Genomic DNA, 72,089 nt, shown 5'->3' on the forward strand with positions numbered 1-72,089 from the left:
AGCATGGAGACAAGCTGAGCATAGACCCCAAATTTGACAGGTACATTGAAGAAGACAGAGGCTCTGGAATCCAATAAGGAGGGAGAAGTGAGAATAGATAGGCATCAGTCAGACTGTTTAGAATTTGTAGTTCATTTTAGGGGGAGTATGAACAATTTTATGCTAATTTTATGTTAAAAAACTAGACAATGTAGATAAAATAGAAAAATTCCTAAGAATGTACAACCTACTGATGCTCAAAGAAATAGAAGATTCATTAAACCAATCACAAATAAAGAGATTGAAACAGTCATTAAAAAGTTCCCCACAATGAAATGCCCTTGACCAGACAGTTTCACAGGTGAGTTCTACCAAGCATTCAAAGAAGATTTAATACCAATGTGACTCAAGCTCTTCCAAAAAATTGAACAAGAAGGAATGCTACAAAACTCATTCTATGAAACCAATATCACCCTCACGCTAAAGCCAAATAAAGCTATTACAGAAAAATAAAGTTATAGACCCATTTCTCTAATGAATACAGATGCAAAAATCCTCAATAAGATACTTGCTAATCAAATCCAACAACACATTAAAAGAATTATCCTTCTTGATCAGGTCATGTATACAAGTCATGTAAGGCTGGTTCAACACAAGAAAATCAGCATAATATACCACATTAATAAATCAAAGATGAAAAATCACATGATATTATCAATGACCCAGAAAAGGCATCTGACAAAATACAGTATCCTTTCTTGAGAAAAATACTACAAAAAAATAGGAATTGAAGGAAACTTCTCAACATGATAAAAGCCATATAAGCAAAACACACAGCTAACATTGTATTCAATGGTGAAAGACTGAAAACTTTCTGATTGAGATCAGGGAAAGGACAAGGATGCTTACTAACCCCATTATTCTTCAATGTAGTGGTAGAGTTTCTAGCTAAAGTAATCCGGCAAGAAAAAGAAATAAAAGGCATCCAAATTGGAAAAGAAGAATTAAAATTTTCACTATTCGCAGATGATGATTATATATCTAGAAAGTCCTGAAAAATCTACAACAAAGCTGCTAGAGCTAATAAATTATTTCAGTAGAGAGTCAGGATATAAGATCAATAAGCAAAAATCAGTAGTGTTTCTTTACATGAATAATGCACAATCTGAGGAGGAAGTCAAGAATAACACTCCATTTACAATAGCAACAAAAAGAATCAAATATTTAGGAATAAACTTAACCAAGGATGCAAAACACTTGTATTCAGAAAACTATAATGCATTGCAAAAAGGAATTTTGAAAGACCTAAATAATTTGAATAACATTTCTTGCTCATGGATTGGAAGACTCAATATCATTAAGATGTCAATTCTACCCAAATTGATATACAGATTCAATGCAATACAAATAAAAATTTCACCAGTATTTTTTTTTAGCAAATGGAAAACACAATTATCAAGTCTATGTGGAAGTGTAAGAGTCCCCAAATGGCCAGAAACATTTTCAAAAGGAAAAGTGAAGTTGGAGGACTCTCACTTACAGACTTTAAATCATATTACCTAGCTACAGTGGTAAAAACAACATGGTATGGTCATAAAGATAGACACATAGACCAATGGAACCAAATTGATGGTTCATAAACAGACACATCTATGGCCAAGTGATTTTTGACAATCCTGTCAAGCCCTCCCAGTTGGGGAAGAAAAGTTTATTCAAAAAATTTTGTTGGGAGAACAGGATATCCATAGCCAAAAGAAAGAAGACCCCTATCTCACATATTATACAAAAATAAACTCAAAGTGGATCAAAGACCTGAATATAAAAGGAAGTACAATAAAGCTTCTAAAAGAATATGTGGGGAAACATCTTCAAGATCTGGTGGTAGGTGATGGATTCATAAACCTTACACCAAAATCACAAGCAACAGAAAAAACATGGGTAAATGGGACCTTCTCAAACTTAAACATTTCTATGATTCAAAGGACTTCATCAAGAAGGTGAAAAGGCACCAAGTCAGTGGGAGAAAATATTTGGAAACCAGTTATCTGATAAGGGTTTGATTTCCATGCTACATAAAGAGATCATACAACACAACAATAAAAACCAAGCAATAAATTTAAAATTGGACCAAGGATTTAAATAGACATTTCTCCAAAGAGGAAATACAAATGGCCAAAAGCACATGAATAAATGTTTCATATCACTAGCTATTAGGGAAATGCAAATTAAAACAACAATATATCATCTACCACCACATAGAATGGCCATTATTTAAAAAAAAAAAAAACAGACAACAATATGTGCTGGAGAGGATGTGGAGAAACAGGAACATTCCTGCACTGTTGGTGGGAGTGTAAAATGGTGCAGCCTTCATGGAATACAGTTTGGAGGTTCCTGAGGAAGCTAAATATAGAACTGTCACATGATCCAGCAATTCCTCTACATGGAATATATCCAGAAGAACTAAAAACTAGGCCATGAACAGACATCTGCACACCAATGTTCATAACGAAGTTGTTCACAATTGCCAAAAGATGGAAACAACTCAAGTGTCCCTTCATGATTGAATGGATAAACAAATGTGGTCTATACAAACAATGGAATATTATGCTGCAGTAAGAAGAAATGAAATTGGGACATATGTGATAACATGGATGAGTCTTGAAGAAATTATACTAAGTGAAGTAAGCCAGACACAAAAGGAGAAATATTGCATGGCCTCATTAATATAAACTAAATACAAATAATAAACACATGGAATTGTATATGTTATTAGGAGATAAAAGGAGTTTTGAGAAGAAATACAGATGCTTAATATATGTAGAAGTTTTTTTTCTTTATTTTCTTTTAAATGTTACATTAAAAAAATAACAGGTCCCTATATACCTCCCACCACCCTCACCCCACTCCTCCCACAACAACAACCTCTTGCATCATCATGGCACATTCACTGCACCTGGTGAATACATTTTGGAGCACTGCAGCACCACATGTATAGTGGTCTACATAGTAGTCTACACTCCTCCAGTCCACCCAGTGGGCCATGGCAGGACACACAATGTCCAGCATCTGTCCCTGCAGCATCACCCAGGACAACTCCAAATCCTGAAAATGCACCCACATCATATCTTTTCTTCCTTCTCCCTAACATCAGCAGCTACCGTGACCACTTTCTTCACATCACTACTACAATTTCTTCCCTTACTAATCACAATAGTTCCCCGGTAGAACACCAGTAAGTCAACTCTAATCTATATCCTATTCCTCCATCCTGTAGACCCTGGGAAGGTTCTGTACAGTCCACATCAACATCAAAAGGGGCTTATATTCCACAAGGATGATGGATGCAATTCTCCTGCTTGCAATTGTAGGCACTCGTGGCTCCCTGGTGTGGTGGTTGACCTTCTTCACCTCCCTGTTAGCTGGCCAGGATAAGAGCAATAAACCAGAGGGTAGGAGTTGCAAGCCTGCTGAGGCTCAGGGCCTGACTGTCACATGGACAGTCCAGAGATTCAGGTCTCCTGAGTATACCCGAAACCCAAAGCCAACTACAGGTCTGGTAAAAGTAACAGAAGAGGCATGTGTAGAAAGATCACATCTGAGTCCATCTCCATCTCATTCAGCAACAGAAACTCAAAGTAGGGCCAACTGACATGGCACTGAATTCCAGAGCCATCTACCATGAACATAGCGTCTCTGCAGCCCTAGGGGGAATCCGTACCTGGGTTTCTATCTACTTTGGCTGTCTCTGGGACCTGCTGAGATGTGCATAAACGTTACTGCTCTGATGACCTCCCAACTGTTTTTGGAGACTCATAGCCATACAAACTCATTTGTCCTTTCCATTTCCCCCTTTTATCCAAAGACAAAAAGCAGTTGTTAACACTTGATATTACATGTAGGCTGAGATATTCTGCTGGTCTGAGCTGACCCTTTTATTCAAGGTCTTTTTCTAGTTACGTCATCAACTGGTGCTTGGTAGTAATCCCTTGGCTCCAGGGAGGTTCATCCTCAGAAGTCATGTTCCATGCCGGGGGGAAGGTAATGCATTAAATGCTGAATCTGGCTTAGTGACCACATTTGAGCAAAATGGAGGCCCTCAGGAGGTAACTCTTTGGCACCCTGCAGCTTTACACCTAGTTCATATTTCAGGCACACAAGCTCATAATTGTAGCCATCAGTATCAAGGGCTCATTGCTGGGCCGTCCATCTTTATTGGTCTTTGACATTGCACTTGGGGTATTGTTGCTGTTTCATTGGGGATGTGATAGAGCTCCCCTGGATAGGAACTAACACTCCCTCAGTTGTCATTTTTAACTGAAACCACTATGAAAATATCCAAACATTTTCATGTACCCTGTGTACACACCCTGGAGTACTCTCTCCCAACCATGTGCCCCCTTTCAATAACACACCACCCCAGTGTTCCTCCCCTGACATAGTTGAACCCTTCTGTAGTCCAAAACTTCTTTAAAAAGGAAGACTAATATTTTGCCAGATTACATAAATAGCAAAATGGAATATAATGATGGGTTTAAAGGTTAGATATAGAATATATACTAATTTAGAAAAATTAAATAAAGGAAGAATAAATTGGAGTATCAAAAAATGAAAAACTGGAAAAGTTTTGTTTTGACATTTTGCTTTTCATCACTGCTGTATGTGTTGCCCTGTATGTACCGTGGCAAGGCAATTTCTTCAATTTCTTCCTCAATGTCTACATACTTTCTTTTTTTGTTTCTTCCAATTATTAAGTTTCTTTTCACATGTTTTAGATTACAGTAATTCACATACACAATATATGATACTCCCACATATCCAACATCAAACCCTTTGTCCCTTCACAATGATCTTTTTACATGTTCCTATTCTATTTGCTGCAGCTCATGTACAGATATTGAAACAATAGCTTTCAAACATGATTCCGTTTGAGTTTCCATTATGGTTTATATTTTAGACTATACAATTTTCTAAATTTTTAGTTATATTATGTTTTACATTATCATTTATATTTTAGCCTATAGACTTTAATACATTTTTGGTGTAATTTAACATATCCTATATCCATCATTGCATGATCTTGTGGAATACTTCCATTGACCCACAGTTACACTGATTCCATCTATTCAACACCTTTTTCCCCATCCCCTCAGGGCCCACTGTGACAATCAATCTTCATTACATGAAGGACCATATTCAGAGATACTTGCAACAGTGTTGAGAGCTTGACATACTCGAGTGCCCTAACCCACTGGGAGCCACCAATTCTCTCAAGAGATAAAATTTCCTCTATTTGAGAACATCAGTTCTCCCAGGATGTGGGTATACTTTCACCCTCATTGTATGGGTCTCCACCCAATAGTATAAACCATTATTACAAAATGAACCCTCACACTCTCCCTAGAAGCTTTCCATGTGTCAGAAGCCCCCCCCCCTTAAGCATCTTGAACTGGTAACCTTTTATAGTATATTTTCTAAAGAGTTTTCTCTAATTTGTAATTTCAACCACATACCTGACAGTCTCCTATGTTCAAATGTTCTGCCTACCGTCCCCCCAAAAAATTGGGCCATCTAATCCATCCTTTCATCTCCAGGCCCCTCATGCCCACAAAGCCCTGCCCCAAGGTATCCTTATGCCCCCATTTTATCCCTTTCTGTAGAGATACTTATCTCCAGCTTATCATAGATTTCACCCATGTAGGTATCAGCTTGCAGCCTTTCTCTACTCCCCAACTTCCTTTAAGCATATCATTCAGTCTTTAGCTCTCTGAAACATCTTGGTTTACTTATTTCTTATCAGAGAGGTCAGGTTGTATTTGTCCTTCAATGCCTGGGTTGCTTCACTCAACATAAGGTTCTCAAGATTCATCCATGTTATCACATGTGTTTGTAGTGTATTTGTTCTTAGAGCTGAGTAGTATTCCATTGTATGTATACACCACATTTTATTTATCCATTCATCACTTGATGGCATTTGGATTGATTCCAACTTTTGCCAACTGTGGATAGTGCTGCTATGAACATTGGTGTGCATATATCAGTTTGTGTCCTTGTTTTCAGATCTTCTGGGTATATACTCAGCAGTGGAATTGCTGGTTCATATGGTAAATCTGTATCTAGTTTTTTGAGAAACTACCAAACTGTCCTCCATAATAGCTGGGTCCTTCTGCATTCCCACCAGCAGTGGATGAGAGTTCCCATTCCTCCACATTCTCTCCAGCATCTGTAGCCTTCTGATTTTTTGATAGCTGCCAGTCTTATGGGAGTAGGATGGTATCTCATTGTGTTTTGACTTGCATTTCCCTAGTAGCTAGTGATTTTGAGCATTTTTTCATGTGCCTTTTAGCTATTTGTATAACTTCTTTTGAGAAGTGTCTGTTCAAATCTTTTTCCCATTTTTAAAATGATTTGCTTGTCTTTTTATTTTCAAGATATAGGAATTCTTTATAAATGCAGGATATTTCTCCTATAAGATATATGGTTACCAAATAATTTCTCCCAATGTGTAGACTCTCTTTTCATTTTCTTGACAAAATTCTTTGAGGTGCAGAAGGCTTTAATTTTGAGGGAGTCCCATTTATCTATTTGTTCTTTGGTTGCTCATGCTTTGGGTGTGAAGTTCATGAAGCCGTTTCCTATTACAAGGTCCTGTAGATGCTTCCCTACATTGCTTTCCAAAGTCTTTATGGTCTTGGCTTTTATATTTATGTCTTTGATCCATCTTGAGCTGATTTTTGTATAAGGTGTGAGTTGGTAATCCTCTTTCATTCTTATAAATATGGATATCCAGTTCTCCAGGCACCATTTGCTGATGAGGCCATTCTCTCCCAGTTGAGATGTTTTGGTGGACTTGTTGAATACCATATGGCTGTTTATTTGAGAATCTATATCAGAACTCTCATTTCAAATCCATTGGTCAGTGTGTCTATCGTTGTGCCAAAACCATGCCATTTTCACTACTGTAGGTTTTTTTTTTTAATATTTATTTATTATTATTATTTTTTAATTACATTAAAAAATATATATGAGGTCCCATTCAACCCCACCGCCCCCGCCCCCCACTCCCCCCACAGCAACACTCTCTCCCATCATCGTGACACATCCATTGCACCTGGTAAGTTCATCTCTGAGCATCACTGCACCCCGTAGTCAATGGTCTACATCATAGCCCAGACTCTCTCACGTTCCATCCAGTGGGCCCTGGGGGGATCTACGGTGTCCCGTAATTGTCCGTGAAGCACTATCCAGGACAACTCCACGTCCCGAAAACGCCTCCACATCTCATCTCTTCCTCCCGTTCCCCACACCCAGCAGCCCCCATGGCTACCGTTCCCACACCCATTCCACATTTTCTCTGTGGACATTGGATTGGTTGTGTCCATTGCACACCTATGTCAAGTGAGGGCTTAGATTCCACATGGGTACTGGATGCACTCTTCCCGCTTCTAGTTGTAGACACTCTAGGCTCCATGTTGTGGTGGTTGACCTTCTTCAACTCCATGTTAGCTGAGTGGAGTAAGTCCAATAAGTCAAAGTGTAGGAGCTGAAGTCTGTTGAGGCTCTGGGCCTGGGTGTCATATTATCAGTCCAGAGATTCAAATCTCCTACATATATCTTAAACTCAGCACCAACTACAATTTCAATAAAGTAGCATGCAAGTCTTGTGAAAAGAGATCCCCTCTGAGTCCATTTCCATCACGCAGAAACACCAGCTCCAAAGAAGGGCCATCTGTCATGGCAGTGAACCCCTTCTGCCATGACCATAGAACCCGTGGGTCTCTTTATCCCTCAAAAGAACCAATACCTGGGGTTGTATCTACCTTATCTGTCTCTTAGACTCTGTTCAGTTGTACATAGGGGTTATTTTATAGTACGTTTTGGAGTCAGGTAGTGTGATTCCTCCAATTTCATTTTTCTTTTTCAATATGTCTTTGGCTATTTGGGACCACTTTCCTTTCCAAATAAATATCATAGTTAGTTTATCTAGTTCATTATAGAATGCTGTGTGGATTTTTATTGGGATTGCATTGAATCCATAGATCAGTTTTGGTAGGATAGACATTTTAATGATATTTAGTCTTCCTATCCATGAGCAGGGAATATTCTTCCATTTATTTAGGTCTTCCTTGATTTCCTTGAGCAGTGTTTGTAGTTTTCTGTGTATAAGTCCTTTACATCTTTAGTTAAATTTATTCCTAGGTATTTTATTTTTTTATTTACTATTGTAAATGTTATTTGATTCCTGATTTCATCCTCAGATTGATCATTATTGGTGTACAGAAATAGTGTTGATTATTGTGTATTGATTTTGTAACCTGTGACTTTACAGAACTCATTTATGAGTTCTAGAACCTTTTCTTGTAGACTTCCCAGGGTTTTCTATGTATAGGATCATATCATCTGCAAATAGTGAAATTTTCACTTCTTCCTTTCCAATTTGCATGGCTCTTATGTCTGTTTCTTCCCTCAGTGCTTGAGCAGGTACTTCTAAGACAATGTTAAATAGAAGGGCCGATAGTGGGCATCCTTGTTTTGTTCTTGATCTTAGAGGGAAAGATTTCAGATTTTCAACATTGTAAATGATGTTAGCTGTGGGTTTTTCATATATGCTCTTTATCATGTTGAGAAAGTTTCCTTATATTCTGATCTTTTGCATTGCTTTTATTAGGAAATTGTGCTGTATTTGTCAAATGCTTTTTCTGCATCTATAGATATGATAATTTGATTCTTTTAACTTCATTCTGTTTATATGGTGTATTACATTAATTGATTTTCCTATGTTGAACCATCCTTGCATACCTGGAATGATTCTCACTTGGTCATGGTGTATAATTTATTTAATGTATTGTTGAATATGATTAACAAGTATTTTTTTGAGGATTTTCATGTCTAAGTTCATTAGAGGGATTGGTCTGTAATTTTCCCTTCTTGTGGCATTGCTATTAGAGTAATGTTGGCATCATAGAATGAGTTAGGCAATGTTCTTTGTGTTTCGATTTTTTGGAAGAGTTTAAGCATGTTTGGTGTTAGTTTTTTCCAGAATGCTTGGTAGAATTCACCTGTGAAGCTGTCTTGCCCAGGGCTCTTCTTAGTTGAGAGGTTTTTAATGACTGATTCTCTCTTTACTTGTGATTGGTTTGTTGAGATGATCAGTTTCTTCTTTCATTAATGTAGGCTGCTCATGTGTTTCTAGGAATTTGTCCATTTCCTCTAAATTGTCCTTTTTCTTGGAATATAGTTTTTCAAAGTATCCTTTTATAACAGTCTTTATTTCTGTGGGGTCAATGATGATATCTCCTTTCTCATTTCTTATTTTGCATATTTGCATCTTCTTTTTTTCTTTGTTAGTCTAGGTAATGGTTTGTCAATTTTATTGATCTTCTCAAAAAACCAGCACTTGATTTTGTTCATTTTTTCAAGTGCTTTCTTTTTTTCTATTTCTTTTAGTTCTTCACTGATCTTTGTTATTTCTTTCTTCCTTCTTCCTTTGTATTTAGTTAGTTTTTTAAATAATTCCTCCAATTGTGCAATTAGTTATTCAATTTTAGCTCTTTCTTCTTTTTTGATGTATGAATTTATGTGTATAACCTTCCCTCTCAGTACTGCTTTTGCTGCATCCCATAAGTTTCGATATGTTGTGTTATAATTTTCATTAGTTTTAAGGTAGTTATTAATTTCTTTTGTCATTTCCTCCTTGACCCACTGTTTTTCTAAGAGTGCTATTTAACTTCCAAATCTTGGTGCCAAATCTCAGTCTCTGTCCCTTGCAAATTTCCAGCTTCATTCTACTGTGGTCAGAGAATTATTTTGTATGATTTCAGTCTTTCTGAATTCATTGAGACTTTTTCTGTGGCCTAGCATGTAATTGGATAAGTATATGTCTTGGGGTAGGCCTGTTGGAATTTATGCTGTTTGGAGTGCATTGTGCTTCCTGGACATGTACATCCATCTCCCTCAGTAGATTTGGGAAGTTTTCAGCCATTATTTCCTCCAACACTCCTTCTGTCCCCTTTTCCTTCTCTTCTCCTTCTGGGATGCCTGTAATGCATATGTTTGTGTGTTTTGCATTGTCATTCCGGTCCCTAAGTCCCTGTTGGAAGTTTTCTTTCTTTTTATTGATCAGTTCTGCTATCTGTTTGATTTCAGATATACTGTCTTCCACACCACTAATTCTTTTTTGTGCCTCTTAGAGTCTGCTGTTATTTGCAGAGAGTGGATTTTTGATTTCTAGAATTGTGCCGTTCATCACCATCACATCTGTTGTCTTTTTGTGTATGATTGCAATTTCTTCTGTATTCTCTCTAAGTGTTTTCTTCATATTCTTAATCTCTTCCTCCACCTCATCAAATTTGTCCCTAATATATGTTTTGAGAGCTTTAATTACTTGTTTGATGTTCTGTTACTCTTCCTGGTTTTAGTTTGTTCATTGGATTGGAGCATGTTTTCCGGATTAATATTTTGGTTTGTAATTTTTTGTTGCATCATTTTATCTTGATGGTTTTAATCAGTTGCTTATCTTCTTTGTCTAGTTTGGGGTTTAATTAGTTTTTTTGCATGTGTTTTAATTCTTCTCTTTGTCACTTTGTTCTTCTTATTCTATTTCCTTGTTGTTGGCTAAGTTCACTTGAAGGAAAATATTAAGGGCAGGGAAAGCCAAAGAAGTAAGAGAAGAAAAATGAACAATAGTAGCATTGATAATAAATATTAAGAGGAACCATGTGTGATCTAGGAGAATGGATATTTGGTCATGTAAGGTATGTATACTTATAACAGTGTGAAAAGTAGTGTATGTATAATGAGACAGTAAACTAAATATGGGGAGGAATATAGTGTGAATTAAAAGGCCAGTGTGTTCAGGAGAGAGGGAAAGAGAAAATAAAGGACAATAATATAAAGAGTGAATATAAGACAGAAAACAGAGCAAAGGTATTAGAAATAAATTCAGAAAAATAGGGGGGCAAACAGAGATGTGTAATGTAAGAGAAACAATAAATGATGGAGGATAGAAAGATGTAGAGGAAAGGGAATAGTGTTGGTGGCCAAAATCAATATACACACAAAAGTGGAATGGAGCATGAGGAAATACAGCAAATGTGAATCACTCCCTGCAGCACCTTATATTAAAAAAAATAAAAAAAGAAGGCAATGAAAGAAAGAAAAGGGAAAAAAGGGACAAAAAGGAGGGCATAAGTAAGCAAGAAAAAGAAAAAGAGAAAAAAAGAAAAAAGAAAGAAAAAGTTCCTTGGGGGATAAAGAGAAAGCAAAAACAAAAACAAGAAGACAACCCAATAAAATGCCAGACAAAGTTTTAAGCAAGGTATCTCTTTGCAGTCAAATAAAATGCTTAGGGATTTGACATATCCCCTTTTTCCCCTCTTTACTTCCCTGTCTCCTAGGGCAGCAAGAAAGCTGCCTGAGAGGTCCAGTAGGAGACTCAAGTGGGTCCTTGTTGAACCAGCTCTGCAAAGAAAACAGTGACTTTTATTTTCCAGGGTGAGAGCACCCACAGCTCACCAGGAACCCCAAGTATGCTACTGGAAGCTTGGAAAGCACCTCCTACAGTCCCTCTCCTTTAGGTGTGCTATGAGAGGGCTAGTTGATTTTCTGACTCCACCTTCTCCCAGACCAAGTTTCATATCACAGGGTATTTAGGTGAATTGGGTTTTGTCAGCAGATTCACTACTCCTTTCTTCCCAGGCTCTCCCCAAGCCAGCTGGTATGCTCCTCGAAGTACAAATACACAGAAAATGGAGGGAGGGGGAACCAGAAAATTGAACCTGCACTCGCTTGGTCCCTTTGCTGCACCTCCTACCAAATCCCTTCCACTCAGGGAGTCAGTCCAAAACCGGAGGGCTCAGGCAATCCCAGACCTCCAGAAGTGCTGGACTTGGGAAAGGGAAGCCCAGGACACTGCTGACTCAGAGTATGTAGGCGTGTGGAATGCAGGATATGGGGGCTGAGGGGACACAGACCTGGAGACCACGTATCTGGGGATCATGGTGCCCAGGGACACCACCACACAACTGACAGTTCTCAGGGAACACTGTGGCCACCAGCCATAAGTGGAAGGGTCCCGCCTCCCCACAGGTTCCAACTTCTGTGCTTGTAACCCGCAATTCAACCTTTAGCAAGCACTACTTCTGTCACTGTCTCTAAAAAATAGACGTCCATACACCTCCTGCCTTGCAAGCCCCTGAAACAACCCGCTCCGGGAAGTCTCCAACACCACTTGGCTGCTTCTTTGCAGGAGAGACTGTGAGCTGCACTCACTCAGACACCATCTTGCCCTGCCTCCTCCTGTAGAAGTTTTAATTAACTGGACTTAAAAGTGTGGAGACAGATAGAGTTGATAATAACACATTATAGTGAGTAGTAACTGGATTATAAATGGGATTGTGGCTGAAAAAGTTAGTCTGGAGAAGTAAATGTCAATAGAAAGAAAACTAAAGAATAACCAAGGGGGAAGGAGACTTGGCCCAGTGGATAGGGCATCAATCCACCACATAGGAGGTCTGCGGTTCAAACACCAGGCCTCCTTGACCTGTGTGGGGCTGGCCTGTGTGCAGTGCTGATGCATGCAAGGAGTGCCCTGCCACACAGGGGTGTCCCCACATCGGGGAGCTCCATGTACAAGGAGTGAGCCCCATAAGGGGAGCTATCCAGTGCAAAAGAAATTTCAGCCTGCCCAGGAATGGCATGGCAACACACAGCAAGAAGACGGAACAAAAAGAAACACAGATTCCCATACCACTGACAACAACAGAAGTGGACAAAGAAGAACAGAAGGGAGATAGACACAGAGAACAGACAACTGGGGCAGAGTGGGGGAGAGAAATAAATAAATAAATCTTTAAAGAAAAAAAGTATACCCGAGGGACTGAAATACACAGTTGAGAGGCAGTTGAGAATTGTGGTTAAGGGTACAAATGCAAGCAAGTTCTTCTGTGAGCTAGAGCAGATGTATATCACTATTGTATATACATGGAAAACTACAGTTGGCGTGACCTATAGACTGTGGTTAACAGCAATACTATAATATTCTTGCATAAATGTCAAGCTGTACTGTGTTGATAATAGAGGTGTATGGAAAAAATGTGTCAAATGTATGCTATGGGCGGTGGACTTGGCCCAGTGGTTAGGTTGCCTGTCTACTACATGGGAGGTCTGCAGTTCAAACCCTGGTCCTCCTTGACCCATGTGCAGCTGGCCCATGTGCAGTGCTGATGGATGCAAGGAGTGCTCTGCCATGCAGGGGTGTTCCCCGTGTAGGGGAGCCCCATGCGCAAGGAGTGTACCCCGTAAGAAGAGCCACCCAGTGTGAAAGAAAGTGCAGCCTGCCCAGGAATGGTGCCGCACACACGGAGAGGTGATACAACAAGATGACACAATAAAAAGAAACACAGATTCCTGTGCTGCTGACAACAACAGAAGCAGACAAAGAAGAGAAGAAGATACAGCAAATAGACACAGAGAACAGACAACTGGGGTCGGGGGGGGAAGAGTAGTGAAATAAATAAATAAATCTTTTAAAAAAAAAGAAAGATAAAGGTTTGCATGACCCTAAAATAAAAAGTATGCTATGGACCATGATTGGTGGTAATAGTCTGGTCATATTGTCTCATAATCTGTAACAAATGTTCCACCAGGGTGTGGAGTTGTATGGGAAATTTACACATTTATATGATTGTTTTGCAAGTTCACAATATTTATAATAAAAATATTATAAAAAAATAGTATGAGTTGGGGAAAAAATACACCAAGTGTAATATAGGATCTATAGTTGGTAGTAATATTGTGATGACGTTCATGTACAGTTTGTAGCAAATGTTTCACAATGCAAAGAGCCCTGTGTGATGTTATGTATGTATATTTTGTAAGATCACAATCTTTAGTGTGCATGTTTATGTATGAATGATATACTTCCATAAAATATAAAAAGTTTTTTAAGAATAGAGTGTTCAGGGATGATGAAGAAAGAGTTGGCCTTGCTGAATCTGAAACTTCAAGATTCAGAGAGCCGCTTACGCACACATTGTTGTGACTGGCAATGGAAGAAATTGAGCATTGATGTGGAGTAAGTGGCCACAGTAGTTGCTGAGGGCAGGGACAGGGAAGAAAAGAGGTGATGTGGGGACAATTTTGGGACTTGGAGTTGTCCTAAATGATATTGCAAGGACAGATGCTGGACATTATATATCCTGCCATAACCTACTGAGTGGACTGGGGGAGAGTGTAAACTAAAATGTAAACTATAATCCATGTGGTGCAGCAGTGCTCCAAAATGTATACACCAAATGCAACAAATGTACCACAATGATGAATGAGGTTGTTGATGTCGGAAGAGTGGGGTAGGGGGTTTATGGGAACCTCTTATTTTTTAGATGCAATTTGTTTGTGATCTATGTATCATCAAAAATACAATTAAAAATGGTGCAGTTGGGAGTGGGGCGTGGGGTGTAAAGGAACTTCTTATATTTTTCAGTGTAACATTTTGGAAAAAGTCTACACATTCCTTATAAATGTGTATTATTTTCATAATTAATTATCTTTAAAGACATTTTCAATTATATGTTTTAAACTTTAAAAAAAGAAGTAATAGTGGATATGAATGGACTCTGTAAAATAAAGCCAAAAGAAACTATGAAGTACAGTACTCTAATTAACAATGTACCAACCCACAATGTATGGATTAACAATTCTAATACTTCTATGCATTTGCACTGGAATCAAGTTTCATAGATAGTTGACAGATGAGGGAATATTTTTCACACTGTGAAAGAGGTGATTACAGATAAGCAAGGGAGGAGGCTAGAATGTTCTATATGTTAATAGTTTAGAATTATTAACTCATGTATAGATAAATATAGATAGTGTTGTATGTAGACATATTTATAAACGTGTATGTAAACACATATATTTCCTCACACTCTCTTCAGAGAAGCCTTAGAAGGCACAGTACCATTATCCAATAAGTGTCTTGTTGGAGAAATTGTTGACTCTAGGAGAGAAACATGCAAGAAATGACTGGCACAATTTATAGTATCACAGAGTAAATATGTGCTAAAATAAAACTCTCAATGATGGGGTTATACTACAGATAAAGAATACAGCTGACATTTCACCCCCATGGCCAAAAGTGGAACAAATTAAACAACAAGAAAAGTAGTATTGTATCACAACTAAAAGTATCATATAAATTTCATGAGTTCATCCTGATATTAATAAATAATTGATTAAATAAAAAAGAAAAGACAAATCTCTCTTGCAGGAAAAAAATCAATAATTTATGTAGATCTTTCTCTTTCAAGGCCATGAAGAAAAATCCCACTCTTGAAATATGGGTTTCACTTAGTGACTTCTTCCCAAAGGTGATATAAGGAAGGTTAGAGAAATGAGGAACTTTATGCTGGGGAACCACAAAACACTGCTGAAAGAAGTCAATAGCAACAATGATAAGTCAAGTTGATAAGATGCACCCTGGTTATGATGTGATGAAAATGATACTTTATCTCTGGTGTATTCTTCCAAAAACCCATAAACTCAGTCTAATCATAAGAACATCAGAAAATTCAAACTGAGGGAAACTTTACAATATACCTTACCTACACTCCTCGAAAATATCCAGGTTATCAAAACCAAGAAGAGTCTCAGAAGCTGCCACAATCACAAAGTGACTAAGAAGTTATGACAAATAAATATAAGGTGTTATTTTGGATGGCAGATGGTACAAACAGGAGAAAGTGGGTAAGAGGTTCTTGGAAACTATCTATAACATCCTTACAGGATTTCTGCAACTCTAAAACTGTTCTAAATATTAAGTTTATTAAGAAGTAAAATTTTTAGTGAAATGCAAATTCCTGGGATCATAAAACTCCAAGATTCAATACCGACACAATTACATGCATTGGAAAATTACTCTGATTACATAGAGTAATTGGAATAACTAAATAAAATGATGAACATGAGATGACTGACATTATGCCAGGCATTAATAGTGAATACTTTATGATTCAACCCCACATATACTAACTCACCACACCTCCTTCCCTGCATCCACCATTCTATTTTCATCCCTCATCATCTCTCCAAAGTTTTTACAACAGATAGAGTCATATTAACCCAGAGAAATCTTTCTGCTTGGCAAGGGTTTTCATGAACATCACTGTCCCTAAACCCTACACAGACTCAAATAACCTCAAACATAAATATCCAATTTGTGGACAGAATACAAGAGTCTCTGTTACAAGGCTCATTTTCCAGTTTTCATGAATGCCCATCATTGTTCATCAGATATTCAGAACTATTTCTAAAACTGTACCACATCCTATGGTTATACTGAACTCACATTTGTGTCCCTCCTACCACTTTTTGTTGTGCTTCTACCTCCACATCCTCATGGAATTATTCCAATTCCTCCTTTAAGGCTCAGTTCAATCATGAGGTCCCATATGATGCCTTCACTAACTCGCGCAGCACAGGATGAGTCCAAAGTTCTAGACCCTCTTCACCAGGAATTCAGAGCCAGCTCAGGACATGGCATGTACTCATTTCTATGTCTCTTTTTTTTAATTTATTTTATTTATTTTTTTATTGACTTTGTAATAATATTACATTAAAAATATATATGTGAGGTTCCATTCAACCCCACCCCCCACCCCCTCTCTCCCCCCCCCCAACAACACTCGTTCCCATCATCATGACACATCCATTGGATTTGGTAAGTACATCTTTGGGCACCTCTGCACCTCATAGACAATGGTTCACATCATGGCCCATACTCTCCTCCATTCCATCCAGTGGGCCCTGTGAGGATTTACAATGTCCGGTGATTACCTCTGAAGCACCATCCAGGGCAGCTCCATGTCCCAAAGACGCCTCCACCTCTAATCTCTTCCTGCCTTTCCCCATACCCATCGTCCACCATGACCACTTTTCCCAATCCAATGCCACCTCTTCTATGTGGACATTGGATTGGTTGAGTCCATTGCACCTCTATGTCAAGAGGAGGCTCAGATTCCACATGGATGCTGGATACAATCCTCCCATTTTCAGTTGTAATCACTCTAGGCTCCATGGTGTGGTGGTTGTCCTTCTTCAACTCCATCTTAGCTGAGTGTGGTAAGTCCAATTCATTTCTATGTCTCTTAACCTGTTTAGATATAATCTTATTGTAAAAGAAACAATGTGTCATTCACTTCTTCATTCACAGATTCATATTTAGTTCTTCATATTGTTTGATGACTAAATGTCAGTTGAATTACTAAAAGAAAAAATGGATGAATGTGTTGAACTGGATTCTTCCCAAAATTTTAGAAAAAGAAAAAGCAGTGAAACAAAAATCTCTATCTATGAAATTGTGTTCCACTGTGTGTCTTCTCCTGTGTATCTTCATGAGTGAGTGTCCATTTATATAGGACTCCAAGGGGGCAGGGACTCAACCCTGAGTACCACTAATGATATTCTCAAATCAAAGCTCTAACCTTGATTTAATCAAGTAAACGTAAAAAAAATGAATTTAAATCAATCAAAGGGTATCATATACAGAGGAACAGACCAGTTTACAAACATAATCGAAATCTCTTCTTGGAATTCATAAATAGTATCAACCTGCCACAGAGATCTTTAGGGATTTCATTTGCATGAAACTCAATTATGAGTTATTCTTTTATCTCTCTTCTTGATAAGATATATACTTCTCTGGAGGTAAGAAAGAAAACCACAAAGCAAACTCATGCCAGTTTTGACCCTCAGAAGACAGATGTGGAGAACCATGTCCATCTCTTATCCCACTGAACACCTTCCTTCCCTGTAGGAAGTCACCTTTCTTTAGATGTGAACTCTAATATTACAAGGTTTCCCAAAATGGTTTCTCTATCATTGATAGTAAAAAAAGATTCTGGGTACACTAAAATATCTTGTTTCCAATCTGTCTCCTTTGGAGTCATGAGAATTCCCTCTATTAACAAGATTTCCTTTTCTCTCACTGCTTCTCCATTCTCCCCAAAACTTAGCAATATATGTGCAACTCACTCAATCATTTATTTCTTAATCATTTGACAAATATTTATTCAACAATACTGTATGGTAAATAGTAAGTTATGTTCTGGGAATGAATAGAAGAGTGAGATATTTTGCCTCTGCTCAAACAGCTCACAGCCTTTAGAAGGCATGAGATAAGCAAATAAGTAAATGCAACATAATAAGATGGTACTGGAGTCCTCCTGGAATATATTTCCACATAAATCAGGATCAGCTTTTCCATTTCTGCTAAAAAGGCTCTTAGGACTTAGATGGGAATTACATTGAAGCTGTAGATAACTTTGGGTAGTACTGACATCTTAACAATATTAATTCTCCCTATTCATGAACACAGAATACCTTGCCATTTACTTAGTTCTTTTATTATTTCATTCAACTTTTTTTTGAAGTTTTCATTGTGTATCCTGTTTAGTTAAAATTATTCCTATGCATTTTCTTCTTTTAGATGCTATGGTGAATGGATTTTTTTTATTGTGCATTTAAGAATGTTCTTTCTGTTGTATAAAGTAAAACTTCTTTTTTTCATGTAAACTTGATAGTTTTCATTTGGTTGAATTCATTTATGAGCTCTACGTTTTTTTGGGGGGCAGCTTGTCATGATGTAGATAAGGATAATCACATCTCTTTAAACATGATTTTACTTTTTCTTTCTAAATTGGGTAGCCTTTATTTACTTTTATGGCCTAATTTCTTAACTTCCAGTATAATACTGAATAGCAATATTGAAAGCAGTCATCCTTGTCTTGTTCCAGATCTCAAAGAGATGACTTCCACTCTTTCAGGATTAAGGATAAAATTACCTGTGTTTTCTATATGTTTTGTTTATTCTGTTTAGAGAGTTATTTATATTTTTATTTTTCTAAGTATTTTTATCATGAAAAGGTGTTGGAATTTATCATTCACATTTTCTGCATCAATTGAGATTTTCATGTGATTTCCTTTTCCTTGGGTTAATGGGTATATTACACTGATTTTCTTAAGTTGAACATTCATTTTGAATTCCATTTTGTCTTGGTGGGTAATTCTTGTAATATTCTCTTGGATTTGACATGCTAGTATTTGTTAAGTGTTTTGCATCTATATTTATGAGAGAAATTGCTCCTTGCTTTACTTTCTTTGATATGCTTTATGTAGTTTTGGCATCAAAATAACTTTAGTCTCATAGAATGAGTTTGGAGGCTATATGTATCTTGACTTCAAGATGAAAGATTATGAAAAATATTGTCATTAATTCTTCTTTGAATATTTCATAGATTTCATTTTGGAAGATGTCTGATCCTAGACTTCTAGTTTTGAGAAGTTTTTGATAACTAATCAAATTTCTTTATTCATTATGTTTTTGTTGAAATCTATTTCTTTTCAGTCATTGTAGATAAATTGCATGCTTTTAGGAATTGGTCCATTTCTTCTATTTTCTAGATTTCTGGTAGACAATTGTTCATAGATTTAATTCATAATCCCTTTAATGTCAGCAATATCTAGCAACATCCCTGATTACATTTTTTATTTTGGCAATTTGCATCCTCTTTCTTGTTTCTTTTTCAATCTAAAAGAACCTTTCCTATTTTATTGATCTTTTCCAAGAACCAATTTCATTGGTTCACACGATTGTTTTTTCTATAGTCTAGTTCATTTCTCTTCACTTAAATCTATATTATTTTTCTCTTTCTTCTAGACTTAGGTACAGTTTGCCCTTCTTTTTCTATTTCTCACAAATCTGTAGTTAGGCTTTTTAAAAAAAATTTTCTCTCCCCTTCTCCCTCCCCCCAGTTGTCTGTTCTCTGTGTCTATTTGATGCATGTTCTTCTTTGTCTGCTTCTGTTGTTGTCAGCATCACAGGAATCTGTGTTTCTTTTCTGTTGCATCATCTTGCTGCATCAGCTCTTCATGTGTGCAGTGCCATTCCTGGGCAGGCTGAACTGTCTTTCACAATGGGTGGCTCTCTTTATGGGGTGCACTCCTTGCACATGGGGCTCCCCTATGCAGGGACACCCCTGCGTGGCATGGTACTCCTTGCATGCAATAGCACTGTGCATGGCCAGCTGGACACGGGTCAAGGAGGCCCTGAGTTTGAACCGCAGACTTCCCATGTGGACCTCCCATTTGGTAGACAGATGCCTTATCCACTGGACCAAGTCTGCTTCCCTGTAGATAGGCTTTTGATGAGTTATTTTTTAAAATGAGGATTCACACCTATAAATTTCCCTGAATATTTTAAATTCATCCTAAGTCGGGCCTAACAGAATGAATTAGTTTAGCCACAAAATAATAAAATGGACTGTGATGTGTAGTGGATTTCAAATGCCAGCTGCAATTTTGAGAGACTATCCACATTAAGGAATTTGAGATTCCATATTACTAAATATGTTCCATATGAAAATGAATTTAAAAATTCTCCTAAGTGGAAACTCTGGTAAGAGATTCCGGTAAAAGATGGATCCTTAGAATTATAGTTGCATTGTAAAGGTTAACAAAGTATAAATACATTAATCAAGTATGTGTACATAAACTTACCAACTCTAGTACTAATTACAGTTTCAAATGAAAGGACAGAAAAGCCACATGTAAGGAATGTGAAGATAGTGGTCACTGGAGGTTCTGAGGGCAGAAAACAGGAAAAACAGGTGTAATACACGGGCGTTTTTTTGGAATTGGGAATTGTCCTAAAAGATATTGCAATGACAGATGCAAACCATTATATATCTTGCCATAATTTATGGAATTGTGTTGAAGAGAGTATAAACTGCAATGTAAACATTTGTCCATGCTTAGCGGCAATGCTCCAGAATGTGTTCATCAATTGCAATGAATGTACTTCACTAATGAAAGATGTTGTTAATGTGGGAAAATGTGGGAGGTGTGGGGAGTGGGGCATATTGGAATCCCCTATCTTTTTTATGTGACATTTATGTAATCTACGTATCTTTTTAATAATTCAAGAATCTAAACAGACCCTAAGAAAACAAGTTATCATAACAAAAAGACAGAAAAAAGACAGGCAATAGGAATAAAAGCCTTTAAGTGTTTCAGATTTTGAAAATATTCAGAGAATATGAAACAACACTTTTTAATGAGTTTTAGAAAATTAAAAAGAATATTGCAATATATAAAATGGTATATTTCAATAATGAAATAAATAGAACCTATGAAACTAAAATGTACAATGATGAAAATTTAGAATTTCCAAGTAATGGAAATGGGAGAAATTTATCTACAGTGGGAACCAAAGATCCACTAACCCTGAAGCAGAAATGGAAAATAAATCAAATGTATATCTGTGGACCTCCTACATTTGACATTTTCTCTGTGTCCCTCCATTTACTGCCAGTAAAACATTACCTCTCATATTTTCTTCACAGTGAAACAGATCTACAGGTTGATTTCAGTGATTTATTGTTCCACTGATGGTTTCCTTCTTGGATAATAAATAAATACAAAATATTTTCATTCAGGAAACTTCAGGAAATGAAACATATATATAACCACACTTAGGATGATGTATCTCAGAGCTATTAATATGCAGGTGCTTCAGGTTCTTCTGAGAGGGGTGATCTGGAAATGAGGAGAAATGGGAAGTGTGGCATTGGAGAAAGACATTAGGATGTGAAATTCAGGACCTTCTCATTCAATACTGTTTGTTACTCTAGAATTTGCTTCTCTTGTAAACTCAGTTCTTGGCTGTGGAGGAAGGAGTAATTGTTCCCATGTTTGAAATATACTCAAACACAGGCTACCTTATTACAATACATTTTAACAGGTAAGGGCTCTGTTACAGTTTTCTACTTTCTTTTGGTTTAAATGATGTTCCTTGGACCTGGGTGTGTTTATTCTCACTTCCCCACTCTGGACAGGAAATCTTCAATTGACAGTATTCATCTTTTCTAAATTTCTCATGATAGGGTCCCAAAGTATTTATTCTACTCACACAACATTTAATTAAACAGAACAGAGCTCACTCAAAATGTATCTTGCCCTCCTTCTATGTAACATACATTTCATGGTTTTCAGACAGCAAATAAATCCCCCACTTATCCAGGAAAAATAATAGTTTTTCCCTCTGTAACTTGTTGTTTATTCCTCACCAAATTTATGGAAGTGTCTTTAGATGAAATTTATATTTTAGGGACTCTCTTCAAGGTTTCCCTTTAAAAAAACACCCTAACTGTAATTAAGTTTCACTGATAACAGACAATATGATGCTTCCCCCCTTTAGAGCCATTAATAGACTCTTAAGGAATAAACTTAGTTTTACATGAGAACAAATTTATACCTTCACATATTTTAGGATCCTGGAGAAGAATAAAATTCTACTGACAAAACCAGGAATACATTTTTTTTGAAAGAAAAAGAGAAGATTCAGGAATGGGGAAATAAGAAATGATCTCAGTAATAACATAAGTTCTAGGAGAATATAATAGAGTTGAAAAGGTCTCCATTACTCACATATGATATTTGCTTAACAAAAATGTTACCTTATGAATCAGTGCACCAGCTAAATATTTAGGAAAGCAATAGGAAGTTTCTTAGGGGATTTTGAAAGATACACAATCATCCTCTCTTCATAAATACACTCAAAGTGTAAGTAAGTTTGGCATCCACAACTGAGTCTTCTTAGGGTGTGAGATCAGTAAGGTACGTGATTCTTAGCAGTCTTTTCTCCCTCTTTCTGGCTTGCATTCCTGTCCTCCAGATGGGGAAATGGCAGGTGGTGGTGACTATTTATCAATACTAAAGACATGAGCTTCCTTCTCCCTGACTGCAGAAAGGGGGCATATTTGTGTGGTCAATAATTCCAGTGGAGTCTTCTTGATTATACAACGTTCCTGATTATAACAGAAATATTGTCTTTCTTAGCTGGACTGTTTTTCACTGTTTTCTATACTTAATTATTGAAAGATATAACTCTAGTTTCTTCAATAAGATGAGTGTTCATGCCTACCATGTTTTTTCTCAAGATTCTTTTTCAAAAATTTCTTGACTTTTTTATTTTTAAAGAAGCTTTAGATTATATAAATGTTACATTAAAAATATAGGAGATTCCCATATGCTCTAGCCCTTCACCATCCCACACTTTACATTAACAACTTGTTTCATTAGAGTTGTACATTTGTTAACATTGAAGAACACATATTGAAGCATTGCTACTAACCATGGACTATATTTTAGATTATAGTTTACCCTCAATCTCACACAATTTTATAGGCTGTGACAAAATGTATAATGCCCCTGTTTCCAGCATTGCACGGTCATGTAGGAGATTTCCCATTTCTCCAATATGTCTCCATAGTACTCCTATTCTTCCCTTCCCTCCCCTCAGAACCTCTGGTGGCCAATGCCTTTATTTCAATGATAAAATTCTTCAATTACAATAATATGTCTACAATAGAATAATAATAATTCTACTTATTATAATGGACAATGGACTAAAGTCAAAATTCTTAAAAGCTTTTATGTGGGAAGAGATTTCTGCTTGAAAATAAGCCTTTCATGTAAACTATTTTGTACAAGAACTGATAACAAAATAATAGTCTTGCAGGGTAGCAATTGGGAACTGATACATCAAATTGTTGGGAGTGATAAGACCACTGACACTATTTCCATGTGATAAATGTACATAATTGCTCTTGTATAGCTTGGAAAAATGATTCACAATATAATGTTTATAGTAACATTGAAAGAATGCACCTAGGAAAGGTATTGACAAACTCGTTTATGTGATAAATGATTTTACTGAGAATCCTAATTCAAGTAATGTGGAATAAGGTGGAGCTCTTACTTGCACTGGAGAGAATTCCAGAAAAAAATGACAAAGTGAGGATTTTTAATTTTCAGATTATGGTGCAATCAAAAAACACAGACATTTTATAAAACTGCATGAATGATATATCTTTCCCTGAAAATTGCAGCCCTGATGAGTGTATGACTCACATCAGAGACTGAACGTGTGTGTTAATAAATTATAACTGAAAATGAATTCACAGCTTTACCAAAGAATATGAAGTGAATACAAATATGTAAGCAATTTTTAACATTTTCAAAAATGACCATTAGCTCAGAGAAATCACTAATTCCAAAATGCCACTCTGGCTTGCCATTTGTAGTGATGGCAAGGAAATCAGTTGATAAATGAAGCATTCACCTTAGTCTACCTCAGAAGAAAACTGCAAGCCTACATAAAAGTCTGAAATTATGTCCTAATATCTGGGTTTAATAGTAAAATAAGATATAGTATGAAATGCAGAAAAACACATATTTGGTTTTGATCACCCATAAATGGGGACTATTATTGTAGGGAGTGCTGAAAGAAATTTCCAGATAATATCCTTCAATATGGAAATATTTTTTAAAGGGCAAACTTATGTCACTGGAAGAATGATAAAATTATTGAAATCATCATTGTTTGAAGAAGCATAGATTGTGTTGTTGATTACAAACTCCCTTGAATTATGATTTTGAAGGCACAGGAGAAAGGCACATATTGGAGATGGAATGTGGATTACTATAAAGCAGTCAGATGACATCTCCAGTGTAGGATGTGACCTCTTTCAGGAACCAATGAACAAACCTTGGTAGCTGGTAGGGAGCATTTGCTAGGAGAGCTTATTTTTCACTAACACCATAAAACACAAGCAGTTTCTTTCATCTGGGAGTGACTGCAATACACTTTCATCCCTCCAGCACCTGCTATAATTTTATATATACAGAATAAACTGGATAAAATATTTTACTGCTGAAAATCCAGGCAGCAGTTTCTAACTTCAATCCTGATTCCAGGAATACAATGAGAGAACACATGATGTAAAATAATACAAAAGAAATAGGAATCCATGATATACAAAAATGAAACAAATATAAGTTTTTATTGGGTGAATGCCAGATTATCTCTCTATACACTTATAAAGTACCTAGATTAAGATCTCCTCTAATCCATATTTTATTTCTCCACCTTGTGTACCCTGGGATGGTGATGTCCACTCCACCTCTAAATTGAGAGTTGGCTTAGATCCCACATGGCTGATGGATGGAATTCTCCTGCTTGCACTTGTAGACTCTCTCAGTTCCCTGGTATGTTTGTTGACCATCCTCCCTCCCTGTTAGCTGACAGGGAAATCCAATGAATTGGAGAGCAGGTGTTGCAACTCTGCTGAGGCTCATTCAAGTCTCCTGGCCATAAAAAAACCCCAGCACAAACAACAGGTTGAGTAAAAGTGACAGAAGAGGAATGTGTAGAAAGAGCACATCTGAGTCCAACTCCATCACACTTCAGAGCACAAATTCCAAAGTAAGGCCTACTGGCAAAGCACAGAACTCCAGAGCCATCTGCCATGACTGTAGGAATGAGGTATCTCTGTAGTCCTCAGGAGAACCACTGCCTGGGATAGTATCTACTTAGGCTGTCTCTGAGATCCTGCTGAAAGGTGCATATGCCTAACTCATCTGATGACCTCCTGACTCATTTTGAAATCTCTTAACTGTATGAACTCCTTTGTCTTTCCCATTTCACCTTTTTATTCAAGGTATTTTTCTGATTGTGTCACCAGCTGGTTCTTGGTAGTAATTCCTCAGCACCAGAGATTCTCAACCCAGGGGACATGTCTCATGCTTGAGGGAAGGTAATGTTGAGTTGACTTAGGGAGTGGCCACATTTGAGCAACATGGAGGCTCTCAGGAGGTTATTCTTAGGCACCCTGCATCTCTAGACCTAGTTGAAATTTCAAGCTCAAAGCTCCTAAGCATAGTCATCAGTATCATGTGCAATCATTGAACCATCCTTCTTCACTGGTCTTTGTTCTTTCACTTGGGGGATAGTGGCTCCTCAATTGGGGAATGCAACATAGTTTCCCAGAACAGGAACTCAGCACTCCCTCAGTTGTCATGTGAATCTCTACCTACTATGAAAATACCCAATTAATATCCAAGTATATTTATATACCCTGTATGAATGTCTTGGAGAACTGCCTCCCACCCATACATCCCCCATTAATGACATCCCACACCAGTGCTCCAGCCCTGCAATTGTGTAACCACTCTGTGATCCAAAACTTCTTCAAAATTATATGTTAATATATTTCCAAACTCAATTAATAGGAAAGTGAAATAGTAGCGATAGGTTTAAAGATTAAAAATAGAATATTTTATTCTATATTTAAGAAAAACTAAAATAAAGTAAAAAATAGATTGGGGTATTAAAAATGCAAAATATCATAAAATATAGTTGACATTTTGCCTTCCTTTCATCACTGTAATAGGTGTTGCCCTGTATGTACAGTAGTAAAGCTATCTCCTCCATTCATTTCTCAGGGTCTTCATCCTTTGTTTTAAAAAAATTTTATTATGTCTTCAAAAAAGTTTTAGATCACAATAAAGTCACATATAAAATATAGGGGAATCTGATATGCCAACATCAAACGCTTTTCTCCCTTCCCCAGCAATTATCTTTTTAATGTGCATATATTTGCTATAGTTGTTGTACAGATATTGAAACATAGATAAAAACCATGTTTCCACTATGGTTTACATTATGGTTTATATTTTAGATTGTACAATTTTATAAAAATTTGGTTGTGTTATGGTTTACATTTAATTTTTTGGTGAAATTTAACAAGGCCTATATCCATCACTGCATGATCTTGTGGAACACTTCCATTGCCCCAAGTTGCCCTCTCTTCCTTCTATTCTATTCTTCTCTCCCCCACTCCTTGGGGCCCAAAGTGACAACTAAGCTTCACTGCTTGAAGGACAAGACTCACAGATACTTGCAACAATGCTGAGGATTTGACACACTAGTCTGTCTGGAGACAGTGGCCATGGGAGTTGCTGAGTGATGGAAGAAGGAAGATGTGTGATATGGAGGCATTTTCAGGGCTTGAAGTTGTCCTGAATGATATAGCAGGCACAGATCAAGGACATTACATATCATGCCATAAGCCACTGAATGGACTGTGGGAGAGTGTAAACTACAATGCAAATGATAATCCACACAATCAGAGGTTGTTGATGTGAGAGGAGGAGGGTGGGGTGGGGAGTGGTATATATGGGAACCTTGTATTTTTAATGTTACATTTTGTGTGATCTATGTATCTTTTAAAAAAGACAACAAAATATTTCATTTTCAAAAAGAATCTTCTAGTGTTTTATCTCTGTTAATCATGAGCACTTTTGTAAACTTGAGACAAAGTATCCTTTTATAGACAGAATGTTTCCCAGCTTTTTAAAGGCCTGCTTTATGTCCTTGTTTCTAAGACTGTAAATAAAAGGGTTCAACATGGGTGTGACCACTGTATACATCACTGAGGCTATTGCATTTGCCCTTGAGTTTTGGGTAGCAGCAGAGCTAAGATACACTCCAAGACCTGTACCATAAAACAAGGTCACTACTGAGAAGTGAGACCCACAAGTAGAAAATGCTTTATATTTACCATGAGCTGTTGAGATTCTCAAAATTGAGGATATAATTTTATAGTAAGAGAAAAAGATCCCAGTGAGTGGTATAATCCCCAGAAGTCCACCTGCAAAATACATCACAAGGTCATTGAGGAAGGTGTCAGAACAAGCATGTCTGACTACCTGATTAAGTTCACAGAAAAAGTGGGGCATTTCCATCTCTGTACAAAAAGACAATCTCAAAACCATTAAGTCATGCAAAAGAGAGTCCAAAACACTCAATAACCAGGATGCTAACAGCAGGAGGACACAGATCCAGGGGTTCATGATGACTGTGTAGTGCAGGGGGTGACAGATGGCCACAAAGTGGTCATAGGCCATTGCAGTCAAGAAGGAGTTATCTAGTTGTACAAAAAGCATGAAAAAATACATCTGGGTGAGACAGTTTTCAAAAGTAATGATTTTGTTGCCTGTCTGGATGTTCAGCAGCATCTTTGGTACCGTGGTGGAGGTGAAACAGATATCAGTAAAAGACAGGTTGGAGAGGAAGAAGTACATGGGTGCATGGAGATGGGAGTCCAAGATGATGGCCAGGATGATGAGCAGGTTGCCAATGAAGGTGACCAGGTACATGGACAGGAACATCTCAAAGAGGAGGGACTGGATCTCTGTATCTTCTGAGAGCCCCAGGAGGATGAATTCTAAAACATATGTTTGGTTTTCTGTTTCCATGTGGATGATGAATTTCCTGAGGAGATATTCAAAGCAGTGCAATTTAGGTTAAAGCAGTAATCAGAAAAATATCATAAATGGTACTGTTTGTATTGTAATTACATTAAGTTAATATTTTTATGGATTTTATAGTGATCTAGTACCCTTTTCTGAAAATGTCAGGGAAAACATATTTTCCTGCTTCTTCTTAATAGTTGTGATGGCTAGAAACCCTGGGCCATAATAGAATACACTTTGCCAAGGCAATAATTTCCATGATAAATTCTCTCAGACTTTATTTTAAGCAACAAACACTATGACGAGTTTTTTTGTACCCTGTAACAAAATAGAAAAGAAGAACAATATTATAGGAATCATATTATTTGGTTGTAAGAGTTACTATAAAAACACAATAATTTAAAATATTCTGTTGGTGAAATGGACAAATGACCCCACATAAATGGGTTCCACTGATGTTTCACAGAGGACAAGGGTAATTCAATGTAGAAAGTATGATCTTTTCAAGAAGTGGTGGTGGAACAAAAGTGAAGCAGGCTAGTAAGGTAGGGAATAGATGGATCTGGAACCTGACAGAGAGTCCACATGGACATCAAAAACCCCCAAGATGGCTGCTGGAGGAATCTCTCCCCTGGGATTCTGCTACCCAGAACAAAGACTCCTTCCTGAAAATATGAAAAAGCCCGGATGTACCCTGGGAACTTTATCATTGGGTCATCACTAAGGAATTTATGGGCACGGTAATCAATCCAAAAAGCAAACAACTGAAACCTCCTTCCCTGTCATTAGCAAAGGAGTGGAATAATTAGTTTAAAAGCAAACCATGAGGCTTGAGCTTGCTCTTGCCTAGCTTTTTGCCTATGGACCCATCTTGCCCTCTGCGTGTTGCTTTCATCATTTTTCCTCTGCCATGTGACCATGCAAGTTACTCTGGGGACTTATAATCTATAATGGAGAATTGTAGTTTCTAAATCAGCCCTCTTCATCACTTTTTATCCCCTTCCTCACCACCTGGGACCATGCTCTGTTATTTTCTCCCATTTCTCTTCCCTTCCTACCTGAATAAATTACTGACCTAACTCACCTGGCATTCTCCTGAAATTCACATCTGCAGCATAGCCAAGAACTTAGTTAAAATCTGGTAACAATAGGATGCACTCATGCCAAACAAAAAAGGAACTTAGGTGCTGATTGAATTCATTTCACAAAAATTAAATCAAAATTAATCATACCACTTTAAAGTAAAATACATTGTAAAAGTGCTAGACTAAAATGTGAAGAAAATCTAAGGGCCCATAGGTTGGAAATGAGTTTTTAGATATAGTAATGGAAGCATGATCCATGAGAGATTAAAATTTATAAGTCGGTTTTTATTCAAAAGTAAAATATCTACTCTGTGAAAGACATTGATAAGGGGTTGTAAGAAAACATACAGATTTGGAAAAATACTTACAAAACACATCTGATAAATGATTTGTATACAAATGTAGAAATTAATATTAACACCACAAAATAAGAAAGCATATGCTGAATTAAAAAATCTGCAAAAGATATAAGCAAAATCCTAACATAGGAAGAAATTCAAAACACAAATACAAAATACAAAATATATTTAAAAAAATTCAACTTCACTGGCACCTAAGTATTATTACCAAATGCCAGCTAGCAATGTATCTGAAAAAGACCTTGACCAAAAAGGGGAAATATTCAGTGCAGATGAGATTTTATGGTTAAGAGATTTGAAAGTGGGTTTGGAGGTCATTACAGAGGTTATGCTTATGCTCATCTCAGCAGAATCTCACTATCTGTTACAGTAAACAGTGCCTCAAACAGTAGGGATCCCGATGGTTCTAGAGATAAGTAATGCAGGAATCTCAGGAATTTGGCACCCTGTCAGTAGACCTTACTTTGGAATTTATGCTCCCCAGTGTAAAAGAGTTAGCCTCATTTGTAGATTCCCAACATATTGCTCTTCTCTACATGTTATTTACATAAAGCCATGTGTTGGCACTATCCTTGTTAAATACATGAGCCAGAGCATTATGTTTTTGGTCTGTTCATGTGCCAGTTGAACCCTTACTCTAAGCAGAGTTTCAACACTTACTTGCCAGGTCATTGGACCTATGTAGAACAACTAATAAGGAGATGGTAATGGACAACACCTATCCTAAGGAGCAAAGAATGTCCGCACCTCTAGGCAAGATAGTTCCACCCATATATCCCAAGGGATCTAAGCCCTCTCTCAATTAGAAAGAGTGGGCATCGCCATCACAAAATCCTGAAGATTGGAGAATGAACAATGGACTAAAGTAGACATTATTATTATATTATAGACTTATTATTCTAGCAATGGAAGAATGTTTATCATTAATATAAAGGCCAGGGCCACCAGAGATTCTGAGAGGAGGGAGCAGGCAGAATAGGTGTAATATCAGGGAATTTTCAGGACATTGGGATTGTTCTGCATGACACTGCAATGATGGCTACAGGCCATTATATGTTTTATCAATACCTAAAATTGTGGAGGACAGGCTATTAACTATAATATAAACTATAATTCATTGTTAACAGCATTGTTTCTATATGCGTTCATCAATTGTAGCAAATGTACTATACTAATGAAAGGTGTTGTTACTATGGGAAAGAGTGGGAGGGTGAAGGTGTAGGACATATGGGTCCCCTCTATATTTTATGTAACATTTATGTAATCTAAACCTACTTTAAAATTTTAAAAATTTAAATAAATAAATGAATAAATAAACTAATTAAAATCTTTTAAAAATTAAACATCATCTGTCATTAGGGAATTGGAAGACTATGAACACAGTGATATATGAACACATGCTTATTAGAAGAGATAAAAATTTAAAAACTGAGAATACCAATTGCTGTTGAGTATATGGAGCAATACATCTCTCAATCACTGCTAGTGAGAACACAAAATGGTTCAGCCAGAAGACAGTTTAGGTGTTTCTTGTAAAACTAAACATTGTCTTACCATACAATCCAGCAGTTTTGCTTATATATATATAATATGAAAATTAGAGTCCACACAAAAGTCCACACATGAACGTTTACAGCAGCTATATTTGTAATCTCCAAATCTGAAAACAAACAAAATGTTGGTCAACCACCACAACAGGGAACAGAGAGAGTCCACAACTGCAAGCAGAATTCCATCCATCAGACATGTGGGATCTAAGGCCCCTCTTGATTTAGAGGTGGAGTGGTCATCACCATCCTCAGGATAGAGAATAAAATAAGAAGTAGAGTGGACTTAATGGTATTCTACTATAGAATCATTGTGACTCTAGCAATGGAAGAAATTGTGTCATTGTGGTGGAGACAGTGACCATTGGAGTTGTTGAGTGCAGGGAGAGGGAAGAAGAGGGTTTGATATGGTGGCTTTTTTGGGGACTTGGAGTTCTCCTGAATGATATCACAGGGACAGATGCAGGATATTATATATCCTACCATATCACACTGAAAGGACTGCGAGAGAGTGTAAACTAACATGTAAACAATAATCCAAGCTTTGTAGCAATGATCCAAAATGTATTCATCAAATAAAAGGAATGTGCCACACTGATGAAAGAGGTTGTTAATGTGGGAGGATGGGGAATTTAGGGAGTGGGGTATATGGGAACGTCATATTTTTTAAAGTAAAATTTAGTGTGATCTATGTATCTTTAAAAAAGAAGACCATAAAAATTTTTGCTAAAGAAATCTTATAGCCCATTTATAAAAAAAAAAAAACAAGAAAAATATTTACCTCTCAGTGAACATACTCTAATAATGACTGAAGTAATAAATGCACAATTATGTCATTATGGCAACTACAACAAATTTTACATGTCACAGGAATTGTATGCTTTTAAATATGTATCAATAAAGTTGATTTCTTTTTTAAAAAGAACTATTTTTAAAACCTCACCACACCATATAATTATATTGAGTCCATATTTGTGTCCATGTCATCTCTTCTTCATGTACTTCTATCCTTTTCTCCTTCTGAAATTATTCTAAATCCTCCTTCAAGCCTTAATACAATTAAAATCTCCTTTGTAATGCCTTTACTAACCTCCCCAAGATGAGTCTGTAATTTTTGATCCACTTCACCAGTATTCCAGAGCCACATAAATTGAATGACTAAAAGAAAAAAAAATGAATAAACACAGGTAAACAGATAATTTCTACAAGTGTAGAGAAAGAAGAATGAGTGAAACAAGTAAACAATGCTGCTGAGAGAGGGAAGACCCAAGAGTAAGAGATCAGAGGAAACAGATTGGGAAAAAAATTCTATTTTAGTTTATCTGCTATTTCCACGCAGGTTTTTAAATAAGACAGAACTTTGTGTTTTAAGCTTTCTCTATGATCATAATCTGTTGATTTCCTTAAAGCTTCTACCAATAAAAGGTGCCCATGGAGCCAAAAATACATTCCGCCAGTACCTGTGAAAATTCTGTAAGTCACTCTGAAATTATCAAGTCAGGGTCTAAGTTCACCAATGCAGGTTCTTCCTTGAATGATGAAAGAAGTTGAAAGCTCTGCTCCCAAGAAGTAAAGTGAGATGGAACGAGTCATAAGGTCTGTAGAAGACACATTGTTTTCTTTGATATAGTGAAGGAGAAGCACATAGAGTATCCCAGCAATTAGGGATTTCATTCCCATGAACCACATTAATGAAGTATTCTTCTGTCTCAATCTCCCTGAGATAATTATTTCTCTGGAGATAAGAAAGGAAAACACAATGCAAATTTGAGCCAGTTTTGTCTCTTGTGACAGCTTTGGAGCTCCGTGATCATCACTTATCCCTGTGGACACCTACCTCCCAGGAGGAGGTCACCCTTAATAAGGAGTGGGCTCTAGTCTTGTCAGGTTTCCCATACTGATTTCCCTCTTGCTGTTTCTGGAGAAAGATTCTGAATACACTAAACTATCTTATTTCCCAATTTTTCTCCTCTGGAGTTGGCTGTCATGAATCATGAATGGAGACACCCATTCGCAAGCGAATTTCCTCTTTTCTCACTGCTTCTCCTTTCTCCCCCATAATTAGCAATGCAATATCTGTTCAATCCACACAATCATTTGGTTTCTCAGTCATTCAACAATATTTATTCATCAATACTGTATGGTAAATCCTAAAGTACATTCTGGGAATGAAGAGAAGTCAAAGGTACTGTGTTTCCAAACAAACTGTTCACAGTTTTAAAAAGCCAAGAAATGAGCACTCACACAATCCCTAGAAGCCTGCCCCTGGTGCACCTTGTGCCAGATGTCCACCATCCAATACCCTAAAACAATAACCCTTCCTTATTATATTCTATATAGTGTTTTCTCAAGGATGGATATAAGACATGTTAAATTACACCAAAAATATATAGGGGCTGATAGCCTAAAATGTAAATCATAATGAAAAACATAAGATAACTAAAAATTTAGAAAATTGTATAGTCTAAAATATCAACCACAATGTAAACACAAATGTTACCTTGGTTGAAAGCTATTGTCTCAATAACTGTACATCAGTTTTAGTAAATATGGTATGAATATGTTAAAAGATTATTACTGTGGAAGGGAAAAGGTTTAATGGTGGATGTGTGGGAGTACTGTGTATTGTATATATGAATTACTTTGATCTAAAACTCTTTTGAAGATAAGCGTAATAATTACAAAGAAGAAAAGAAAAACATAGGATGTAGAATTTTTCCAAATTAGTACGTATTCTATATCCAACCTTTAAACTCATCGCTATGTTCCATTTTACTATTAAGGGAACCTGGCAATACATTATTGGGCTTCACTTTTCAGGAAGTTTTGGATCACAGAAAGGTTCAACAATGGCAGCAGAGGAAAACTAGTGTGGGTTGTTATGGACAGGGGACACATGGTTGGAAGGGAGTTCTACCCGGCATATATTCAAGGTACATAAAAATGTTTGGATATATTCATAGTGGAAACAATTAAAAACAACAACTGAGGGAGTGCTGAGTTCCTAGCTAGGGGAGCTCTATCACAGTCCTGAAAGGAACAGCAACAATTCCCCAAGTGCAACAACAAGGACCGAAAAAGAAGGAAGGTCCAACAATGAGCCCCTGATACTAATGACTATGTTTGTGAGCCTGTACACCTGAAAGAAGAACAAGGCCTAGAGCAGCAGTGTGTATAAGAGTTACCTCCTGAGAGCCTCCGTGTTTCTCAAATGTGGCCAGTCTTGAAGCCAAACGCAGCATGTAAATTTGTTGCCTTCCCCCCAGCATGGGACATGACTCACAGGGATAAGTCTCCCTGGTGCCGAGGGATTACTATCAAGTACCAGCTGATGATGTAACCAGAAAATGACCTTGAATAAAAGGTTCAACTCAGACCAGCAGAATATCTCTGTCTACATATAACAACAGGAGTTAAAATGTTTTTTGACCTAAATCAAGGGGGAAATGGAAAGGACAAATGAGTTTATATGGCTATGAGTCTAAAAAAGAGCTGGGAGGTTATCAGAGGGTTTGCTCTTATGCACACCTGAGCAGAGTCCCAGAGACAGATAAAGTATATACAACTCCAGGTATTGGTTCTTCTGAGGGATACAGAGACCCACAGGTATTATGGTCATAGCAGATGGAATTCACTGCCATGTCAGTTGGCCCTTCTTTGGAGTTTGTGTTTCTGTGTGATGGAGCTGGACTCAGATGTGACCTCTTTTCACAAGCCTTTCCTGTTACTTTACCAGAATTGTAGTTGGTGCTGGGGTTTAATATATACCCAGGGGATCTGAATCTCTGGACTGATCATATGATAGCCAGGCCCTGAGCCTCAACAGACTTCAGTTCCTACACTCGGGCTTTTTAGACTTACCACACTCAGCTAACATGGAGTTGAAGAATGTCAACCACCACACCATGGAGCCAAGAGTGCCTACAACTGAAAGCAGGAGAATTGCATCCAGCATCCATGTGGAACCTAAGCCCCCTGTTGGCATAGATGTGGAATGGACAAAACCAATCCAAGGTCCACAGGATGGAGGAATAGAATATGGATTAGAGTGGACTTACTGATACTCTATTCATGAACTATTGTGAATAGTAATCAAAGAAAATGTGGCATTGGTGTGGAGAAATTGGCCATGGTGGCAGCTGGGTGTGGGGAATGGGATGAAGAGATGAGATTTGGAGATGTTTTCGGGACTTGGAGTTGTCCTGGGTCGTGCTGCAGGGACAATTACCAGACATTGTGGGCCCTCCCATGGCCCACTGGATGGAACATGGGAGAGTGTGGGGTATGATGTGGACCACTGACCATGAGGTGCAGCGATGCTCAGAGATGTAGTCACCAAATGCAATGGATGTCTCATGATGATGGAGGAGAATGTTTCTATGGGGGGAGGAGTGGGGTGAGGGGGTATATGGAGACCTCATATTTTTTCAATGTAATATCAAAAAAATGAATAAAGACATAAAAAATGAAAATAAAATAAATAAATAAAGATGAAGAATCAGGATTATAGTAAAAAAAAATAAAGTGTTTTCTCAACATTATAGTTTCAAACACATACCCATCAATCCTGCGTGTTCACCTTTTCCACCCCCAACCTACCCACAATTCCATGGACCATCTGACCCAGTGTGTTATTTTTGTGGGTGTAGACCAATACAATGAGAAGGAATTGTTGTACACTGATAATGGAGAGGAAACATAGATGTTCTCAAATAGAGGGGAGAGTGTCTCTCAAGAGCAAGGCTGGCTCCTAATGGGAGAGGACAGACCAGTGTGTCAAGCCCTCAGCATTGTTGCAAGTATCTATGAATCTTGACCTTCAAGCAATGAAGCTTGGTTGCCAATGTGGGCCCCAAGGAGAGGGAGAGAGAGAGCGAGAATAGATGGAAGAGGGGGTAACTGGGGGTCAATGGAAGTGTTCTGTATGATCTTGCAATATGGATACAGGCCATGATAAATTTCAACAAAAATTTATAAAAGTGTATGGTCTAAAATATAATCCATATTGTGGACTACTGAGCATGGTTGGTAGCTATGTCCCAATATTTGTACATCAGTTGTAGCAAATGTAACATCCACATGTAAAAACATCATTGGTGAGGTAGAGGATGTTGGGTATATGGGAGATACCTATATTCTGTATATGACTTTACTGTGACCTTAAAATTTTGAAGACATAATGAAAAATAAAAGAGGTAAGACACTGAGGAAGAAATAGAAGAGATTGTCTTGCCACTATATATACAGGACAACACCTATTAGAGTGATGAAAGGCAAAACCTTAAAAAAAAATCATAAAAAGGTTCATTTTTGTTTTCTTTATCTGAGGTCCTCATATACCCCCTCTATATGAAGTCCCATATACCCCCCACCCCCCTTATCCCACTCCTCCCCCCATAACAACAATCTCCTCCATCATCATGAGACATTCATTGCATATGGTGAATACATCTCTGAGCACCGCTGCACCTCATGGTCAGTGGTCCACACCATAGCGCACACTCCCACATTCCACCCAGTGGGCCATGGGAGGACATACAATGTCTGGTAACTGTCCCTGCAGCACCACCCAGGACAACTCCAAGTCCCAAATCACCCCCACATCTCATCTCCTCCCACTCCCTACCCCCAGCAGCCACAATGGCCCCTTTCTGCACACCAATGCCATATTTTCTTTGATTACTAATCACAATAGTTCATGAATAGAATATCAGTAAGTCCACTCTAATCCATACTCTATTCCTCCATCCTGTGGACCTTAGAATGGTTGTGTCCACTCCACATCTATATCAAGAGGGGACTTAGATTCCACATGGATGCCGGATGCACTTCTCCTTTCAGTTGTAGGCTCTCTTGGCTCCCTGGTGTGGTGGTTGACCTTCTTGACCTAGATGTTAGCTGAGTGGGGTAAGTCCAATAAACCAGAGTGTAGGGGTTGCAAGTCTTTGAGGCTCAGGGCCTGGCTATCAGATGCTCAGTCCAGAGATTCAGGTCCCCTGGGTATACACTAAACTCCAGCACCAACTACAGATCCAGTAAAAGTAACAGGAGAGGCTTCTGGACAAAGAGCATATCTGAGTCCAGCTCCATCACACAGAAACACAAACTCCAAAGTAGGGCCATCTAATATGGCACTGAACTCCATCTGCCATTACCATGGATCCTGTAGGTCTCTGTATCCCTCAGAAGAACCAATACCTGGGGTTCTATCTACTTTATCTGTCTCTGGGACTCTGCTGAGGTGTCCATAAGGGCAACCCCTCTGATAACCTCCCAGCTCTTTTTTAGACTCATAGCCATATAAACTCATTTGTCCTTTCCATTTCCCCCTTTTATTCAGGTCAAAAAACATTTTTAACTCCTGGTATTCTATGTAGACTGAGATATTCTGCTGGTCTGAGTCGACCCTTTTATTCAAGGTCATTTTCTGGTTACATCATCAGCTGGTACTTGGTAGTAATCCCTCGGTGCCAGGAAGGCTCATCCCCAGGAGTCATGCTAAGTTTGGCTTTGAGACTGGCCACATTTGAGCAACAAGGAGGCTCTCAGGAGGTAACTCTTAGGCACCCTGCAGCTCTAGGCCTTGTTCTTATTTCAGGTGCACAGGCTTACAAGCATAGTCATTAGTATCAAAGGCTCATTGTTGGACCTTCCTTCTTTTTTGGTCTTTGTTGTTGCAGTGGGGGGATTGTTGCTGTTCCTTTCAGGACTGTGATAGAGGTCCCCTGGCTCAGAACTCAGCACTCCCTCAGTTGTTTTTCATTGTAATCACTATGAAAATATCTAAACATTGTTATGTACCCTGGATATATGCCCTGGAGAACTCCCTCCCCAATGTGCATCGCCTGTCCATAACATCCCCGACCAGTATTCCTGCCCTGCCATTGTTGAGCCTCTCTGTGATCCAAAACTTCTTCAAAAATGAAGCCCAATATATTGCCATGTTCCATTAATAGTCAAATGGAACATAGTGATGAGTTTAAAATTTAGATATAAAATACATATTAATTTAGAAAAAATAAGGTAAAAATAAATTGGGGAATCAAAAAATTAAAAAATGCAAAAGCTTTGTTTTTGATACTCTGTCTTCCATCTCTGCAATACGTGTTGCCCTGTATACAAATTGGCAAGGCAACTTCTTCTGTCTTTTCCTCAGTGTCTATGTCCTTTCTTTTTCTTTTTTTTCCTAATTATTAAGCTTATCTTCACAAAAGTTTTAGAGCACAGTAATTCACATATACAATATACAGTACTCTCACATATCCAACATTAAACTCTTTTCCCTTCCACAGCAATAATTTTTTTCACATGTTCATACTATATTTACTGAAACTGATGTACAGATATTGAGATGATAGCTCTCAAAAAAGGTAACAGTTGGGTTTACATTGTGTTTTATATTTTAGACTATACAATTTTCTAAATTTTTAGTTATTTTATGTTTTACATTATGATTTACATTTTAGCCTATCAGCCCCTATACATTTTTGGTGTAATTTAACATGTCTTATATCCATCCTTGTGTAATCTTGTGGAACACTTCTATTGCCCACACAATTATAATGGTTCCATCTATTCAATACTTCTTTCCCCCTCCCATCAGGGCCCACAGTGACAGTCAATCTTCATTGCTTGAAGGGCCATGTACAGAGATACTTGCAACAGTGTTGAGGGCTTGACATGCTCAACTGCCCTAATGCATTGGGAGCCACCATTTCTCTCAAGAGATATAATTTCCTCTATTTGAGAACATCAGTCTTCCGCAGGATGTGGGTATACCTTCACTCTCATTATATGGGTCTCTACCCAATGGTATAACCCACTATGGCAACATGAGCACTCACACACTCCCTAGAAGCCTGTTCTGCATCAGATTATCACCTTTGAGCATCTTAAATAGGTAACTTTCCTTATTATATTTTTGAAAAAGTTTTCTCAGCATTATACTCTCAAACAAATACCTGACAATCTCCTATGTTCCTATGTTCCCCCACCGTCTCCCTAATTTCTTGGGCAATATTACCCATCCTCCCATCCCTAGCCCTCCTCAAGTCCACAAAGCCCTACCCAAAGTTAACCCTATGCCCCATTTTACCCCTTCCTTGTACAAATACCGCCAGCTTATATAGATTTCTCCCATGTAGGTGTCAGTTTACATCCTTCCTCTACCCCCCAATAACCTTTAAGCCTATCATCCAGTTCAAGCTCTCTGGGGCAGCTTGGTTTACTTATTTCATATCGAGATCATGTAGTATTTGTCCTTCAATGCTTGGGTTGTTTCACTCAGCATAAGGTTCTCAAGATTCATCCATGTTATCACTTGTGTTTGCAGTGTATTCATTCTTAAAGCTGAGTAGTATTTCATTGTATGGATATACCACATTTTATTTATTTATTTATTTATTTATCCATTCATCTGTTGGTGGGCATTTGGGTTGATTCCAACTTTTCGCAATAGGAAACAATGCTGCTATGAACATTGGTGTGCATATATCGATTTGTGTCCTTGTTTTCAGTTCCACTGGGTATATACCCGGCAGTGGAATTGCTGGGTCATATGGCAAATCTATAGCTAGTTTTTTTGAGAAACTGCCAAAGTGTCTTCCAGAATGGCTGGATCCTTCTGCATTTCCACCAGCAATGGCTGAGTGTTCCCATTCCTCCACATCCTCTCCAGCACTTGTAGTCCTCTGTGTTTTTGATAGCTGCCAGTCTCATGGGAGTAAGATGGTATCTCATTGTAATTTTGATTTCTGTTTCCCTAACATCTAGTGGTTTTGAGTATTTTTCATGTGCTTTTTAGCCATTTGTATTTATTTGGAGAGGTGTCTGTTTAAGTCTTGCCACTTATTAAGATGGACATGTTGTCTTTTTATTTTTTGAGATATAGGAGTTCTTTATATTTGAAGGATATTAGTCTCCTATCATATACACGGTTACCAAATATTTTTTCCCATTGGGTAGGCTCTCTTTTCATTTTCTTGACAAAGTCCTTTGAGGTGCAAAAGGCTTTAATTTTGAAGACGTCTCATTAATCTATTTGTTCTTTTGCTGCTCATGTTTTGGGTGTGAAGTTTATGAAGCCATTTCCTATTACAAGGTCCTGTAGATGTTTCCCTACATTGCTTTCTAAGGTCCTTAAAGTCTTGGCTCTTATATTTAGGTCTTTGATCCATCTTGAGTTGGTTTTTGTATAAGGTGTGAGTTGGTAATCCCCTTTCAGTGGGTTTGGTTTCCTTGGGAATATCATACGTCTATATCTATAAGGTTCTATATCAGAATTTTCAAATTGGTTCTATTGATCAGTGTGCCTCTCCTTGTGCGAATACCATGCTGTTTTCATTAGTGTACTATGTTTTGAAGTCAGGTAGTGTGATTCCTCCAATTTCATTTTTCTTTTTCAATATGTATTTGGATATTTGTGGCCTCTTCCCTTTCAAAATAAATTTCATAGCTAGTTTTTTCTAGTTCCTTAAAGAATGCTGTGTTGGTTTTTATTGGAATTGCCTTGAATGTGTAGATCAGTTTTGGTAGGATATACATCATAAGAATATTTAGCCTTCCTATCCATGAACAGGGAGTATTCTTCCATTTGTTTAAGTTTTCTTTGATTTCCTTGAACAGTGTTGTGTAGTTTTCTGTGTATAATTTTTTTTACATCTTTAGTTAAATTTACTCCTAGGTATTTGATTTTTTAATATTCTATTGTAAATGGTATTTTTTTCTTGATTTCCTCCTACATTTTTCATGATAGGTGTACAGACATGCTACTGATTTTTGCGCATCGATTTTATAACCTTCAACATTACTGAACTGATTTATAAGTTCTAGAAGTTACATTGTAGACTTCTCAGGGTTTTCTATGTGTAGGATCATATCATCTGCAAGTAGTAAATTTTGACTTCTTCCTTTCCAATTTGAATGCCTTTTATGTCTGATTCTTGCCTCAATGCTCATGTAAGTACTTCTAACACAATATTAAATAGAAGGGGTGATAATGGGCATCCTTGTCTTGTTCCTGATCTTAGAGGGAAAGATTTTCAGATTTCAAAATTGTAAATGATGTTAACTGGGGGTTTTTCATATATATCTTTTATCATGTTCAGAAAGCTTCCCTCTACTCCAATCTTTTGAAGTGTTTTTATTAAGAAATAGTGTTGTATTTTGTCAAATGCTTTTTGTGCATCTATAGATATGATCATATGATTTTTTTCCTTCAATCTGTTTATGTGATTTTTACATTAATGTATTTTCTTATGTTGAACCATCCTTGCATACCAAGAATGAATTCCACCTGGTCATGGAGTATAATTAATTTATTGTGCTGTTGAATATGATTAGTAAGTATTTTGTTGAGGATTTCCACATCTATGTTCATTAGAGAGATTGGTCTGTAATTTTCCTTTCCTGTGGTGTCTTTATTTGGCTTTCATATTAGGGTAATGTTGGCATCATTGATGAGTTATGCAATGTTCTTCTGTTTCAAATTTTTGGAAGAGTTTCATCAAGATTGGTGTTAGTTCTTTACGGAAATTTTGGTAGAATTCACCTGTGAAGCCATTTGGCCCTGGGCTCTTCTGAGATGGGAGGTTTTTAATGACAGATTCTATCTCTTTACTTGTGATTAGTTTGTTGAGATCATCAATTTCTTCTTTCATCAATATAGGGTGGTTATGTGTTTCTAGGAATTTGTCCATTTCCTCTGAATTGTCATTTTTGTTGGAATATAGTTTTTCAAAGTATCCTCTTATGATAGTCTTTATTTCTGTGAGGCCAGTGGTGATATCTCCTTTGTCATTTCTTATTTTGTGTATCTGCATCTTCTTTCTTTTTTTCTTTGTTAGTCTAGCTAAGAGTTTGTCAATTTTATTGACCTTCTCAAAAACCCAGCTCTTGGTCTTATTTATCTTTTCAAGTGCTTTCTTATTTTCTATTTCATTTAGTTCTGCTCTTATCTTTGTTGTTTCCTTCCTTCTTCTTCCTGTGGGATTACTTTGTTGTTTTTTTACTAATTCCTCCAAATACGCAGTTAGTTCTTCAATTTTTGCTCTTCTTTTTTGATGTTTGAATTTATGGCTATAAATTTCCTCTCAGTACTGCTTTTGCTGCATCCCATAAGTTTTGATATGTTGTATTATAATTTTCATTAGTTTCAAGGTAGTTATTAATTTCTTTTGAGATTTCCTCTTTGACCCACTGTATTTCAAAGAGTGTGCTGTTTAATTTCCATATGGTGTAAAATCTGGGCCTCTGGCCCTTGCAGATTTCCAGTTGATAGTGGTGTATTAAAGTCCCACACTGTAATTGTAGAGACATCTATTCCTTCCCTTAGTTTCTCCACTGTTTGCCTCAGATATTTGGATGTATCCTTGTTAGGAGCATAAATGTTTATAACTGTTCTTTCTTTTTGAATGATTATCCCTTTCACTAATATGTAGTGTCCCTATTTGTCTCTCACAATTGTTTTGCATTTAAAGCCTATTTTGTCTGATATTAACATAGTTACTCCTGCCCATTTTTGGTTATTATTTGCCTGTAAGATTGTTTTCCAGCCATTCACTTTCAACCTCCTTGAATCCCTGGGTCTAAGATGTTTTTCATGTAGACAACATATAGATGGATCATACTTTCTTATCCAATTTTCCAGTCTGAGTCTCTTGAGAGGTGAGTTTAATCCACTGACATTCAGTGTTATCATTTTCAAGGAATTATTTATAATAGCCATGTTTTCTTTGGATTTGTGTTTGTTATATTTTGTTTGGTTTTTTACTTTTTTTGTCTTTTTAGTTGTTCTTACACTCTCCTCCAACTCTGTCTCTCCTGTTTTTTTCTTTCCTCCTATAGAAATTCCATTAGTATTTCTTGAAGGGCAGGATTCTTGTTGGCATAGTCTATTAATTTCTGTTTATCTGTGAGTATTTGAACTCTCTATCATATTTGAATGTTAGTTTAGCTGGATAGAGTATTCTTTTTTGGAATTTTTTTTTCTTTTAGTACCTTGACTATGTCATACCACTGCCTTCTTGCCTCCATGGTTTCAGATGAGAAATCAGCACTCAATCTTATGAAGCCTCCTTTGTATGTGTGGTTATTTTCTCTTGCTGCTTTTAGAATTTTCTCTTTGTCCTGAGCATTGGATAATTTGACAAGTATATGTCTTTGGGTAGGCCTGTTGGGATTTATGCTATTTAGGGTGCATTGTGCTTCCTGGATGTGGACGTTCATCTCCCTCAATAGGTTTGGGAAGTTTTTATCCATTATTTCCTCCAACACCCCTTCTGTTCCCTTTCCCTTCTCTTCTTTTTCTGGGATGCCTATAATGCATATCTTTTCACATTTTGCATTGTCATTCAGGTCCCAAAGTCCCTGTTGAATTTTTTCCCACTTTTTATATATCAATTCTACTATCTGTTTGATTTCAGATGTACAGTCTTCCACATCATTAGTTCCTCTCCCTCATCAAATGTGCTGTTATTTGCTGAGAGTGTGTTTTTGATTTCTTGGATTGTGCTGTTCCTCCCCATCATATCCGTTGTCTTTTTTTTTTTTTTTGCATGATTGCAATTTCTTCTGTATGCTCCCCAAGTGTTTTCTTCCTATTCTTATCTCTTATTTCACCTCATTAAATTGGCCCCTATTAAATGTTTTGAGAGCTTTAATTACTTGTTAGATCTTTTACTCTTCTTCCTATTTTTTAGTTTGTTCATTGGATTGGGTCATGTTTTCCAGATTATTGGTTTGGTTTGTAGATTTTTGTTGCTGTCTGGTCATCATTTTATCTTGTTAGTTTGATTAACTTCTTTGTCTAGTCTCAGGGATAATCAGTTGCTGTTTTTGCATACATGTTAAGTCTTCTCTTTGCCACTTTGTTCTTCTTATTCTATTTCCTTGCTGTTGGCTCAGTTCACTTGAAGGAAAATATTAGGGCAAGTGAAAGCAAAACAAGTAAGAAAAGAAAAAAGTATAATAGTAGTATTGATAGTAAATATTAGCAGAAGAACCATGTAAGATCTAGGAGAATGGGTATTAGACTCATGTAAGCTGCATAGAGTTATAACACTAAGAAAAATGGAGTATGTATAATGAGACAGTAAACTGAATATGGTGAGGAATATATTATGAATTAAAAGAGCAGTGTGGTCAGGAAAGTGGGAAAGAGAAAGGAAAGGAAATAATATAGAGAGTGAATAAAAGACAAAACAGCAGAAAGGTATTAGAAATAAAAATTGAGGGCTAAATTAAGAGCAGTGGAATGTAAGAGAAACACTAAATGATGGAGGATAAATAGATGTAGAGGAAAGGGGTTAGCATTGGAGGCCAAAGTCATTACACACAGAAAAGAGGAAATCGAGGATGAGGAAACACAGCAAATATGAATCAATTCCTGCCACCCCTAATAAAAAAAAAGAAGAGAAAGGGAAAAAAGGGGGGGAAGGGGAAAATTGGGGGGTAGAAATGCAAGCAAGGAAAACAGGAAGATGAAGAAGAAGAAGAAGAGGAGGAGGAAGGGGAGGAGGAGGAGGAGGAAGAAAGGGCTGTGGGGGTATAAAGAGGAAGGAAAAAATGAGAAAATAAACCAATAAAAAAGACCAAGGTTTCAAGCAAGGAATCCTTTTTGCATTTAAATAAAATGCTTAGGATTCTGACCTTCCCCCTTTCTCCCTTTCTCCCTTCCCTCTCTCCCAGGGCAGCAGTGAAGCTGTTTGAGGTGTCCAGTAGGAGATTCAAGAGGGTCCTTGGTTAAACAAATCACCAGAGAAAACAATGTGGCTTAATTTCCAAAGAAAGAGTGCCCATACCTCACCAGGAAACTCAATTATGCTAATGGAAGTTTTCAAAACACATCTTACAGTCCATCTCCCTTAGGTGTGCTATAGGAGGGCTAGTTGATTTTCTGGCTCCACCTTCTTCCAGACCAAGTTTCCTATGCCAGCACTTTTAGGTAAATTGGGCTTTCTCAGCAGATTTGTCTCTCCTTTCTTCCCCAGCTTTCCCCAAGCCACCTGGTATGCTCCTCCAAGCTCAAAGAAACAGGGGGGGCAGTACCTGAAAATTAAACCCACACTCATTTTTCTCCTCTGCACCTCCCACCCAAACCCTCCAACTTACAGAGTCAGTCCAAAACTGAAGGGCTAGTGTATTCCCTCACCACAGGGAGCCCTGGAATTGGGAGTGGGAAGTCTGGGATATTGCAGACTTGGGGTCTGTGGGTCTGTGGAACGTGGGCTGTGGTGGCTTAGGGGTCACAAACCTGGGGACCATGCTTCTGGGGAACACAGGGCTTGGGAATGCCACCACACTACTGACAGTCCAGGGAATGCCTTAGGGGGAAGAAACCCACCTCTCCACAACTTCCAACCTCAGTGCTAGAAACCTACAATTCTACCTTAGCAAGCATGATATCTGTCTCTCCAAATCAATGTCCAAACACCTCCTGCCTTGCAAGTCCCCAAAACAGCCCACTGCAGCAAGATTCCAACCCTACTCAGCTGCTCTTTTGTTGGAGCAATTATGAAGTGCATTCACTCAGATGCCATCTTGCCTCACCCATCAGCTTTCATCTTTTAATATCTCCATTTGTTCACCCCAGCTTGTCCTTAAAGGGAAAGTACATGTGCCTCATTATTTAATAAAAGATGAAGAAATGCACATGCTGGCTGTTCTTTAATCCTCCCCTAGTTAGCCATGTATATCACTCTGGCTGCTTCGATCCTCCCGACAGTGAACTCAGACACTTGTTCTTGATGGATTTGGGAAGTATCAGGTCTCAAACCTAATGCCAGGTTGCCTAAGTTTGTTTTTGCATTACTTTTTTCCTCTGGGTAGTAACACTAGGAAGCATTTCTACCAACTGCAAGGCACAAGGTAGAAAGTACAGTTAAAAGAATGCAGCACTTATACAGAGTATGTTGGAAAACCCAGTAACCCCCATGCTCACTGACTCCAGGAACTCAGACTGGGTGAAAGCAGCTTCAGTTGATCCTCTAAAAATCCTTCACACATCTTCCATCTGTGCAAGACACCTGGTCATTCTGGGAGAGGTGTGAAGATAAGTCAGCCTGGTTGTTGCCCACAGTCACCCTGCTAAGGCCAACAAGGCAATCCTTAGTACTGTCTTAAAGTTCGTGAAAATTCCAGGGGTGCCATACTGAAGAAACTTGTCTCACAGCTGCTGGAAATCCTGGTGTGCCTGTGCTCCAAGTCACTTTACAGGATGGGGAGGACAGAAAACCTCCCAGCATGGGCTTAGGGCTCCTACTCCCAGACCACCGCTGGCCAGAACAAGCCCACCATATTTCAGCTTCCTCCCACTGCTGCCTTCAAGCTTGTCCACTTCTGGTGTGGGCACAGGGTGCCCTGGTCCACTGTGGCCTTCACTTCTGCAGAAAGCATCACCTCTAGTATGGCTCCTACACTCCGAGGTTAGCAAGAAGTCCAAACCAGGGCCAGTGATAAAGTTTTCAGTGTTTGATACTGTGAAAACTGGATAGCTCTTTGGGTTAAAAATAAACTTGTATCTTCCCACTTCATTGTAGACAAAAGAAAATTCTGGATGGATTTTAAAAGGTAAGTGAAAAAACATCTCTAAGGGCCTTCTAATCATCAAAGCAATGGGGAGAAATCACGAAAAATATAAACCACTTTGACTATATGTATTAGCCAACTAAAGGGGTACTGATGCAAAGTACCAGAAATCTGTTGACATTTACAAAGGGGATTTATTTTGGGTAGAAGCTTATAGTCACAAGGCCATAAAATGTAAGTTACTTCCCTCATCAAAGTCTGTTGCCACATGTTGGAGCAAGATGGCTGCTAGTCTCTGTGAGGATTCAGCCTTCTTCTTCAGACTCCATGGTCCCAACTTCTTCTGGTCTCAGCTGTAGGCTGGTATAAGGCTTGTCTCTCTGTCTGGGGCTTGTTTCTTTATGGGCTTGGCTGCTCTGGTGTCTCCACAAGGTCAGCTGTAGACCATCAGCTTCTTTCTCTTCCCAGGCCTCTGCCATGTCTATGGAGCCATCTCTATTCCTCTGTGTTCTCTCCTGTGTGTTTACTTCCCTGGGTTCCAGCATCAAAACTCCAACTACTTCCTTTGCCATGCGTTTTTCTCGGTGAGTCCCTGCCCATCATACAGGGGGAAGAATCAATGTCCTACTGATATGGGCCATTCGAACCCCTGATCATAATTTAATAAAGTAAAAGTGAAACCTCTGAAGTTTATACAATCTATTATGCCCAGAGGAAGAGATCAGTTTACAAACATAATCCAATATCTATGTTTGGAATTCATAAACAATATCAAATGGCTACACTATATAAAAATTGACGATATTTGAATTAAATCAAATAAAATCCAACATTTTGAAAAATGCATTACACCATGGAGAGATCATATTATCTTTAACATACATAACGTAGGATGTTGATTGGCTGAGAGTCTCCTCTAGCTGACAGTGTTATGTCCTCTTGAAGGAAACTTTGTAGGCAAACCCCCAGACCTGAAGGCCCTTCAGGAACCCAAGGAAGCCCAAGTGTCCCACACACCCTCCTGGGATGATGGAAGGTCAATTCTCCAAAGGAGGAACTTGGTCTCCTGTCAGGGAAAGTTCTGGAATCCAGAGGTTCAGAGTTACTGCCCAGCCAACTTGAGGACAGCTGGCAAGAAAGAAAGATAACATGAACCCCTGAAAAAATGGCAGTGAAATCATCCAGTGCTCTGGAGGATCTTAGAAGCTGGACAACGACTCCATCAACATTGAATTGAAGAAAGAGGAAAATACCAGGTAAGACACAGGAGTGGCATGTAACTCTTGTGTTATTTAAGATTGGGATACAAGAAGAAAAAACTTGAACTCAAGGTGTCTTTTTCCAGACAGCTTTCTTCTTTTGTTTGTGTGGATTTGAATGAAAATTCAGAGGAAGATAGATTGCAGCTGAGGTATTGACAATGGAATCACAGGAGTTAATTACCTTCAAAGATGTAGCTGTAGACTTTACCCAGGAAGAGTGGGACATGCTAGATTCCTCCCAGAGAAAGCTATTCAGAGAAGTGATGCTGGAGAATATCAATCACCTGGTCTCAGCAGGTAGCAAAAGTGTCTCTAAAAAATGGGAAATGATAGAAATGATATTCAACCCTCCTATCTGTAAGAAAGATACTTCTGAAATCATGTCATTGAGATCTAACATTAAAAGGAATTCCTTCAAATACAATTATTTGAATGAAGATACCACTGACAGATCCACAGTGACACAATATGCTTTAATTTGCAAGACACAGAAACCATATTTTAGGAGTCCGATGGCAAAATTACACAGGGACCTCTCAGTTATTAGTCAGCATAAGCAGATTCATGAATGTCACTATTCTCATTTTAGAGAAAATAAAAGAACTCATACTGTCCAGAAACACTACTTATGCCATCTTTGGGGAAAATATTTTATTCATTGCTCTTACCTTAAATGGTATGAGAAGACTCACTCTGGAGAGAAACCCCATGAATGTCTTCTATGTGGGAAATGTTTCAGTCAACATTCTTCCCTTAAACAACATGTGAGAACTCACACTGGTGAGAAACATTATCAATGTCATCTATGTGGCAAAGGCTTCCATCAATATTCTAACCTTAAACAACATGTGAGGACTCACACTGGTGAGAAACCCTATGCATGTTCTCTATGTGGGAAATGTTTCATTGGTTACTCTTCCCTTAAACAACATGAGAGGATTCACCCTGGAGAGAAACCCCATGAATGTCATCTTTTTGGGAAATGCTTCACTAATTGCTCTTCCCTTAAAAAACATAAGAGTGAGCTTGCCTTGCCGTCTCTCCTGGGAAGAGGCAGCTGGGCACCGCTGGAGGTTCTCCGGGACCAGGCTTTTTCAGGATTTTTTCAGGGCAGAGGGGGAGGCAAGATGGCGGCTGAGTGAACTTCCCGGTTACTAGCTCCTGGGGGGAATCGGCTGGGAGGCGTCGGAGACTCTTTGGGACCGGCTGTTTCGGGATTTTTCCTGGTCCGGAAGGTGTCTGGACATCGATTTGGAGGGATGGTAACAGAGAGGATCCATCTGTGAAATATACACGGAGATCCCAGCTACGTGTGGAGGACTCCCTCCTTGGGTAGGCAGAGCCGAGGCAGCTAGCACTGCGGCAGATGGCGGGCGGGAGAGCCGAGCCGCGCTGTTCCGCGGCGGGCGGCGGGCGAAGGAGCCGAGCCCAGCCGAGCCTAGCCGTGCTGCGGCGGGTGGCGGGCGGGAGAGCCGAGCCGCGCTGCGCCGCGGCGGCGGGCGGTGGGCGGGGAAGCGGAGTCCAGCCGAGCCCGGCTGAGCCGCGGCGGGCGGGGGGGCCAAGCCCTGCTGAGCTTGGCTGAGCCCAGCCGCGCTGTGCCGGGCGGCGAGCAGGAGAGCCGAGCCATGTTGCGCCGCGCCTTGCGGCGGGCGGGAACCCCGAGCCCAGTCGAGCCACGGCGGGAGGGGAAGCCGAGCCCAGCCGAGCTGCAGTGGGCAACAGGCAGGGGACCCGAGCCCAGTCGGGCCCAGCCGAGCCCAGCCGAGCTGCGGCGGGCGGCGGGATGGGGACCGGAGCCCAGCTGAGCCCAGCCGAGCCTGGCGGCGGGGTTTCTGTTCTTTGGTTTTTTTTTTTGTTTTTTTTTTGTTGTTGTTGTTGTTCTTGTTGTTCTTTTTTTTTTTAATCCTCTCTTTCTTGTCCCCAATATTCTTCTTATACTATTTTACCTTAACAATACAATAGGTCCTACAGGAAATACCTCACATTTGCTGGGTTTCCTCACCCTCCACTGCCTCATTTCTCTGTGAATAGATTTAGCCTATCTACACTATCCCCTTTCCCCTACAACTTGATATCCTCCACCATCTGCTATCTCTCCTATATTCCATCTCCCTTTCTTTGATCCACAAACTGTCTAACTCTTAATTTCTAATACCTTTGTTTAGTTTTCCATCTGGTATTCGTCCCTGAAACTATTACATTTCTTTTCTCTTTCCCTCTCTCACGAAATCAATACCCTCTTAGTACGTACCACATTCCTCCCATATTCAGTCGTCTACCTCATTATAGGTACTTTCCTACTACTATAACTCTACACAATTTACATGATCTAACCTCCATCCTCCCAGAACTCATATTGTTGCTTTGTAAACATATATCACCAATACTACTTCACACTTTTTCCTTCCTTACACAATTGACTTTCCCCAGCACTAATACTTTCCTTTAAAGTGAGCTTAACTAGCAATAAGAAATTGGAATAAGAAGAACAAAGTGACAAAGAGAAGATATAACACTTACGCAAAAACAACAGCTAATTAATCTCCAAGACTAGAAAAAGAAGCTAAGGAACTGATTAAACCCGTCAAGAAAAAATGTTGACAAGACAGCAACAAAAATCTACAAACCAAACCAGTAATCAGGAAAACATGGCTGAATCCAATCAACAAACTGAAAATCAGGAAGGGGGGCAGGACTTCGCACAAGCAATGAAAGATCTCAGAACATATATCACCGACAAATTTGATGAAGTAATGAAAGAGGTTAACAGCGTGAAGACAACACTTGGAGGGGAAATTGCAGACATGCGCAAAAACATAACAGATATGATGGAAATGAACACCACAATTCAAGAAATCAAAAATACACTTGCAGCAAATATCAGCAGACTAGAAGAGGCAGAGCAGAGGATTAGTGATGTGGAAGACAGTGCATTGGAAATCAAACAGATAGTAGAAGTGGTCAATAAAAAGGTAGAAAAAATCCAGATAGGACTTAGGGACCTGAATGATAACGCAAAACGCTCAAACATACGTATTATAGGCATTCCAGAAGGAGAAGAGAAGGGAAAGGGGTCAGAAGGAGTGTTGCAGGAAATAATGAATGAAAACTTCCCAAATCTACTGAAAGAGACAGATGTACATATCCAAGAAGCACAGCGCACTCCACTGGTCATAAACCCCAACAGGCTCATCCCAAGACATATACTTGTAAAATTATCCAATGCTCAAGACAAAGAAAAAATTCTAAAAGCAGCAAGAGAAAAGAAAACCATCACATACAAGGGAAACTCCATAAGATTAAGTGCTGATTTCTCATCTGAAACGATGGAGGCAAGAAGGCAGTGGTATGATATAGTCAAGGTACTAAAGGAAAAAAATCTCCAACCAAGAACACTCTATCCAGCTAAACTAGCATTCAAAAATGATGGCGAGTTCAAAATATTCACAGATAAACAGAAACTGAAAGAGTATATCAACAAGAAACATCCCCTTCAAGAAATTCTTAAGGGAATTCTGCAGGAAGAAAGGAAAAAACAGGACAGTCAGAGATGGAGGAGAGTGTAAAAGCAACAAGAAAGACAAAAATAGAAGGGGAAAATAAAATAATACAAACAAAATATAACAAACACAAATCCAACCAAAATATGGCTACCATAAATAACTCTCTAAACGTAATAACACTGAATGTCAACGGATTAAACTTACCTATCAAAAGATTCAGACTGGGACACTGGATAAGGAAATGCGACCCATCTATATGCTGCCTACAAGAGACACATCTTAGACCCCGAGACTCATGGAGGTTGAAAGTGAATTGCTGGAAAACAATCATACAAGCAAACAACAACCAAAAAAAGGCAGGAGTAGCTATATTAATATCAGACAAAATAGACTTTAAATGCGAAACAATTGTGAGAGACAAAGAAGGATGCTATATTTTAGTGAAAGGGACAATTTGTCAAGAAGATCGAACAATCATAAATATTTATGCTCCTAACAAGGGCGCCTCTAAATATGTGAGGCAAACGCTGGAAAAACTAAGTGAAAGAATAGATTCATCTACAATTATAGTGGGGGATTTTAATACACCACTATCAACTCTGGACAGAACATCTCAAAAGAGAATCACTAAAGAAACAAAACATTTGAACAGTATATTAGAAGAGCTGGATCTAATATACATATATAGATCATTACACCCAAACACAGCAGGATATACATTTTTGTCAAGCACACATGGAACATTCTCCAAGATTGACCATATGCTAGGCCACAAAGAAAGGCGTAATGAATTCAGAAAGATCGAAATCATACAAAACAATATCTCTGACCACAGTGGAGTCAAGCTGGAAATTTGCAAGGGACAGAGACCCAGACTTCACACGACAATTTGGAAATTAAACAGCACACTCTTAGAAAAACAATGGGTCAAAGAGGAAATCTCAAAGGAAATCAATGACTACCTTGAAACAAATGATAATGATAACACAACATACCAAAATTTATGGGATGCAGCAAAAGCGGTACTGAGAGGGAAATTTATAGCCATAAATTCATATATCAAAAAAGAAGAAAGAGCAGAAATTGAAGAATTAACTGCACATTTGAAGGAATTAGAAAAACAACAACAAAGTAACCCAACAGGAAGAAGAAGGAAGGAAATAACAAAGATAAGAGCAGAACTAAATGAAATAGAAAATAAGAAAGCACTTGAAAAAATAAACAAGACCAAGAGCTGGTTTTTTGAGAAGATCAACAAAATTGACAAACCTTTAGCGAGACTAACAAAGAAAAAAAAGAGAAAAGATGCAAATACACAAAATAAGAAATGAGAAAGGTGATATCACCACTGATCCCACAGAAATAAAGACTATCATAAGAGGATACTTTGAAAAACTATATTCCAACAAAAATGACAATTTAGAGGAAATGGACAAATTCCTAGAAACACATAAGCAGCCGATACTGACGAAAGAAGAAATTGATGATCTTAACAAACCAATCACAAGCAAAGAGATAGAATCAGTCATTAAAAATCTCCCAACTAAGAAGAGCCCAGGGCCAGACGGCTTCACAGGTGAATTCTACAAAACATTCCGGAAAGAACTAACACCAATCCTGTTGAAACTATTCCAAAAAATCGAAACAGAAGGAACACTGCCTAATTCCTTCTATGATGCCAACATTACCCTAGTACCAAAGCCAAACAAAGACACCACAAGAAAGGAAAATTACAGACCAATTTCTCTAATGAACCTAGACGCAAAAATACTTAACAAAATACTTGCTAATCGTATTCAACAACACATTAAACGAATTATACACCATGACCAAGTGGGATTTATCCCAGGTATGCAAGGATGGTTCAACATAACAAAATCAATCAATGTAATACACCATATAAACAGATTGAGAGAAAAAAAACACATGATTATATCTATAGATGCAGAAAAGGCATTTGACAAAATACATCACCCCTTCCTGATAAAAACACACCAAAAGATCGGAATACAAGGAAACTTTTTGAACATGATAAAGAGTATATATGAAAAACCTAAAGCCAACATTGTTTACAATGGCGAAATCCTGAAATCCTTCCCTCTAAAATCAGGAACAAGACAAGGATGCCCAATGTCTCCGCTCCTATTTAACATTGTCTTGGAAGTACTGGCTCGAGCACTGAGACAAGAACCAGATATAAAAGGCATTCAAATTGGAAAGGAAGAAGTGAAAATTTCATTATTTGCAGATGACATGATCCTATATTTAGAAAACCCTGAGAGATCTTCAACAAAGCTCCTAGAACTCATAAATGAGTTTAGCAAAGTCGCAGGTTATAAGATCAATGCGCAAAAATCAGTAGCATTTCTCTACACCAATAATGAGCAAGATCAGGAGGAAATCAAGAAACAAATACCATTCACAATAGTAAATAAAAAAAATCAAATACTTAGGAATAAATTTAACTAAAGAGGTAAAAAACTTATACATCGAGAACTATACAAGATTGTTCAAGGAAATCAAAGAAGACCTAAATAAATGGAAGAATATTCCCTGTTCATGGATAGGAAGACTGAATATTATTAAGATGTCTATCCTACCAAAACTGATCTACACATTCAATGCAATCCCAATAAAAATCAACACAGCCTTCTTTAAGGAACTAGAAAAACTAACTATGAAATTTATTTGGAATAAAAAGAGGACCCGAATAGCCAAAGACATATTGAAAAAGAAAAACGAAATAGGAGGAATCACACTTCCTGACTTCAAAACATACTACAAAGCTACAGTAGTGAAAACAGCATGCTACTGGCATAAGGAGAGACACACAGACCAATGGAATCGAATTGAAAGTTCAGATATAGAACCTCATGTATATAGCCATATAATATTCGATAAAGCCACCAAACCCTCTCAACTGGGAGAGAATGGCCTATTCAACAAATGGTGCCTGGGGAACTGGATAGCCCTATGTAGAAGAATGAAAGAGGATTACCATCTCACACCTTATACAAAGATCAACTCAAGATGGATCAAAGACCTAAATATAAGAGCCAAGACCATAAAGACTTTAGAAAGCAGTGTAGGGAAACATCTACAGGACCTTGTAATAGGAAATGGCTTCATGAATATCACACCAAAAGCACGAGCAGCAAAAGAACAAATAGATAAATGGGACTACCTCAAAATTAAAGCCTTCTGCACCTCAAAGGAGTTTGTCAAGAAAGTAAAAAGGGAACCCACACAATGGGAGAAAATATTTGGCAACCATATATCTGATAAGAGACTTATAACTTGCATATATAAAGAACTCATATATCTCAAAAACAAAAAGATAAACAACCCATTTAAAAAATGGAAAAAAGATTTAAACAGACATTTCTCCAAAGAAGAAATAGAAATGGCTAAAAAGCACATGAAAAAATCCTCCAAATCTCTAGCTATCAGGGAAATGCAAATCAAAACTACAATGAGATACCATCTTACTCCCATAAGATTGGCAGCCATGAAAAAAACAGTAGAATACAAATGCTGGAGAGGATGTGAAGAAAGGGGAACACTCATCCATTGCTGGTGGAAAAGCAGAAGGATCCAACCATTCTGGAGGACAGTTTGGCAGTTTCTCAAAAAATTATCCATAGATCTGCCATATGACCCAGCAATACCACTGATGGGTATATACCCATCAGATCTGAAAACAAGGACACAAACCGATATATGTACACCAATGTTCATAGCAGCATTGTTCACCATTGCCAAAAGTTGGAATCAATCCAAAAGTCCATCAACAGATGAGTGGATCAATAAAATGTGGTATATACACACAATGGAATACTACTCAGCTGTAAGAACCAATACACTACAATCGCACGTGATAACATGGATGAACCTTGAGAATCTTATGTTAAGTGAAGCAACCCAGGCATTGAAGGACAAATACTATATGACCTCAATGATATGAAATAAGTTAACTGCCTCAAAGAGCTAGAGTCTGGAAAAGTGGCTTACTGGAAATCGGGGGGTGGAGGAAGGATGTGAGTTAATGTCTGTAGGGGTGGAATCTGTGATGAGCTGGGGGTAAGTATGAGCACAAAGAAGGGACAAAATGGGGGCAAGGGGTTACCTTCGGGTGGGGTTTTCTGGGTTTGAGGGGCCTGGGGATGGGAAGAGGGGTAATATAGTCCAAGAAATAGGTGGGATTGAGGGGCAACATACAAACATGGGAGAGTGCCAGAAGTTCGTTGAGAACTAAATGTTGAGTAAAACGTATCAAAGTATAAGTAGGAGGGTCACCTGCTTAGGACGCTCAGGGGGTATGATCTGATGCAGGACGGACTCCGGAGGGAATAGCTGAAGGCTCATTTTGCCAAGGTGGGTTCTACCATTGGGTGGGGTGGACCCATATCCTGGGGAAGACTAATGCTGTCGAATAGAGAGAACTGTATCTCTCGTGAGAAAGAACGGCTCCCAGGGCATTAGATTGGCAGGCGTTGTGGGCCCTAAGGGGAGGGGAAAATGGACGTGCAATGGATAGAACAAAGGTAAATAAGGGGGCAAAAGAGGAGTTATGTGAGAGTACACGAGGATGAATATAAAACAGCTAATATTACACCAAAAACATATAGGGGACGACAGACCAATAATGAAAACCATAAGACAAAACATAGGATAACTAAAAAATTTAGAAAACTGTACAACCTAAAGTATGGACCACATAGTAAGCACAAATGTTACCTTGTTTGAAAACTATAGTTTCGGAATCTGTACATCAGTTTCAGGAAATATGATATGAATAAGTTAAAAGATTATTGCTGTGTAAGGGAAAAGGTTTTATGGTGGATCTGGGGAAATACTGTATATTGTATATATGAATTTTTTTGATCTAAGACTCTTCTGAAGCTGACATTATGTTGGGATTCACTTTACGGGAAGTTTTGGATCACAGAGTGGTTCAACAATGGCAGTGGAGGAATACTGATATGGGATGTTATTGACAGGATATATATGGTTGACAGGGAGTTATACAGGGCATATGCCCAGGGTATATGGTAATGTCTATATATACTCATAGTGGAAACAATTAAAAACAACAGCTGGGGGCTACTGGGCTCCTGGCCGGGGGGTCACTGTTGTGGTCCCTGGGAGAGCAGCGGCAATCCTCCAGGTGCAACAGCAAGAACCAGGAAGGAAGGAGGGCCCAACAGTGGGCTCTTGATACTAATGGCTACACTTTTGAGCCTATGCACCTGCAATAAGAACAAGGCCTAGAGTAGCATTGTGCCTGGGGGTTTCCTCCTGACAGCCTTCATGGTACTCAAATGTGGCCACTCTCACAGCCAAACTCAGCGTGTAGATGTGATGCATTCCCCCCAGCGTGGGACACGACACCCGTGGATGAGAATCCCTGGCACCGAGGGATCACTACCACATACCAGCTGAAGAAGCAACTAGAAAATGACCTTGAATTAAAGATTCAATGCGGAACAGCAGAATATACCTGACTACATATAATAACATGACTTTGGGAAGCAGTTTGACCTAATGTAAGGGGGAAATGGAAAGGAGAAATGAGATTATAAGGCTGTGAGTCTCTAAAAAAGAGTCTGGAGGTTGTCAGAAGGAATACCCCTATGTACAACTGAACAGAGTCTAAGAGACAGATAAGGTAGATACAACCCCAGGTATTGGTTCTTTTGAGGGATAAAGAGACCCACGGGTTCTATAGTCATGGCAGAAGGGGTTCACTGCCATGACAGATGGCCCTTCTTTGGAGCTGGTGTTTCTGCGTGATGGAAATGGACTCAGAGGGGATCTCTTTTCACAAGACTTGTATGCTTCTTTATTGGAATTGTAGTTGGTGCTGACTTTAAGATATATGTAGGGGATTTGAATCTCTGGACTGATAATATGACACCCAGGCCCAGAGCCTCAACAGACTTCAGCTCCTACACTTTGACTTATTGGACTTACTCCACTCAGCTAACATGGAGTTGAAGAAGGTCAACCACCACAACATGGAGCCTAGAGTGTCTACAACTAGAAGCGGGAAGAGTGCATTCAGTACCCATGTGGAATCTAAGCCCTCACTTGACATAGGTGTGCAATGGACACAACCAATCCAATGTCCACAGAGAAAATGTGGAATGGGTGTGGGAACGGTAGCCATGGGGGCTGCTGGGTGTGGGGAACGGGAGGAAGAGATGAGATGTGGAGGCATTTTCGGGACGTGGAGTTGTCCTGGATAGTGCTTCATGGACAATTATGGGACACTGTAGATCCCCCCAGGGCCCACTGGATGGAACGTGAGAGAGTCTGGGCTATGATGTGGACCATTGACTATGGAGTGCAGTGATGCTCAGAGATGAACTTACCAGGTGCAATGGATGTATCACGATGATGGGAGAGAGTGTTGCTGTGGGGGGAGTGGGGGGCGGGGGCGGTGGGGTTGAATGGGACCTCATATATTTTTTTAATGTAATTAAAAATAATAATAATAAATAAATATTTTTTTTAAAAAAATTAAAAAAATTAAAAAAAATAAAAAACATAAGAGCACTCACACTGGAGAGAAACCCCATGAATGTCATCTATGTGGCAAATGTTTCAGTCAACATTCTCACCTTAAACAACATATGTTAACTCACACTGGACAGAAACCTCATCAATGTCATCTATGTGACAAAGGATTCAGTGGACATTCTGAAATTAAACGACATGTAAGAACTCACTTCGGTGAGACACCCTATGCATGTCATCTATGTGGGAACAAGGAAATCAAAGAAGACCTAAATAAATGGAAGAATATTCCCTGTTCATGGATAGGAAGACTAAATATTATTAAGATGTCTATCCTACCAAAACTGATCTACACATTCAATGCAATCCCAATAAAAACCAACACAGCCTTCTTTAAGGAACTAGAAAAACTAACTATGAAATTTATTTGGAAAGGAAAGAGGCCCTGAATAGCCAAAGACATACTGTAAAAGAAAAAGGAAATTGGAGGACTCACACTACCTGACTTCAAAACATACTACAAAGCAACAGTAGTGAAAACACCATGGTATTGGCATAAGGAGAGACACACAGACCAATGGAATCGAATTGAAAGTTCTGATATAGAACCTCACATATATAGCCATATAATGTTTGATAAAGCCACCAAACTCTCTCAACTGGGAGAGAAGGACCTATTCAACAAATGGTGCCTGGAGAACTGGATATCCATATGTAGAAGAATGAAAGAGGATTACCATCTCACACCTTATACAAAGATCAACTCAAGATGGATCAAAGACCTAAATATAAGAGCCAAGAAATAATGACCTTGGAAAGCAGTGCAGGGAAACATCTACAAAACCTTGTAATAGGAAATGGCTTCATGAACATCACACCAAAAGCAAGAGAGGCAAAAGAACAAATAGATAAATGGGACTTCCTCAAAATTAAAGCCTTCTGCACATCAAAGGAGTTTTTCAAGATAGTAAAAAGGGAACCTACACAATGGGAAAAAGTATTTGGCCACCATATATCCAATAAGAGACTTATAACTTGCATGTATAAAGAACTCCTATATCTTGAAAATAAAAAGATAAGCAACCCATTTACAAGATGGGAAAAAGATTTAAACAGACACTTCTCCAAAGAAGAAATACAAATGGCTAAAAAGCACATGAAAAAATGCTCCAAATCTCTAGCTATCAGGGAAATGCAAATCAAAATTACAATGAGATACCATCTCACTCCCATAAGATTGGCAGCTATGAAAAAAAAACAGAAGAATACTAATGCTGGAGAGGATCTGAAGAAATGGGAACACTCATCCACTGCTGGTGGGAATGCAGAAGGATCCAACCATTCTGGAGGACAGTTTGGCAGTTTCTCAAAAAACTAACCATAGATTTGCCATATGACCCAGCAATACCACTGCTGGGTATATACCCAGCAGAACTGAAAACAAGGACACAAACCAATATATGCACACCAATGTTCATAGCAGCATTGTTCACTATCGCCAAAAGTTGGAATCAACCCAAATGCCCATCAAGAGATGAGTGGATCAGTAAAATGTGGTATATACATACAATGGAATACTACTTGGCTGTAAGAACAAATACACTACAAACACACATGATAACATGGATGAATCTTGAGAACCTTGTGTTGAGTGAAACAACCCAGGCATTGAAGGACAAATACTACATGACCTCAATGATGTGAAATAAGCAAGTTGCCTCAGACAGCTAGAGACTGGAAGATAGGCTCACAGGAAATCGGGGTGTAGAGGAAGGATGTAAGCTGACATCTACATGGGCAAAATCTATGATAAGCTGGTGGTAAGTATGTGTATAAGGAAGAGATAAAATTGGGACATAGGGTTACCTTTGTGTGGGGCTTTGCGGGTTTGAGGGGGGCTAGGGATGGGCAGATGGGTAATATTGCCCAAGAAATTGGGGAGAGGGAGGGGCAACATACAAATATAGGAGATTGTCAGGTGTTGGTTGAAAGTAAAATGCTGAGAAAACCTTTTCAAATATAATTAGGAAAGTTACTTGTTTAAGATACTCAAAGGGGATAATTTGATGCAGGACAGACTCCTAGGGAATATCTGAATGATCATTTTGCTAGAGTGGCTTATACCATTGGGTAGAGACCCATATAATGAGAGTGAAGGTATACCCACATCATGGGGAGGACGAATGCCATCAAATAGAGGGAATTGTATCTCTCAAGAGAAAGGGTGTCTCCCAGGGCATTAGGGAAGTTGAGCAAGTCAAGCCCTCAACACTGTTGCAAGTATCTCTGAACATGGCTCCTCAAGAAACGAATATTGACTATTACTGTGGGGCCCAAGGGGAGGGGGAAATAGATATTGAATAGATGGAACCAGAGTAAATGTGAGGGCAAAAGAAGTGTTTCACAAGAGTTCTCAAGGATGGATATAAAACATGCAATATTTCACCAAAAACATATAGGGGATGACAGACTAATAATGTAAACCATAATGTAAAACATAGGATAACTAAAAAATTTAGAAAACTGTATAGCCTAAAGTATAAACCACAATGTAAACACAAATGTTACCTTGTTTGAAAGCTATTGTCTCAATATCTGTACATCAGTTTCAGTAAATATGATATGAATAAGTTAAAAGATTATTGCTGTGGAAGGGAAAAGGTTTTATAATGGATATGTGGGAGTACTGTATATTGTATAGATGAATTACTGTGATCTAAGGCTCTTGTGAAGAGAAGCTCAATAATTAGCCAAAAAGAAAAGAAAAAGATAAGATGTAGAATTTTTCCAAATCAATATGTATTCTATATCTAACTTTTAAACTCATCGCTACATTCCATTTTACTATTAAGGGAAGGTGACATTATATTGGGCTTCACTTTTCAGGAAGTTTTGGATCACAGAGTGGTTCAACACTGGCAGCAGAGGAATACTGGTATGGGATGTTATTGACAGGCGATATATGGTTGACAAGGAGTTATACAGGGCATGTGTCCAGGGTGCATGGAAATGTTTGGATATACTCATAGTGGAAAGAAAAACAACACTGGGGGTGTACTGGGTTCCTGGCCTGGGGGGGCTCTATCATGGTCCCTAGGGGAGCAGCAGCAGTCCCCCAGGTGCAATGGTAAGGACCAGGAAAGAATGAGGGTCCAACAGTGAGCCCCTGATACTAATAACTATGCTTGTGAGCCTATACACCAGAAAAAAGAACAAGGCCTAGAGCAGCACTGTGCCTAAGAGTTCCCTCCTGACAGCCTCCGTGTTACTCAAATGTGGGCAGTCTCGAAGCCAAACTCAGCATGTAAATGCACTGCCTTTCCCCCAGTGTGGAACATGACACCCAGGGATAAGCCTCCCTGGCACTGAGGGATCACTACCAAGTACCAGCTGATGACATAACTAGAAAATGACCTTGAATTAAAGGTTCAACGTGCACAAGCAGAATATCCGTGTCTACATATAATAACAGGAGCTAAAAATGCTGTTTGACCTAAAGTAAGGGGGAAATGGAAAGGACAAATGAGTTCACATGGCTATGAGTCTCTAAAAAAGATTCTGGAGGTTGTCAGAAGGATTGCCCTTATGCACACCTGAGCAGAGTCTCAGAGACAGACAAAGTAGATACAACCCCAGGTATTGGTTCTTTTGAGGGCTAAAGACACCCACAGGTTCTATGGTCATTGCAGATGGGGTTCACTGCCATGTTAGTTGGCCCTTCTTTGGAGCTGGTGTTTCTGTGTGGTGGAGCTGGACTCAAGAGGTAATCTCTTTTCACAAGTCTTTCATGCTACTTTACTGGAATTGTAGTTGGTGTTGGGGTTTAAGATACATCTAGGGGATTTGAATATCTGGACTGACAAAATGATAGCAGGCCCTGAGCCTCAACAGACTTCAGCTCCTACACTCTGATTTATTGGACTTACCCCACTCAGCTAACATAGAGTTGAAGAATGTCAACCACCACGCCATGGAGCCTAGAGTGCCTACAACTGAAAGCAGGAGGATTGCATCCAGTATCCATGTGGAATCTAAGCCCCCTCTTGACATAGATGTGGAATGGACACAACCAAGCCAAGGTCCACCGGAAGGAGGAATACAGTAAGGATTAGAATGGACTTAATGATATTCTATTCATGAACTATTGTGGTTAATAATTGAGAAAATGTGGCATTGGTGTGGAAAAAGTGGCCATGGTGGCTGCTGGGGGCAGGGAATGGTAGGAAGAGATGATATGTGGAGGCATTTTTGGAACTTGGAGTTGTCCTGGGTGGTGCTGCAGGGACAATTGCCTGACATTTTATGTCCTCCCATGGCCCACTGGATGGAATGTGGGAGAGTGTGGGCTATGGTGTGGACCACTGGCCATGGGGTGCAGCGATGTCCAGAGATGTACTCACCAGATGAAATGGATGTGTCATGATGATGGGGAAGAGTGTTACTGTGGGGGGAGTGGTGGGGTGGGGGCGGTGTGGGTGAATGGGGACGTCATATTTTTTTAATGTAATATTTTTTAAAAAAATGAGTAAATTGAGTAGAATTTGGAAAAAAAAAGAAAAAGATAACATGTTCCCCATCACTCACACCACCTCCGTATGCCCAGTAAATTAAGGACTTAGAAGGAAGCTGGGCTTCTGGTCATTCTGTGGCTTAATTCCCACCAGGCCAGCCCACCAGTGGAACACATGTGTGGCTGGAGAAGAGCCACAGGGTCCAACACACAGACCAGGCCTCCAGACACCTGGTGGAGAGGTGGGAGGCACCATACTCTCTCACACCTGAAAGGCTGGTACCAAAGTGGATAGGGCACCAAGTCAGCCATCAGGGGGCAGCGGTAACAGCAGGAGAAAAGGGAAACAGAAGATCCTCATGGAAAAGGCTAGACTTGGATTTCCTCTGACCCTTCTGAGCTGAGTAAGTCCCAAGGGTTCTTATTCTGAGGGGAAGATCCTAAAGGGGAAGAACGGACTCAAGAACAGAACATGCAACCACCCTACACTGAATGTGAGAGCAAATGGCAATTTATTTTGTTCCCTAAGCTGGAGAAAACCAGAATAGAGTATGATATGCATAAAGACAGAAAAATGTTCATTTTTCATCCTTCTAATCAGTTTTAAAACTCGCTTTAAAGTAAGAATGATGAGAAAGCAGCAATGTCTGCCTGCCAAGCCCTGGATTAGTTACCAGGAGCCTATCATAGCTCAGAATAACCTTCCTTAGCAATGTTGGTGGATGTTATCAGAATCTCAGACAGCTTTTCTTTGTAGGGATTTCGCATATTCAGAACTTCTGCAGAACAAAATGAATTTTTTTATCACAGAAAAATTAAGAAAATAATATTCATCACCAGCCAGCCTCAGTTAGTAACATGGCTACCCATTTCCAACAACTAATCAAACTGAAAAATCTGCTTTTCCTTGATTTGTTTCATCAGTTTTTCTTCTTTCCTCTTTTTTTTCTTTCACTACTTTATGGATTGAAGCAGAATGTCATTAATAAAACCAATCCAGATTTAGATGCTACCACAAAACAGAGCTTCTGGGTTTATTGGTATTTTCATTATTACCATTTCTCAAGGGATTTCGTGTTTCACACAGGATGTTGCTTTTAAAACACAAAGCAAAACAAACACATTTACCTTTCTCTCTTGATGTCCATTTGGCCCTTTATGTTTTGGGTATTGTTGGAATTCAGTGTTTCCTGATACTGGTTTGGCCCTTGTTGCCTACCATCAGTTTTCTCTCACGAAAGAGCTGACGTGTGAACAAAGTGGATGGTGACACAGAAGGAGGGTTGCTGAGGTCGGTGGGGCTGGGCATAGGAAACGGACGTGACATTGGAGGTGACCTTGCTCCTGCCGGTAGAGCTGCTGGCTGAGAAACGGCACTTGGTAAGAGAAGCAAGGGCTTTCCAACAGTGGGAAATGGAGCCAGAGACCCAACCCCAGAGGGCTCTTCAGGATCAGCTGAGTGGTAGATGGCACCAATAGCCAATTGTCCTCCACTCCTAGCCACACACAGGAGTAACTGTCCCTGCTCCTCTGCTAGGTGCTTGCATGTGACAAAGGAGCCATGTGCGACTCTTCAGGCAGAAGCATGTAAGCACCCATTGCCAGGAGCTCCAGAGACTTCACACTGAAAGGACAACAGCCTGAGTGGTGGCCCTCCCTCCACCTCAGCTCCTGAGACTGGACTGAGCAGAACCTCCCTGTCACATACACACGCACACACACACACACACACACACATACACACACACACCTTGGGACAGGAAGTCTATCTTTACTTTTAGCCACTGTCTCAGTTTGCTGGAGCTGGTCTGACAATGCCCCAGAAATGCTCATTTAAGCCCCCAGGTTGAAGGTTCTATCATGTGCATCTCTGACAGTGACCAGATCAGGAAGGAAAGGCTTGGCCCTGTGGACCCAATCCTTAGCAAAAGGACACTGACCATCACAAGCCAAAGCCAATTACAGTCTATGGGGTGCAGCAGTGCTCCAAAATGTATTCACCAAATACAGTAAATGTGCCACACTAATGAGAGAGGTTGTTGATATGGGAGGAGTGGAGTGAGGGAGGTGGGGATATATGGGAAACTCGTATATTTTTTGAATGTAACATTTTTTGTGATCTATGTATCTTCAAAAAATACAACTAAAAAATGATTGGGGTGGGTGGTGGGGAGTGGGGTATATTGGAACCTCTTATGTTTTTTAATGTAATGTTTTGTGTGATATATTAACTTTAAAAAAAGATAATTAAAAAATAAAAAAATAAAAACAAAACAGTAATTAGAGCTCCACTAACCCAGGGCTTACTGTGAGCCACTGTATGCATGCTAATTACATTCATTTGCATAAGTAGTCCATTAGGTCAGTTCTGTGTGATCTGTCCTAGAATGGCAACGTGAGACAGAGAGGCTGTGACTTGTGAAGGCTCCACAGCTAGTCACCATAGAGCTGATACTTCCACTCGGGACTCCTCACCCAGGGCTGCTAAGCGAAACACTGACTACTGTTAACTGTGCTCCAAGGAAATTGACTTAGGAAGTAATTTGATCAGCTTTGGTAGGGCCTGAAATAACTTGCAGTGAATTTTGGGGCAGTTCAGTCCTTCAGCAAACCTGTAGTATGGAATTCACCCTCTTTATGACCAATGATCCCAAGGTCAGAGGAACTGCTTCTGGAGCACTGGAGTTGATCAGATACCAGTGCCCATAATCCCAATATTATAGTGTGAACATTGGTTCAAACAGACTTTGAAATGCCTTTTGCTGTTCTTGTTGCTTTTAAGGCTCTTTTCTTTAGATTTTAATTAATATTTATTTCAGTTGCATCATTTTCTTTTGGCATGTACAAAGCCCCAGGACTTGAATTTGCCTGTAACCTCAGCTAATCAAAACTGCCCTAAATGCTTTAAACACAAAATCCCATTTGAATGAATGTATTCTAAAGACAATTCCCATTTTCCAGGGGGCAGTAAGGCATTCGAGCAGGAGTCAGAGACTTTGTCTGTGCAGGGCCAGGTGTGAACTCTCCTGGCCCTAAGGTCTCTGTCGCTATCACTCAACCCCAACAGCCTAGACAGAGACGATAGAGAAATGAATGGGTGTGGCTGTGTTTTAATAAAACTTTGTCAAAACAGGCAGGGGTCAGGTCTTAGTTTGCCAACCCTGTCATATAGAAAGGCATGCTTATGGCCCATTCCTGATTTCCCTCCAAGGGGCAGAGCCCCAGTCACTTCCTACCTCGGGGCCCCTCTCCGCCCTTGTTCAGTCAGCCCTGGAAGGCTGCCAAATTCAGACCGCCAAATTCTGGAAGGAGACACTTAGACTTCAGGCTCACTTTGTCCTTCTCCCTCTTGGGCCTGGCCTGCAGGGGGCAGGGGTTCTGCTCTGCTTTTCCACCACATTCGAGCTTCAGAAGCCACAAGCTCCACTGTGCAGTCCTCAGTGGTACCTTCCATCAGTGGCACCCCATCGAGGAGCAGTCTACAGTCCACCTTAGGGTGCTGTGGAAAGGGACTCCTCAAAGGTACAAACAAAACGGTGTAGCGTGAACTCTCTTTGTTATTCTGAAAACCCAGATGAATTTTATATTCTCTAGATAAAGAAGATTTGAACAATTTCATATACCAAGAGTCCTGGCTTTTTGACTATTATCTCATGATGGCCATCAACTCACTGGCAGTACCGTAGACTCAAAATGTAAACCCCACTTAATAAGTGAAACTATTTACAGTTGTTCAAAAGCTATTGCTCACAGGAAGAAAACAGATGAGGTGTGTGTTGGCAGAAGGTTGGGAACCCTTCCGTTCCACCCCTCTCCTGTTTCAATGGCCAGCAGAGTCAGGTACCTTGTCAGATGGCCCCGGAAGTCCCCTTCCTCCATCCAGTCCTTCCACACGCTAGAAGCCAGGCAGAGGGGTACCTCAGATGCAAGAGACATCCTGGGGGGCAGGCTGAGGGCCATGGTTGCTTCAACTGGAAACTATGCTTCTGTGTGTGAAGTGAAGCTCATGAGACTCAAGAGGCCTCCCACTAGTACTCCAGCGAGAGTTGACCTGAACTGGGGACTCACCTGGGCACCACTGATTGTGGGTGGCTAGGAGAAGAGGAAGGAGGCATTTTGTGGGATTATTTTATACACCATTAACTTCCTTTCCAATGGAATCTGTGTTCCACGTTATGGGTTGAGCTGTGTACCCCAAAAAGATACCCTGAAGTCCTAATCCCAGGTACCTGGGAGCACAAACTTTTTGCAAAAGCGTTATTGCAAGCAGAATCATTTAAATTGAATGAGGCCGACTGCAGTGGGTGGACCCTTAGTCCAGGATGGTTGGTGTCTTTAGAAGGGGGGTATGGGCACAGACAGAAGGGGAGGGCGCCATGGGAAGAGAGACAGAGCAGGCCATAGGGTGACTGAAGAGACACTGAAAACCCAAGGCTTGCTGGCCAAGGGAGAGGCGCCCCTTGGGGGCGGGGCCAGGACTGACCTACCAGCACGGCCCACGCAGTTGTGGCTTCAGCCTGCAGGGCTGAGAGAGCAGTTCCTGGTGTTTTTTAGCCACCTAGTTCGTGGTACTTGTGACAGCAGCCTGAGAAAAGTGAGGTGTCCCTCTTCTGGCAGTCCCATCCGTCCAGGAGGGCTGAGGGATAGCCCAGGTGCCCAGCTCTCCGCCAGGCTGAGGGTCCCCAACCAAGGCTTTTATCTAATCAGATGCTCTGTGGAACGCCCTGGGGACTGACAGAAACAATGTTGAAAAGAAAGGAATGGGTGACCTGGACAACTCTGAACACACTTCTATTCATTCCTTCCACCCTCTCTTGGGGGCTTCGGCTGCTCAGACCCTCCAGCTCTTCCTACCAGGCACACCTTCCCAGAGGGGCCCGCCCAAACGGTGCAGATGTATTTCTGGTTCTCCTTGGTGGGTGGGAAGGCGGCCCGAGGGTTCCCGGGGCCCAGGACCGTCCATCTGTCTGGCTGCTTATTCACGGCCCTGGGAACCACTCACATACTGCTCAGGGGGCCGCACCCCACACACTGGATAGCCTCGAGGCCCCCGTTCTAGACTGTGCACCCTTGGATGGCCTCGAGGCCCCTCCAGCTCCGGGGCAGGGGCGGGGGGAGGGCTGTGTCTCGCAGTACTAAAAGCTCTGCTCTTTCGGGTCCAGGCACACATCTCACCGACCCCACCGGGAGCAGCCCCTGCCCCCTCCACCCCAGGGTGCCCCATGGAGTCTTCCTCCCTGGTGAATATTCCCTCCTCCCTCCCCCGCCCCGCCCCCCTCCGCCAGTCGACCTTCCCGGTAGCCCTTTCCCACTATGATGTCCTGCTCCCACCCCCACAGAAGCATCCCCACCCTGCCCGGGCCCCGCCCCCAAGCCCTGCCTGGCCCCCAGACCCCTTCCACGCGGTGTTGCTGGGTCTCCAGTCCCCGCTCCGGCTGGCACAGCCCCGCCCCAGCCCCTCCCTGGCAGGGGACACCTGCCCCCAGCCCCGCCTCACCCCAGCCGCGCGGTGCCGCCCGTCCCGCCTCACCGGGCCTGGCGGGAGAAGTAGCTGTGCTCCTCGGGGTCCAGGCGCCGCGGCAGGACGTAGCTGAAGGCGGACAGCGTCGAGATGGGCGGCGGCCGGGGCTTGCCCTCAGCATGACGGCGGTGATCTCCTCCTCGTGCTCCAGGCCGCCCTCGTCCACCTTCTCCGTCGAGGCCAGGTCGGTCCCACCCCGCCAGGGACCCCGCCCGAGTCCGCCTGCCTGGCTGCCCCGGCGCCCCCGTTAGGCAGTTGCCGGGAAACCGCGGCCTTGTGTCACAAAGCTGGGCGGGGGGTGCAGGGCTGGGGTGCAGGGCCAGGGGCGCAGGGCGGAGGGCGCTGCCGTGATGGGAATGGGACCGTGCCCTCCCGTCTCCTTGCGTGCCCCTGGAGCGTCCACTTGGGACGCGAGGAGCCGTCTGCTGGACTGGGGGCCTCCGCCGTCTTGCCCTTGCCCTTGCCCTTGCGCAACTGGAAGGTTCCAAGCGGGCTGTCCCGGAGAAGTGCAGACCACCCCAGCGTGGCAGCTGAAACCCTCCAGGAGCTGCGGAACAGTAGTGGAAGGCACAGGTGGAATTCATTGCCTTCGTATATTAACTCTGTGTCCGCAGCAGCATCGTGTCAACGTGCAACGAGTTAGTTTTCAGCGCCTCGGTCAGCACGAGAGGCCACCGCTCCCGGTACTGGCAGGTGCGGGTGTGCAGCGGCACGAATCGAATCCAGCCAAGTGGTATCTGGCAAAACTGAGCTGTTCCGCAGCGCTTTGCTGTTTCTTGAGTCAAATGCTGGTTCAAGAGGCGAGTTCCTTTTGTCGAAAATTCACTTAATTCTAAAGCCTCGAATGTGTGTGTGTATCAGTAAAAAGGAAAAGGGGAACTAAACAGGCCTTGGGAATACTTTAACCAGGGCGGCTCTAGGAAGGCTGGCTTGAAACATAAATGATAATGAGGGGCTAGACTTGTGAAATCTGGGGAACAGTCGGTCATTCCAGGCAGAGGGAAGAGCATCTGTGGTGGCCCTGAGGCCGAGCCCATTGATGTGCAGGAGGCAGAACGGGAGGACAAGGGCGGTGCAGCTTTCAGAAGGGGAAGGCAGCAGGGAGTGCAGGTAGACAGGCAGGCAGGGTAGGGATTGCTCTCAGGCCCGGACCAACGAGCCCCCTCTCGTTGCTTCTTGCCTGCAGGTCCTTGATTCAGGCAGAGGTTTTAGAGATTTTTAAGTACCATGTCCTTGATGCTAATTAACAAAAACAATAACCACACGTTTACAGTGGCACCCCTAGAAGTAAAGCACCCTAGAAGTATGGCACCCCTAGAAGTACAGCACACCTAGCAGTAGGGAACCCTAGAATTATGGCACCCCTAGAAGTATGACCCAGCAAGCCAGTCTGTGCTCCTCCTACACCTCCTTACACATGGACACAACCATTCTAAGGCCCACAGGATGGAGGAATAGAGTATGGATTGGAGTGGACTTAACGATATTCTATTCATGAACTATTGTGATTAGTAATTGAAGAAAATGTTGGCATTGGTGTGGAGAAAGTGGCCATGGTGGCTGCTGGGGGTGGGAGTGGGAGGAAGAGATGTAAATGTGGGGGCATTTTTGGGACTTGGAGTTGTCCTGGGTGTTGCTGCAGGGACAGTTACCGGATATTGTGTGTCCTCCTATGACCCACTGGGTGGACTGTGGGAGAGTATGGGCTATGGTGTGGACCATTGACCATGAGGTGCAGTGGTGCTCAGAGATGTATTCACCAAATGCAATGAATGTCTCATGATGATGGAGGAGGTTGTTGTTATGGGGAGAGGAGTGGGCTGAGGGGGGTGGGGGTTATAGGGTGGGGCAGGGAGGGGCAAGAGAGCTCACAGAAGGCAGAAGTGACACTGGGCTTGGGCTCGGTAGTGAATAGGGACTGTGGAAGTGTTTCTGAGGCATAGCATGATCCAGAATGGGGCTCAGGCCCAAAGCCATGAACTGCTCTAAGAACTGTAAGTGAGACCACTTCACAGGTTTCCAAGAGATGTGAGAATCCTTTTGGCCTGGCCCCCAGGTGAGCGGCAATTCACTTGGGTATATGAACACATCCGAATCGATTGCAGCTCTCTCCTGGTCAATCTTTCATTTGCTTTTATTTGTCTCATTCCTTCTCTGCAAAGAAGCATAAAATTTAAAAGTGAACTTGGGCCTCTAGAACTCATAGAGTTTCAATAACCTATGCTAAAGTTTAAAAAACCTTAAAAATTAAAGATAAACAGATCTAAAAATGATGAGGTCATGAGATGGTTAATCACCATTCAGTTGGTGCCGAGTCATTGGATGATGCAAGCCCTGGCCTGCCAGTGTGAGGGCATTCTGTAGGTGTCTTTAGACCATTAGGAAGTTGGTTGCAGCTATGGCTGATTATATCCACAAACAAGGGCAACTGCCTTCAGCAAAGAGGGGAGTCCCATCACCCCAGCAGCTGGAGGTCTTAAAGCAACACCGAGGCTCTCAGCAGTCACACACACATAAGAATGGAAGCTCCTTGAGGACAAATTCACAGCTATCTCACTCAGGTACTCCCAGAGCCCAGAACAATGCCTAGCACATAATAAGAGCTCAATAAATATTTGTTGGTTAAATAAGAGGGATATTTAAAGAAGTATCAAACATGATTCCTGTCCTCAAAGACACAATCAATACTAGAAGTACACAACAAGCCAGAGCAGCGCGTGTGAAGAAAATCAGCATTCCAGCTCTCAGAGGAGGTCAGGGTTTTACGTGGTGGGGAAAGAAGATACCTGAGTGGGGTGTTGCTGAATGGACAGAATTTAGTCACGTGGAGATGCTGTCTGGAGGGAGAGGGGGCACCTGGGCAAAGGAGCAAGGTGAGAGAGAACGGAGTGGGCTAGGTGGGAGGGAAGAGACCACCAGCTTGGAGCCAGGCAACAAGGTGCAGCCTCAGGGGGTCCCAAAAGTCAGAGCAGAGGAGGCTCTACTGTATCGTGTGAGCAGGAAAGAAAAAAGGTTTCTGATCACAGGCTGGCATGCTGAGGGTTTTCAGAAGATTAGTGTGGGATGTGCAAGATGAACTGGACAAGAGTAAGCCAGAGAGGAAAGCAGGGCGCAGACTAGCACCAATACCTTAGAGAACTTGGGAAACTCATCTACATTCTAGTCACTCATCATCATAATGCCTTATTAAGTAACTTACAAAGGAAACAATAAGGTCTTAGGTATTAGGGAGTGATGAAGATTATGGTTTTAGTGAGTCATCTTGTGTATTCTTACACTTACATCAGGAGGAAATTAAAACAGATATTCCAATAATTTAAGAAGATTCTCAGTCCACTGGGCTAGCAGACTACTTAGGACCCTGGAAAAAGCAAGTATGAATGAGGGATTACTTTGGGGGGTGGAGGGAATGGACCCATACCTGGACAACTTGATAACCAAGTAAATGGAGTTGCCGTTGTTTAATAGCCTCTTTTCCTAGTAAATTTTTGCTGTCAAAACAAACTCTTTTGGGGCCATTAATGCATAGTGCTACTCTGAAAAAAAATCAAAGAGAAATAAACTTAGTTTTTATAACCATCCAAAATATTATTTTTTTTGGCCAAAGTTTACTCAAGATTTGGCTTTTCCTAATGGCCAGTACTCTCACATCAATCATGAATGTGTTACTCTTTAGTCTACTGAAAAAGTACTTGGCTTAATTAATGATCCTGTTTAGAAAATATTACAAGGAATTTCCTAAAAACATGTCCTGAAATGTACTTTTAATTTCTGGAATCATCTATTTTTCTCGCCTTTTTAAGAAAATGATCCTTTCCTATTCACCTCAACAGGCCTTGTAACATAAAAACAACAGCAGTTTCTTTACCTTTGGGCCCATCTTCATCAACTGTAAAAGGTAATATAAATCCTTCTTTATCTACTTTAATTTCAATATCTGGTGAGATAAGAAAAAAGGTCTTCATGTGATACCCTTACAAACATTATCTTCCTTTACTTCTTTGTTCTATTTTGATTTCTTCCAAATTGTATTTATCAATAGGACAGAAGGCTGCAAAGAAATGAACACAACGAAATGAGGGTGAGGATGTTCACTCACTCAGCTTCAAGAACAAGCCTGTCAGCCT

General features: G+C 40.0%; 1 protein-coding gene across 1 annotated transcript; it reads right to left on the bottom strand.

Annotated features, from left to right (window-relative positions):
- Positions 1-22,931: 22,931 nt before the first annotated feature.
- On the bottom strand, positions 22,932-28,134 carry LOC131276999 (olfactory receptor 7A10-like). The gene is made up of 2 exons (XM_058290606.2): positions 27,227-28,134; positions 22,932-23,016 (listed from the first exon to the last, which is right to left on the bottom strand). The coding sequence occupies exons 1-2, from the start codon at positions 28,132-28,134 to the stop codon at positions 22,932-22,934; spliced, it is 993 nt and encodes a 330-aa protein (XP_058146589.2).
- Between the last annotated feature and the right edge of the window lie 43,955 nt (positions 28,135-72,089).

The sequence above is a fragment of the Dasypus novemcinctus genome, chromosome 31 (genome assembly GCF_030445035.2).
Source record: "Dasypus novemcinctus isolate mDasNov1 chromosome 31, mDasNov1.1.hap2, whole genome shotgun sequence".
NCBI classification, from domain to species: domain Eukaryota; kingdom Metazoa; phylum Chordata; class Mammalia; order Cingulata; family Dasypodidae; genus Dasypus; species Dasypus novemcinctus.

Excerpts from the sequence above, each read along its gene's own strand:
- LOC131276999 (XM_058290606.2), bottom strand. The coding sequence starts at position 28,134 with ATGGAAACAGAAAACCAAACATATGTTTTAGAATTCATCCTCCTGGGG. Across the intron at positions 23,017-27,226 it reads ATAAAGCAGGCCTTTAAAAA|CTTCTTTAAAAATAAAAAAG; the intron begins GCTGGGAAACAT and ends TATAATCTAAAG.